Here is a 72,089-nt window from a genome sequence, read left to right as displayed (position 1 = left end):
GTGACAGTCCCCTTCCCATGCTTCTAAAATAGGACTAAGTAACATTAATGCCTTGGGTCTGTGATCAAAATGGAAGGAGCTGTGTCAACAGAGAAAGTGCTATTTGCTGACAGGTTGTTAGAGAGAAGCAAGACACCGGCAGAAGGAGGAATAAAAATAAAAGTTCTCAGGTAAAAATGAAAAACAAAGTAAAGAAAGAAAGAGATTGATTGTTTAAGTCACAAAAGATAGAACAAGTAAAAGGAGAGGTAAATGTTAAAAAGAGCATGTCCGTAGTCCTTTAGAATAGCAGCGATAAAGGCTTGGGCTCCACAGTGTAAAAGTCGAGACACATCTACCGGGCGGGGGGAGTAGCATCTTATGAAAAGATCATTTATGGTTTGGAGACTAAAATAGAAGGTTTCAATGATATGGGTGCCATTTCTAAGCTGTAAAGTATTAAGGGGCATGTGGGAATAGAGATGACCAAATATGTGAAGCAGGTGTATGAAGGCTATGAAAGGAAAATAATAGAAAACTGTTGATTGCTTTCCTTGCTTCCCTCTCTTTGTGCTTTGCTATGGGTAGAAGAACAAACAAAGGCCAACTATGCATTGCATGTTCCTTGTTTGAAATGGCAGTGCAGAGATAATACTGTTAATGAGGACTTGGGCTTTTTTAATAAAGGTGCAGGTTAGGCTATGTAGTGTAAAAGAAGAGAGAGATTTAGAGGTTCTTGCTTTCAAAATCAAGTCAGGTTAACCCAGGTTGAGAAAGTGAGAGTAATAAGAATTGAGAGAAAGTCACTGGCTAGTGCTTGATACTGATCCACAAGATTCACATGACACTGTGTGGCCAGGCTTTTATTTTTAAAAGGTGTTTGTTTTAACAGAGTTGTGCAATCTCTTAGAAGCTATGCCTGTTCTTCCTAGCAGCTGCAGAATCGAACACAGTCATTACAGAAAGTAACATACAGTGTTTCATCTATGCAGCACGTCATCTAGTATTCATTAAAAGCAGAAAAATAATAGATGGCTCGTTCCCTAATTCTCTCCTAATTTTCCACATTTCTTCTGTTTGGCCCCCACTGCCAATCAGTCCTGTGCATGCTTGATCTATAAACTGTCCTGAGCCTTTTATTTAATTGCATTTAATTGCAATTCTTAAAGCCCTATTCTATGAAATTGTCTCCTTTTCTTTCTCTCTACTCTTTATGGGGGGGAGGAATACAAACCCCGTTGTGTAATTTATAGAGAGGTACTGTAAAATCAAACTCTCGCTCACGGTGCTTATAATTACACACTGCCAAAAGCTGAATGGAATTTGCTTACTCCTGAGAGCATCGCATTGTAGAAAATTGAATTAGACCCATGCACTTGATAATGAGAAGGCCTTCTTTGCTTGATGCTGGAATGTGCACATTCATGATACTGGGATATTACACCCTCAAGCAGTGAAATCACTGCAGCAATCCCAAGGACTCCTGATGTCTAGGAGAGGGGGAGGAAGGTGCCTGATGCAATGGGCTCTTAAGTGATTTTCCACAGCATGGGATGGGGCAGAATGTGATTAGACAATGCAGTCGTACCCCATTTTGTCAGGAGGTGAACACCACAAGGAAGGAGTTGAGTCCCCTACCCCTCATATATTTTTAGCAGAATCAACAACAACAAAATACGATATGCATGAGAAGTAGTGTGAGTAGAGCTGAGCAAACGATTGGATTTTTTTTGTGTGTGTGTGTGTGTGGCCAAACTGAACATTTTTTTCTTTTAATTATTTCAGGTAAATCAAAATATTTGGTTTGACCTGAAATAATTTTTTTTCCTGATTTTTCTTTTTTTGTTTTGTTTTCAGGGTGGTTTTTCTTTTAAATAAATAAATCTAGCTAAAATGGAAAGCTGAAACATTTCATTTTGAAAATATTGAAACAAAAAGGTTTTGACTTAAAAAAAATTGCGGGGGGGAAGGGGAAGAGGAGGGCTGAAAATATTTGCCAAATTTTACCTGAATTAGTGAATAGTTTTTGTTGATCTGAAATGTCTTTTTTCGTCTGTGAATAAACTATTTGTCCAAAAAACTTCACCCAGCTGTAAGCGTGACCTAGAGGATTGTACTCAGATTCTATTCCCAGCTATGCTACTGACTTAATCTGTGAGATTGGCTATGTCTCTTATCTTCTCTGTGCCTCAGTCTCCACATGTGTAAAATGGGGATAGTGTTTTTTTTACTTACCCACCTTTGTAAAGTGCTGTGTGATTTATAGATGCTTAGTGTGACAATATATATCTGCTAAGTATCAGTAAGGGCAGCAGTAAGGGCAGCATAATAACCACTGTTGCTTTCTTTATGGTGATGTACAGTGGAAGGAAGAAACCATTTCTCAGGTGATTTCAGTGTCAGATCTAGGGTTTGGCCAGCTGAGAATTAAGGCTGTGGTACATTTTGCACCAGTTTTAAGTATCTCTGGGAGTGGAAATCACAGGAGTCTGTGTGTGTGAGAGAAAAACCTTCCTTCTTTCCATGGACTACCGTGGGGCTCTATGGCTTGGTTGCGGGATGTGAATGAAAACAAATATCACTTTCTAAGAAATACTTTTAGATTGGGGTACATGTGGGCCTCTGGGCTTTGCTCATAATGAAGAAAATCCTCCTGACTCTGTGCTTCTCTTTTTCATTTTTATTGCTGCTCAGATACTCTCTCGATTTTTCTACCCCAACTTCCAAAATGGAGCATGTAACAGCCAAGAATAATTAAGAGCAGCCTTGAAGCTGCTCTAAGTAACACCAGAGGCCAAACCAGCCCAGTATTCGGGTGGGTGGGCATAGGGACACCTTCCTCCCATATCCATTGTGCCCTGCACTGAGCAGAGCTTGGCCAGACCCAAAAAGCTAGGTCAGTTTCTCTCAAAATAGCATTATGTATGTTTGAGTGGACAAACCAATTTCTCCATTTTCATAAACATTTTGGATTGGTAAATTTCAGTGTGAATATTTCCTACAGTCCTACCAATAGACAAATTCAGTTTTTCGTAATGAATTTCATCTGCATTTTGTGAATGAATGAATAAATAAACCATCTACAGAAAACCCAAAGTTCATGATTTTGAGAACGTGTGTCATGCAAGAGCGAGACCAACCAACCACAATTTTTGAGGCATAGAAGCATTTCCTCTCTTTGGCCCTAGGAAATCCCATTAGCCCACCCTACCCTCTTGGACTCGCCTATGATAGTTTTTATTTCCCGTCATTGTGGCCCTAACCTACGGCAGTTCTCTCAGTTTCTGCCTTCCTTGCCGCATGTTTCATTAATCTGAAGTTTCCAGCATAAATTGGTTTTGTGACTCATGTGACAATGCAAAGCCTTTAGAGAAAAGAGGAACCTATTTTAGTCATGCTGCCAAAGTCAGCAGAATCTTAGTTTCAGAGAAGTGCAAAAAAAAAAAGAAAGAGAGAGAGGCCAGTCAAGTATCAGAAGCCAGATGTTCCAGTAACGAGGGATACAATTTTAGAAGAGAATAAAGTAGCACCTGATTACTCCTTAGAGCTTATTTCAGCATGGGAAGAGAGTACAGCTTCTTCCTCGATAATTAGAAAACATCTGTTCCAGTTTCAGTCCCTTCAGTCACATTATGTCCTCTGATTTTCTGAGCCAGGCAGGCACAGAGTTACTCCTTTTCTATGAGCTTGCTCTAAGGTCACCAATTACCTTTTCATCCTTTGTCTTTCTGCTGTTTCAACACTCTCGACCACACCATCCTCTTCAACATCTCTCCTCCCTGGGCTTTTATAACTGCATGTGTGAGGGACTCTCCACCTACCTCTTGGACAGCTCCTCCAGTGTCTCCTTTGGCAGTTCCTCCTCCTTTCCTTTCCACTGGTGTCCCACAGGAGTCTATCCTTTCCCTCCCTTACTCCTCCTCCCACCACATACTATCACTGCATCTGCTCATCCACTCCCATGGCTGTAACTCACTTCTCTATGCTGGTGACTTCTGAATCTTCGACTTCGCCTCTGTTCTCCCCTGGTTATCTCTACTGATTCTTGTATCTGCCACTGTTTTTCTGGCATCCCTTTTTCAGGCTATCCTGCCAGCAACTTAAACGCAATAAGGCAAAACAGAATTCCTCATTTCCCTGTCACAAGTCTTCCCCTCTCTTTTTCACAGCAGATCACCCCTCTTCCCCAGGTCCAACACCTTAGTGTGTCACCTTGACTCCTCTCTCTCCTTTTCTCTTACATTCTTTTAAATTCTGATTCTTCTTCCTTCGCACTTAGAATCTCTCCATTCCCATCCCCACTCCCAACATCCTTGTCCATTCCTTGAAAATCTCCCACAGAAATAACAGAGCATTTTGTCTGTGGAAATTTACACTTGAGCCAGGAATGATCCAGCTTGACTCTCCAGGTATGTCTACACTGCAGTTAAAAACCTGCAGCTGGCCCAGGCTAAGTGATGCCGACTTGTGGGGCTCGGCCTAAGAGGCTGTTTAATTGAGGTGTAGACATTTGGGGTCAGGCTAGAGCCTGGCTCTAGGACCCTGCAAGGTGGGAGAGTCCCAGAGCTCAGGCTGCAGCCCGAGCCTGAACGCCTACACCCCTATAAAACACAACCCCTTAGACCAAGTCCCAAGAGCATGAGTCAGCTGGACACTCAGGTGTCTAACCACAGTGTAGACAGACCCTCAGATCCCAGAGCAAATGTACAGAGCTGGCAGTTAGAACATCTCTTCACTTATACACAAAGCACATTTGATTTACACTTATTATCAGCCTAAATATGGAACCTCATGACATCATTTTCACAGAGTGTTTTTTGGAGTGCATCTGTAAGGCATTTTCCACCACATTTTCCACCATACACATTAGCTGGGTAGCAGGTGGGTGAGTCTCAAATGAGGCTGGGGAATGGTATGTGACAGGAAAATTGTCTTTTGGTGCGGAGCTGCAAATACCCAGCTATAGTGGGACAGGAGCTGTTCTGTGTGAGGACTCTGATTGCATTATAGGATGGCTGGTTTAAAACAATGTGGCCTCATCTCATCCATCTGGAGACACCTGGCACTACAATAGTTTAGCTTTGCAGATTTTTTTCATTAGTGCTTCCTCCTCATTGTCTTCTTTTTTTTCTCAAGAAAGAAAGAACTATTCCTATCTGACCAGCTAGGGTTGAACTGTGCCCTAATGGCCCCTGGCTCTGGCTCTGACAGATGTTATAGGTCACTACCAAATGGCTTTGGGCTTGATTCTTCATTACACTGTGCTATGGGTCAGAAGCTGTGTCTTTGCAAAAGGGAGTAAAGCTTCTGACACCCTCTCTGCTTCTGCAATGATTCTCTCTTTGTGCGAATTAGATTTAGGTGCAGTGTCACTGACTTGCTCAGCAAACTGACCCATAATCTCCAAAAGGGCTGTAGCTCAGCCAAAAGGGGAAGGTTTCAGAGTAGCAGCTGTATTAGTCTGTATCAGCAAAAAGAAAAGGAGTACTTGTGGCACCTTAGAGACTAACACATTTATTTGATCATAAGCTTTCATGAGCTACAGCTCACTCCATCGGATGCATTCAGTGGAAAATACATTGGGGAGATATTTTTATACACAGAGAACATGAAACAATGGGTGTTACCATACACACTGAAATGAGAGTAATCAGGTAAGGTGAGCTATTACCAGCAGGAGAGAAAAAAAACCTTTTGTAGTGATAATCAAGGTGGGCCATTTCCAGCAGTTGACAAGAACGTGTGAGGAACGGTGGGGGTGGGGGTGGGGGTGTGAGGGGAAATAAACATGGGGAAATAGTTTTACTTTGTGTAATGACACATCCACTCCTAGTCTTTATTGAAGCCTAATGTAATGGTGTCCAGTTTCCAAATTAATTCCTATTCAGCAGTCTCTTGTTGGAGTCTGTTTTTGAAGTTTTTTTGTTGAAGAATTGCCACTTTTAGGTCTGTAATCGAGTGACCAGAGAGATTGAAGTGTTCTCCGACTAGTTTTTGAATGTTATAATTCTTGACGTCTGATTTGTGTCCATTTATTCTTTTACATAGAGACTGTCCGGTTTGGCCAATGAACATGGCAGAGGGGCATTGCTGGTACATGATGGCATATATCACATTGGTAGATGTGCAGTTGAACGAGCCTCTGATAGTGTGGCTGATGTGATTAGGCCACACAATGATGGTGTCCCCTGAATAGATATGTGGATACAATTGGCAACGGGCTTTGTTGCAAAGATAGGTTCCTGGGTTAGCGTTTTTGTTGTGTGGAAACTACAATCCATCGGTGATCTTCCTGAAAACACCATCCTAACCACTATGGATGTAGAAGCCAACATTCCACAGAAAGATGGACTACAAGCCATCAGGAACACTATCCCCGATAATGTCACAGCAAACCTGGTGGCTGAACTTTGTGACTTTGTCCTCACCCATAACTATTTCACATTTGGAGACAATGTATACTTTCAAATCAGCGGCACTGCTATGGCTACCCGCACGGCCCCACAGTATGCCAACATTTTATGGCTGACTTAGAACAACGCTTCCTCAGCTCTTGTCCCCAAATGCCCCTGCTCTACTTGCACTACACTGATGACATCTTCATCATCTGGACCCATGGAAAAGAAGCCCTTGAGGAATTCCACCATGATTTCAATAATTTCCATCCCACCATCAACCTCAGCCTGGACCAGTCCACACAAGAGATCCACTTCCTGGACACTACAGTGCTAATAAGTGATGGTCACATAAACACCACCCTATACCGGAAACCTACTGACCACTATGCCTCCCTACATGCCTCCAGCTTTCATCCAGACCACACCACATGATCCATTGTCTACCGCCAAGCTCTACGATACATCCGCATTTGCTCCAACCCCTCAGACAGTGACAAACACCTACAAGATCTCTATCAAGCGTTCTTACAACTACAATACCCACCTGCTGAAGTGAAGAAACAGATTGGCAGAGCCTGAAGAGTACCCAGAAGTTACCTACTACAGGACAGGCCCAACAAAGAAAATAACAGAACACCACTAGCCATCACCTTCAGCCCCCATCTAAAACCTCTCCAGCACATCATCAAGGATCTACAACCTATCCTGAAGGATGACCCATCACTCTCAAGGATCTTGGGAGACTGGCCAGTCCTTGCTTACCGACAGCCCCCAACCTGAAGCAAATACTCACCAGCAACCACACACCACACAACAAAAACACTAACCCAGGAACAAAGCCTGTTGCCAACTGTGTCCACATATCTATTCAGGGGACACCATCATAGGGCCTAATTACATCAGCCACACTATCAGAGGCTCGTTCACCTACACATCTACCAAAGTGATATATGCCATCATGTGCCAGCAATGCCCCTCTGCCATGTACATTGGCCAAACTGACAGTCTCTATGCAAAAGAATAAATGGACACAAATCAGATGTCAAGAATTATAACATTCAAAACCTAGTTGGAGAACACTTCAATCTTTCCGGTCTCTCAATTACAGACCTAAAAGTGGCAATTCTTCAACAAAAAAACTTCAAAAACAGACTCCAACGAGAGACTGCTGAATAGGAATTAATTTGCAAACTGGACACCGTTATACTAGGCTTGAATAAAGACTGGGAGTGGATGTGTAATTACACAAAGTAAAACTATTTCCCCATGTTTATTCCCCCCCTACTGTTCCTCACACGTTGTTGTCAACTGCTGGAAATGGCCCACCTTCATTATCACTACAAAAGGTTTTTTTTCTCTCCTGCTGGTAATAGCTCACCTTACCTGATCACTCTCATTAGAGTGTGTATGGTAACACCCATTGTTTCATGTTCTCTGTGTATTTAAAATCTCCCCACTGTATTTTCCACTGCATGCATCCGATGAAGTGAGCTGTAGCTCATGAAAGCTTATGCTCAAATAAATTTGTTAGTCTCTAAGATGCCACAAGTACTCGTTTTCTTTTTCCAAAAGGGAAAGTGGTTAGCAACAACTGCATTTACTCTCCAGCTGGGTGCCTGGGTAAAGTTGATATAAGTGGCTGATAAAATCCATAGCAGCTCTGAGACTGCTCTAAAACCAAGTGCAAAACTAATGCACAGGAATTCCACTCAGGGATAACAGCTAAGAATGCTGTGCTCCATGTCTGCTGGAGCTGTGCTGCGGTCCTCTGGTGATATATGACCCTTTCCTTGTTGCCTTTTATTGCATAGGTTTTTTGTCTGGAAAGTAAAGTGTGGAAATTGCAACCTGTGTACCTTTGAATCATATGGAGAATCACCCTCACAGAACAAACAAACACATGCATTCCTGGAGCCAGGAGATATGGGAGAGAAGGAAAAGTGGCAAAGCAACTGAGCAGATTATGGTAAAATGCAGCCCCTCAATATCCCAGCAGTGCTTGTCAGGAGTGGGCAAAAGTCACTTTGGAGGCTGCCACACAAGAATTGCGCTATCACAGACTTTGGGAGATTTTACGGTGACTATTGGCAGTGGAGTGAGAGCTTTGCCAGAGAGGAGTTTTTTTTCCTCTGCAGCTTTAATTAGCATTTCCTTTAGGAGCTGCTTGTGTCTATTTTTGCACACTGTCAGCTGAGATTCTTATTTCCCTTGTGATGCTCTCCAAGTTCCCCAAACAGAAGTGACAAACCCAGCAGTTCAGGGATTGCAGTGCTCATGCAAGCCACTGTTGCAGAGACACGGGAATGAACAGAGAGGCCGTGAGGCCCACGTCTTGGTCCCCTTCCACTACCCAAAGGAGCACCTATCTGAACGTGTGCATTTCTGGTGTAAACTCCTATTGGAGAATTGGGATGGTGTAGCCTTGTAAATTACACCAGAATTACCAGCCAGAACTGCAGCCACAGTGCTCATTCACACTCACAATCCAGAATCCAGCCCTTTGCCTTGCCTTGAATCTCACTAATTTAGAATTAGTCTTCATCCATCAAGGCAGACTTACCAACTTCAACCATCTCCAGTTTGCAAAGCCTGATGGCAAACCCTCTTCTCCTCCCTTTCCCACACACAGTTACCTGCTTCTGGAGGCAAGAGGGGAAGGGAGGAGGGGAATTGAAGACTGCCAACTGCTTCCTGAGATTCTTCCTACTATTTTTACTTATCTTCCTGTGAGCACGTTTAGAGCAAATATTTACATTACTCTGCAGGTAATGTAGTTATCGATAACGGGCCCTTGCTTCTAAGTAACATGCAGTGACTTGTCTTCATCGAATTAAATTAGAACAGGTGTCGTCAACTGTCTCCTTAATAAGAAGGGGAGCAAGTGTGAATGGGTTGTGTCTGGCAGTGTGGGCAAACAGATCTAGACCAGAGAATTGCTGGATGAGGTCATTTCTATTTTGATGCACAATATAAGCAAACAAAACAAAGTCTTTCCCAGTGTTATGCAGTTTTCCCCTCTTGTGAATGTTCAATAAACAATGACGAGAAAATTGACAGAAAAATTACAGTCAAATGTGGGGAAAGTTGCAGGGATTTTAACTAATATTGCAGGGATTTACTTCAAATTTGTGGGAGGGGGATCTCTCCTAAATGTATGGATATTTGTGGGTGAATTTACTTATTCGTGCAGGGATCTGTTTTTTGGTTTGGCTTTGTTATTTTCAATGCACTGTGCTGATCATTCATGTGCTTACTTACAGTTACTTACTTTCAGTGGGCTCCATTAAATACTGGACATTTACCTCCCCCGGGAGTGAAATTTACCACCGTGTCCGAGTTATTTCTGATCTAAAGCCCTGATCCTGGTACTTATTTCATGTGGAGAGCCGCATTGACTTCAGGGTGTAAAACATGGATGTTGTGGAATGACCCCAGTGCCTACACTTTTCCCCTGGAATACACTCTCAGAAGATACGTTGGCAATGATCAGTGTCTTCAGACCCCATCACATTAGGTTATAATCAGAATGGTTTTCAAAAAACACAGATTAAGCCGTATCTGTGCTCCTTGCAAACCATTTTTCAGTAAGCCATTTTCAACTAAACTGTGCTCAGGCAGGGCAGTAAATCATGCAAACAATGGTAATCAGGTTTAGGCTCTGTGTATCAGCCGTAAACTGTCTTAGACATCGCTTCACCTAACTCGATCTTCGTGGGGCTCCAAGAGGGTACAGGAGTGAACCTTCATGGAACAAGTTTCAGGACTGAGGCTTAAGTCTATGGACCACTGCAAATACTTTGGTCAAGGGCCAGATCCTCAGCTGGTATAAATCAGTTCAGCTTCATGTCAGTGTAGCGCAGCTGATTTACACTGGCATCTGATCTGATCCAATGTATGTGATGCTTCCCAGAGATGTGAGGCATCTTACTATCATCTGCCTTTAGTGTGAGGAAGCCTTGTCTGAGCCTGGTGTGGATCATCTCCCCAACTCCACTGGCCATGGGCCACACAAGCACTTCCCTCCAGGCCTACGCCAGTCCTGCTCTCTCTCTCTACTGAGTAGCGATAGACACACTCCAACCCCTGAGCCCTCCAAAGTGGGCCACTGGACACTTGCAGTATTCACAGATTCGCTGCTTCCAAAGAAGCAATACACCCCAGCTTACCAATACCACCTCAGATCACAGCTTGCTTAACACACAGCACTTGGAAGTGTTTATAGTGAAATCAAGTGTATTTAACAAAGAGCAGAGATTCAAGTGATAACAAGTAGAATTAGTGGAAACAGTAATATATAAAATAAAATCATACCACACATTCTAGAATCTAGATTTACTTAATTAGGTATCTCCCTGTCATATAGAACATTGCTTACCCAAAGTCCTTCCAGTATTTTACGGTCAGGTTTGACTGTGATCTTTCATTCATGAGACAAGTTACACATCTGCTTGCCTTGCTGGTGAGAGATCCAGCGCACTTGTTTGCTCCCCCAGATATACTAGAACAATCCACTACCCTTATTCATAAACGGGATGCCCCCCTGCTAGTGGCTGGGGTTGTCTATTGCTCCTTTCCTGTAGATTTCACACTCTCTCAGCATCTGCCTCAGTATGCAAATAGGCATACCTGGTGAGTCACACAATTCACAATGAGCAGACAGGGAGATAAGCATCTGTTAACTCCAGTCTGAAAGGAACTTATCCAAGACATGTCACCGCCTGGTTACCTGCCTTAAGAACATACTTTCCAATGTAGTCACATAACTCCTGAAATATTATCCATACATACATTTCGCAATCACTATGATGACTGGCTCTCGATAGGGACCTCACATACCTTTGATGAATTTTATGCATATATCTGACCCAGGAGATCCCTGTAAAAACCTGTGCATCCTTTGTGCCCTCTGCCAGTTGGCACCAAGGGAGTCTCTGGGTCACAAGATGCCAGCGTGCAGTAACAGTAAATGCTGTGGGGGGTAAAATGTCAGTGTTTTTTTAATGGAGCCCACAGTAAAGCAATAGCTAGGTTGTTAGCTCATCTTTAAGATGGCATTAGACGACACACTGATGGAAAAAGCAGCCCCAGCACGGCATCAGCAAGTATAGGTAGCATCATAGGTGGCCCACACTTGCATACTTGGGGCTTGATTCTCTGCTTGTCTCGTCAAAAATCAAAGTCATATCCTCCACTGACTTTAGCAGAGCAGCACTGATTCATGCATGCTGAGGTTGTGGCCCTGCCAGATCAAAATGGTACTTTTTAACTCACAGCACATCAGTATAAATGTCTACCTAAAGTACAAGGGGGATGAATCAAGCCTTTTGCCTTTCACTCTTCAGGTCTGCAAAGAAAGCCCCTTGTCATTTTTAAGCCATTTTAAGAGAGATTTAATAACCTAAGACCCCGTCTACTCTTCCAGGGAAACCAATGTTGTACCAATAAAATAAAAACCAGCAGGATCTTATTAAAGGGAAAAAGGCAAAATACCACATTTATTGTGAATACAGAAAGAATCATAGTAAGCAGTTAGTTATAGCTATAACATTCCATTCAATCTCATATTTATTCACACATTCATTCATACAAACACACACACACACACATACACACCCACACACACAGGTTCTGCAAGGTTGTTATCATAGTTACCAGCCTTAGAGTTGCCCATGCCAAACCACTGGCCAGGTGGCCTGGACATGAGGAGGGAGCAGGGCCTTGTCAGATGCTCATCTGATGCTCCTGGAAGTTGGTTTGCAGAATCAGACCCCAAAGTTCTCACTTTTTAGAGTCTATTTTTATAGGAATTTCTTCCTATGCCAGTCTATGGGAATTGCTTCATCATGCTGTTGCTGAATCAATCAGCAGATAGCACATTCCTGACGGCTCCAAGATGTTATCTTGTTCTTTGGTTCTCCCATTCTTGAGGCTGTTGGGTGGATTCCAGTCTGCCCTCCGGGGGGGGGGGGGGGTCCTCTGGTTATTTCCACTTGACGCCTTCTTCAGCCGATGGACACTGGATTCTTAGGCTGGCACCTCCCTGATCATTCAGTTATTATCCACACCAAGCATCCATCCACATACATCCTCTAACTCTATTTTAATCACAATTGTTAATACAACAAAAGGGTGGGGAGTCTCTGGGTGCTGTTTCTGTTGTTAGAGTATTGCTTTGAGTCTCTCTCTCTGTGAATTGCTTTGAGAACAGACTCTGTCTTCGAATGTACTAACACAATTAGCAGCTTGCAAGTTTCACACACAGAGGGAGAGAAACAGTACCGAAAACCAAGAGACCTCTTCATTAGTGATACCCTGGAATTTAAACTCTGGGGAATCAAACTCATTTGTGATTTTAATACAGAACTTCTTTAATATGATCCAACATAATCCCCCTTTTGACACTAAGATTTATAATCGTCAGTGTCACTTTCTATGTAGCCTATTCAAGAGAAAGTACTGTGAGGCAATTTGAGTTTGTGATTCCAATTCTTGCCACATACATGATCCTAGTGATGTATCTTTACTACAAGGTTCTGGGGCAACAGGCAAGGTGAGGCACACCCACTTTTGAGGAGTCCATTCGGTACAACCTCTAGTGTCCAATAGCTTCCCTCCCTCCCCAGCCCACTGGCTCAAGGTCCAGGGTAGCCAAAAGGATCCCATGTGTAATATGGGGAGTGGGTTAACCTTCAATACCTTTGCCTCCAGGGACTGTTGGTGTGCAATTTTGACAACAATTTCTCCCATTAACAAGTCTGGTTTACAATAGTGGAAACATATTGCATCCATTCATATTGATAAGTGTCAAACAATGATCTCTTTCTTTTTTAACAAATGCATCAAACCCTTAATATTTCCCAATATCACCCAGAACATTTTGTGTTCCAAAGTAGCTAGTGCAAGTATCTGCATTTCAGTGCATCCCATAGCTATGGCTGTGTAGTTTCCTATTTCTAATATTTTTTTTTCTTATGGATAAGCCATGTGGTAGTATTAAGCCATTACTAAAGATTCCATTGGCCTTTTAGGTTACCCAGACCAATTTGGACCAAGTCTACTTTGGCATGTACTTGTTTTTGTATCAGGCTGTCCTGTAGCTGGGACAGAAAGCTTAATTTATTTTTAAGTTCCTGCAGGTCTTCAGTATTTTTTTTTTTAAACACACAACAGTGCTAGCAACAACACAAAACACAAGACAAAACATAGAACACAGAACACAATTTCTATTGTGACAGTAGATTCGTGGTATTGGGTTGCTTTTCAGCTGGCAGCTTTTCCTGATTTTCTGAAAGACAAAAAGAACATGTGTCTACCCCTTTTGGGGTGGCAGATTATTGCTTAAAATATTTCTTTTACAAATACCCTTGCTGATTGCAGGCAAAACAGAGAAATTGCCCCCATATTTTCCTGTTTTTGTTCTATAGGCAGGCCAGGTTTCAATGGCTTTTATCTTTTAAGGGTTATGGGGAAATTATCCCACTGTTTAGTCATTAAATCCCTGAGTTTTCCTTCTTATACAGCAGACCAAGTTTATAATGTTTTTCCTGCTGTGTTAAGCTTTAAGTTTTATTTACAGGTAATAACTGAGAAGCATCATTACCATACGACCTTAAAGGATTTTTCCAAAAATCATACACACTATACGTTGTTACAGGGATACTTATTATCATTAAATTTATTAAAATTATCTTGTTATCCCATGCCTTTTATTTAGACAATTTGTTTGCTGACCAGGTGTGTCCTTTATCTGCAGCTCCTTTGTGCTGCTAGTTCTTTCCTTCCTTTATCATTTAGGTAATTTGCATTTTCACAGAAACTTCCTGCTTTTGGATTTAAAGCCATCAGCAGCTCAGAGACTCTATCTTAAAAGGGACACAATCAACTTTCACCAGAGTTTTGATTACTTTTAACTTCTGCTTCCAAAACACACAGCAATCTGAAAAAGAAAACCCAACCTATTGTGGCTCCCTTTGGAGCCCTAATAGCATTTTAATTAAGTAGCATGGTATGTTTGCATTTCTTTTGCCCCTTCTACAATATACCCTGCACATGTTCTGGGGCAAATGCACATTCCTTCCATAGTTTAACTTCTATAACATTATCCAGATCCATTTTTACATAAGGTGTCACTATTTCTTTTTTTGCTTACAGAGTTTTCATGTACCTTTATCAAAGTGACAGTCTGATTACTCAGAGCCATTTTAAGACTCAGTGTTTCTAACATTGCTTCTTGTTTTGTGCACCTCACCCCTGCTGTTGCTTCAGAGAGGCACTGTCTTTTTTTAATTTTTTTTTACTACAACTCTCATCTGCTATTTTGTTACAAAAACAAACAAACAAAAAACAAACAAAAAGAATCCAAATTTTTTTTTTTATATTCTCCTGATTTTGACTGCCCTGCTGCAGCCACAACTTAAAAACATTTTAAATTTTGTAAAGCATTGAGTTACCTTTTAAGGGTTAAATGCCAAATCCCAAAGCCAAACAACACTAATTACCTGTGTCTAGCAAAAAGGTCTGTCAGTTTTGCAACTTTGAATTAAAGAGTCAAATGGATTTTTAGTGGCATTAACAAAAACAAAACTAACTGGTCCTTAGAACTTTACATATTTACACACACACAGACAGATACATACACATTTTCTTTTCCTTAACATCCCTTCCACACTGCTCTGTTTTTTACATCTTACATTCCCTTTATACATTTGAGGCAGTTAAGTTCCAATAGAACCCTCTTATGTTCTTTTAGCAAATTTGACTAAATTGTCCAGTCAAATGATTTTAATCAGATAGTTTATTTTTGCCTGGCTAATTTACAGACATTCCTTTGGAAAAGGGCCCATTTTTCTTTCAGAATGGCTGCAAAGAAACCAAGAATGCTCTAACACTTTTCCTTTTTAACATTTTCGGTTAAAAGTTGTTTGGGTGAAATACAAAGTTTAACTGCTTAATTCCCTCCAGTCTCTGCAGAGTTAACTTTTTTTTTTTTTTACTCTCTTTTCTCTTTGTAATTATGCCTGGGGGTGCCGTACATAGGACCTTCTCCCCCTTTACCTGCCTCCCTCCAGCCTCTGCAGAGTTAACTTTTTCACTCTTTTTGTATTCCTGGAGTGCCTCTTTCACTATTTTCAGCTGGCTTTGGATATGTGTAGCCAGCACCTTCCAATTGTCTGCTCCCTTTTCCATTTGTGCCTTTTCCTCTTTACATGAAGACAAGCGGAGGGAAGAATCCTTACATGCCTCCCACAACAACCAAATTGCTGCTGCATCTCTTTTGGCAGCACTAGAAGGTTTGTATATGAGGATATACTGAGCCAATCTATCCTCTAGGTCCGAAATAGTGCAGACATCAGCTAGGGCTTGTTTAGTCCAAGGACTGTGCCCACATTTTTGAAGGATTTGTTTAAAAGGTGTAATTTCTTTAACAAAAGGTGAGGTTGGAGTTCCTTCTGACTCCATTCCTCCCTCTGGTACTGGCTTACCCTGTTTTCTTTTAAACATCTTAACATGGATATTTCAATCTCTTTGTCACTGCTGGTATTACTTAGCAAGTGACACAGCCTAGATTCTGAAATCATAGCTTAATCTATGCGTTTTTCCCCTGCTACCTTCCCGGAGGCCAGCAGGTCCCCTGCTACCTTCCCAGAGGCCAGCAGGTCCAGTTAACCTATTTCTCCCTGCTACCTTCTCGGAGGCCAGCAGGTCTGGTTAACCTGTTTCTCCCTGCTACCTTCTCGGAGGCCAGCAGGTCCGGTTAACCTGTTCTTCCCTGCTACCTTCTCGGAGGCCAGCAGGTCTGGTTTAATCTGTTTTCCCTACTACCTTCTCGGAGGCCAGCAGGTCCCCTGCTACCTTCTCGGAGGCCAGCAGGTCTGGTTTAATCTGTTTTTCCTGCTACCTTCTCGGAGGCCAGCAGGTCTGGTTTAATCTGTTTTTCCTGCTACCTTCTCGGAGGCCAGCAGGTCCCCTGCTACCTTCTCGGAGGCCAGCAGGTCTGGTTTAATCTGTTTTTCCTGCTACCTTCTCGGAGGCCAGCAGGTCCCCTGCTACCTTCTCGGAGGCCAGCAGGTCTGGTTTAATCTGTTTTTCCTGCTACCTTCTCGGAGACCAGCAGGTCCCCTGCTACCTTCTTCGAGGCCAGCAGGTCTGGTTAACCTAATAGAAATGCCTAGCTCACTAGAGCTGGCGGTGTGCACACCAATATTTACAATAACTGAGGTTTTTTACCAATATTCCCCCTTTCGCAATTCTCCACCAAAATGTTTTTCCAATAAAATAAAAACCAGCAGGATCTTATTAAAGGGAAAAAGGCAAAATACCACATTTATTGTGAATACAGAAAGAATCATAGTAAGCAGTTAGTTATAGCTATAACATTCCATTCAATCTCATATTTATTCACACATTCATTCATACAAACACACACACACACACATACACACCCACACACACAGGTTCTGCAAGGTTGTTATCATAGTTACCAGCCTTAGAGTTGCCCATGCCAAGCCACTGGCCAGGTGGCCTGGACATGAGGAGGGAGCAGGGCCTTGTCAGATGCTCATCTGATGCTCCTGGAAGTTGGTTTGCAGAATCAGACCCCAAAGTTCTCACTTTTTAGAGTCTATTTTTATAGGAATTTCTTCCTATGCCAGTCTATGGGAATTGCTTCATCATGCTGTTGCTGAATCAATCAGCAGATAGCACATTCCTGACGGCTCCAAGATGTTATCTTGTTCTTTGGTTCTCCCATTCTTGAGGCTGTTGGGTGGATTCCAGTCTGCCCTCCGGGGGCGGGGGGGTCCTCTGGTTATTTCCACTTGACGCCTTCTTCAGCCGATGGACACTGGATTCTTAGGCTGGCACCTCCCTGATCATTCAGTTATTATCCACACCAAGCATCCATCCACATACATCCTCTATCTCTATTTTAATCACAATTGTTAATACAACAAAAGGGTGGGGAGTCTCTGGGTGCTGTTTCTGTTGTTAGAGTATTGCTTTGAGTCTCTCTCTCTGTGAATTGCTTTGAGAACAGACTCTGTCTTAGAATGTACTAACACAATTAGCAGCTTGCAAGTTTCACACATAGAGGGAGAGAAACGGTACCAAAAACCAAGAGACCTCTTAATTAGTGATACCCTGGAATTTAAACTCTGGGGAATCAAACTCATTTGTGATTTTAATACAGAACTTCTTTAATATGATCCAACACCAAGAGAGGCAAAACAATTACTAACAGGGTTTCAAGCCACTGTTTCCTTATATAGTCTTCAGCACAGTTAGGTTGGTTGGTGTGGAGGGGGAATAGCAGTGTGTTTTCCAATTCATTTTTAAATAAATACCAATTGAAACTTTTAATCATGTTAGTAACTGCTACACAGGGCCTGAAAGTGATTAACATTGTTTGTATGATTTACTGTCCTGCCTGAACATAGTTTGATTGAAAATGGCTTACTGAAAAATGGTTTATGTGTAGCATGGATGGGGCTTAATCCATGTTTTTGAAAACCATTCTGACTACAGCCTAATACGTACAGGGCCAAAGATAATTGCCAAGATATCTGCTGTGAATTTGTTTTGAGGGAAAATGTGTAGGTCTTGATGTCAGTTCATGTAGCAGCTACAGGAGAGTACAGACTGAGTCTTTTACTAAGGATATGTCTACACTACAAAATTAGGTCGAATTTATAGAAGTTGATTTTTTAGGAAGCAATTTTATACAGTCAATTGTGTGTGTCCCCACTAAGCACATTAAGTCGTTGGAGTGCGTCCACAGTACCGTGGCTTGCGTCGACTTTCGGAGCGTTGCACTGTGGGTAGCTATCCCACAGTTCCTGCAGTCTCCACCACCTGCTGGAATACTGGATTAAGCGCCCAATGCCTAGTGGGGCAAAAACATTGTCGCGGGTGGTTTTGGGTAAGTCACCCCTCCCTCCGTGAGAGCAACAGCAGACAATCGTTTCGGGCCTTTTTTCCATATGGACGCCATACTGCTTTCAGCAGATGTTGCAGTAGGACTGCTAACCATAGTCATCAAACCACCACTTCTGCTGCAACTCTGCTCTCCTGCTCTTGTCGCAATAGCTAATTTCTCCATGTTAGCTGTCATGGGCTCCTGCTTCTGCTGCAACTCTGCTCCCCTGCTGTCGTGCATCCACCTCGCAGGTCCTCTCATTGTTCTCTATAAATATCTATTCTCGTGGCATCTGTCATCAGCCACCGCTTCCGCTGCAATTCTGCTCTCCTACAGATACCATACCATGTCAAGCATGGAGCTTGCTCAGATCACCACGGCAGTTATAAGCATTGTAAACACCTCGTGCATTATCCTGCAGAACCTGAACCTGCAAAAGCAGGCGAGGAGGCAACAGCAGCGCGGTGATGAGAGTGATGAGGACATGGACACAGACTTCTCTCAAAGTACAGACCCCGGCAATTTGGACAGCCTGATGGCAATGGGGCAGGCTCATGCCATAGAACACCGATTCTGGGCCCAAGAAGCAAGCACAGACTGGTGGGACCACATAGTGCTGCAGGTCTGGGATGATTCCCAGTGGCTGTGAAACTTTTGCATGCGTAAGGGCACTTTCATGGAACTTTATGACTTGCTGTCCCCTGCCCGAAGTGCAGGAATACCAAGATGAGAGCAGCCCTCACAGTTCACAAGCGAGTGGCGATAGCCCTCTGGAAGCTTGCAATGCCAGACAGCTACCGGTCAGTCGGGAATCAATTTGGAGTGGGCAAATCTACTGTGAGGGCTGCCATGATCCAAGTATCCAACGCAATCACTGAGCTGTTGCTATCAAAGGTAGTGACTCTGGGAAATGTGCAGGTCATAGTGGATGGCTTTGCTGCAATGGGATTCCCTAACTGTGGTGGGGCGATAGATAGAACGCATATCCCTATCTTGGGACCGGACCACCTTTGTAACCAGTACATAAACTGTAAGGGGTACTTTTCAATGATGCTGCAAGCACTGGTGGATCACAAGGGACGTTTCACCAACATCAATGTGGGATGGCCGGGAAAGGTACATGATGCTCCCATCTTCAGGAACTCTGGTCTGTTTCAAAAGCTGCAGGAAGGGACTTACTTTCCAGACCAGAAAATAATCGTTGGGGATGTTGAAATGCCTATAGTTATTCTTGGGGACCCAGCCTACCTCTTAATGCCATGGCTCATGAAGCCATACACAGGCAACCTGGACAGTAGTCAGGAGCTGTTCAGCTATAGGCTGAGCAAGTGCAGAATGGTGATAGAATGTGCACTTGGACGTTTAAAAGCGCGCTGGTGCAGTTTAATGACTCAATTAGACCTCAGCAAAACCAATATTCCCATTGTTATTACTGCTTTCTGTGTGCTCCATAATCGCTGCGTGAGTAAGGGGGAGATGTTTATGGTGGGGTGGGAGGTTGAGAGAAATCACCTGGCTGCCACTTTTGAACAGCGAGACACCAGGGCAATGAGAAGAGCACAGATAGGTGCGCTGTGCATCAGAAAGACCTTGAAAACCAGTTTCATGGCTGGCCAGGCTACAGTGTGACAGTTCTGTTTGTTTCTGCTTGATGAAAACCCACCCCCTTGGTTCGCTCTACTTCCCTGTAAGCCAACTGCACTCCCCCCTTCGGTCACCACTTGCAGAGGCAATAAAGTCATTCTTGTTTCAAATTCATGCATTCTTTATTAATTCGTCACACAAATAGGGGAATAACTGCCAAGGTAGCCTGGGAGGGGTGGGGAAGGAGGGAAGCACTGGGTGGGGTGGGGGAAAGAGGGGAGGAGGGAAGGACAAGACCACACTGCACTTCAAATCTTATTAAATGGCAGCCTTCTGTTGCTTGGGCAGTCCTCTGGGGTGGAGTGGTTGGGTGCCTGGAGCCCCTTACCCTCTCCCCGCCCCGCATTCTTCAGTGTCTGGGCGAGGAGGCTATGGAACTTGGGGAGGAGGGCGGTTGGTTACACAGGGGCTGCAGGGGTGATCTGTGCTCCTGCTGCCTTTCCTGCAGCTCAACCATATGCCGGAGCATATCAGTTTGATCCTCCAGTAACCTCAGCATTGCATCCTGCCTCCTCTCATCATGCTGCCACCACCTATCATCTTGATCCCACCACCTCTCCTCTTGCTCCTGCCACCTCTCCTCTCCTGCGTCCCTCTTGTCCTCACATTCATTTTGTGCTTTCCTGGACTCTGACATTGCTTGCCTCCATGCATTCTGCTGAGCTCTTTCAGTGCGGGAGGACTGCATGAGCTCAGAGAACATTTCATTGCAAGTGAGTTTTTTTCACCTTCTTCTCTGCGCTAGCCTCTGGGACGGAGATGATAGGGGGAGCGTTGAAACATTTGCAGCTGCGGGAGGAAAAAAAAGGAGAGTAGTATTTAAAAAGACACATTTTAGAGAACAATGGGTAGACTCTTTCATGGTGAACTAAGCTGTTAACATTACATAGCACATGTGCTTTCGGTACAACATTGCCCACACCACACACCCAATTCTCTGGGATGATCGCTTCACCCCTCCCCCAACTGCGTGGCTAACAGCGGGGATGATTTCTTTTCAGCCACAGGCAAACAGCCCAGCAGGAACGGCCACCTCTGAATGTCCCCTTAATAAAATTCCCCTATTTCAACCAGGTGACCATGAATGATAGCACTCTTCTGAGGATAACACAGAGAGGTAAAGAACAGGTGTTACTTGAATGCTAGCTGACACCGGGACCATGTGCTGCCATGATTTGTTATGCAATGATTCCAGACTATGTGCCACTGGCCTGGTGTGCTAAAGTGTCCTACCATGGAGGAAGGAATCAGGCTGCCCTCCCCAGAAACCTTTTGAAAAGGCTTTGGGAGTACCTCCAGGAGAGCTTCATTGAGATGTCCCTGGAGGATTTCCGCTCCATCCTCAGACACATTAACAGACTTTTCCAGTAGCTGTACTGGCCGTGAATGTATCCCAGTTTTCAGGGCAAATTAATAATTAAACACGATTGCTTTTAAACCATGTATTGTATTTACAAACGTACACTACCAGAGATGCCTTCTCCGCCTTCAAGGACTGGGAGCCCGCCTTGGGAGAGTTGGGAGGGTACTGGCTCCAGGGTGATAAACAATTCCTGGCTGTCAGGGAGAATGGTTTCATCCTCCTGCTCATCATCATCTTCCTCGTCCCCAAAATCCGCATCCCTTTTGCATGAGACTCCCCCCCTTGCAGGAGTCCACGTACTGGGGTGGGGTAGTGGTAGGGGCACCACCTAGAATTGCATGCAGCTCATCATAGAAGCGGCATATCAGGGGGGGTCTCACCCGGAGCCGCCGGTTGCCTCTTTGGATTTTTGATAGGCTTGCCTGAGCTCCTTAAGTTTCACGCGGCACTGCTGCGGGTCCCTGTTATAGCCTCTGTCCTTCATGTCCTTGGAGATTTTTTCAAATATTTTGGCATTTCTTCTTTTGGAACGGAGTTCTGATAGCATGGATTCATCTCCCCATACAGCAATCAGATCCCATACCTCCCGTTCGGTCCATGCTGGAGCTCTTTTGCAATTCTGGGACTGCATGGTCACCTCTGCTGATGACCTCGCCACACTGGCCAAACAGGAAATGAAATTCAAAAGTTCCTGGTGCTTTTCCTGTGTACCTGGCTAGTGCATCTGAGTTGAAAGTGCTGTCCAGAGCCGTCACAATGGAGCACTCTGGGATAGCTCCTGAAGGCCAATACTGTCGAATTGCGTCCACACTACCCCAAATTTGACCTGGCAATGACAATTTCAGTGCTAATCCCCTCATCGGGGAGGAGTACAGAAATCAATTTTAAGAGCCCTTTAAGTCAACAAAAATGGCTTCGCCATGTGGACGGGTGCAGGGTTAAATCGATCTAACGCTGCTAAATTCGACCTAAACTCGTAGTGTAGACCAGGGCTAAGAGAAGTTTCTAGAATCCTGGGGTCTAGAGACACTGTCAAATGCCTTTCAGCCCAAATAGTAGGACAGGGAAGTCCTGCTTTGGAAAATATAAGCACACAGAGCCAAACCTGAGCATGGGAAGGGGAGCGGGGGACGCATGATGAAGAACACAGAGATAACAGGATCCCCAGAAAACTCACATCAAGAAGTTTGCTGCCCTTATTCTGATGCTCTCTAAAACTGACATGGATGTAGAGGTAAAAGTAAGCCGGTACGGCGTACCAGCAAGAGCCAGTACGCTGTGCCGGACTGGACTGGCTTCCCCAGGCTGGCGACTGAAAGGGCCTGGGGCTCCCTGCAGTGGCTAGAGCCCCGGGCCCTTTAAAGAGCTGCACAAGCCCCGCCGCCGGGGACCCGGGGTAGCAGTGGCAGGGCTCCAGGGGTGATTTTCAGGCTGTCACGGTTCCTCCCCCACTCTGAACTCTAGGGTACAGATGTGGGGACCTGCATGAAAAACCTCCTAAGCTTATCTTTACCAGCTTAGGTCAAAACTTCCCCAAGGTACAAAATATTACACCTTGGACTGGCCGCTACCACCACCAAACTAATACTGGTTACTGGGGAAGAGCTGTTTGGACGCGTCCTTCCCCCCAAAATACTTCCCAAAACCTTGCACCCCACTTCCTGGACAAGGTTTGGTAAAAAGCCTCACCAATTTGCCTAGGTGACTACAGACCCAGACCCTTGGATCTTAAGAATAATGAACAATCCTCCCAGCACTTGCACCCCCCCTTTCCTGGGAAATGTTGGATAAAAAGCCTCACCAATTTGCATAGGTGACCACAGACCCAAACCCTTGGATCTGAGAACAATGAAAAAGCATTCAGTGTTTTACAAGAAGACTTTTAATAAAAAATAGAAGTAAATAGAAATAAAGAAATCCCCCCTGTAAAATCAGGATGGTAGATATCTTACAGGGTAATTAGATTCAAAAACATAGAGAACCCCTCTAGGCAAAACCTTAAGTTACAAAAAAGATACACAGACAGAAGTAGTTATTCTATTCAGCACAATTCTTTTCTCAGCCATTTAAAGAAATCATAATCTAACACATACCTAGCTAGATTACTTACTAAAAGTCCTAAGACTCCATTCCTGTTCTGTCCCTGGCCAAGACGACTACAGACAGACACAGACCCTTTGTTTCTCTCCCTCCTCCCAGCTTTTGAAAGTATCTTGTCTCCTCATTGGTCATTTTGGTCAGGTGCCAGCGAGGTTACCTTTAGCTTCTTAACCCTTTACAGGTGAGAGGAGCTTTCCCCTGGCCAGGAGGGATTTCAAAGGGGTTTACCCTTCCCTTTATACTTATGACACGCCCCCCAAATCTCAGCTAGGGTGAAACACTGGCTGGGATTTCTTCCTGGAGCTCTAGGAAAACAGAGTTAATAAGACACATGCATCTCTAAATATACTACCAAGTACATAAAGACTAACAATATTTTCCACATCTCAAGGACGATTTTAACCAGTTGATTCTGGGAAACTTTCACGGGAGAGTGCATCAGCCACTTTGTTAGAAGCTCCTGAGATGTGTTGGATGTCAAAATCAAAATCTTGGAGAGCTAAACTCCACCGAAGAAGTTTTTTGTTAGTTTCTTTGACGGTGTGAAGCCACTTTAGTGCAGCATGGTCGGTTTGCAGGTGGAAACGCCGTCCCCAAACATATGGGCGTAGCTTTTCCAGAGCGTAGACAATGGCATAACATTCTTTTTCAGTGACTGACCAGTTGCTTTCCCTCTCAGACAGTTTTTTGCTGAGAAACACTACAGGGTGGAATTCTTGATCAGGTCCTTTCTGCATTAAAACTGCTCCCACACCACGCTCGGATGCATCTGTGGTTACTAGGAACGGTTTGTCAAAGTCTGGGGCCCTTAGTACAGGGTCAGACATGAGTGTCGCTTTAAGCTTGTTAAAGGCCTTCTGACACTTTCCGGTCCACTGAACAGCATTTGGCTGTTTCTTTTTGGTTAGGTCTGTCAGTGGGGCAGCGATTTGGCTGTAGTGCGGTACAAATCGTCTGTAATAACCGGCCAAGCCTAAGAAGGATTGAACCTGTTTCTTTGACTTTGGGACAGGCCACTTTTGGATAGCATCCACTTTGGCCTGTAGGGGGCTGATAGTTCCTTGACCCACCTGGTGTCCAAGGTAAGTCACTCTGTTTAGGCCTATTTGACACTTCTTAGCCTTAACAGTTAGTCCTGCCTCCCTTATGCGCTCAAGGACTTTTTGTAGATGTTCCAGGTGGTCTGCCCAGGAATCCGAAAATATGGCCACATCGTCAAGGTAGGCGACTGCATATTCTCCTAATCTCGCTAGGAGACCATCTACAAGTCTTTGGAAAGTGGCGGGTGCATTTCGCAGCCCGAAAGGGAGTACATTAAATTCATACAGCCCGAGATGTGTGATGAAGGCTGACCTTTCCTTGGCAGATTCATCTAGCGGTACCTGCCAGTACCCCTTGGTTAAGTCCAAGGTAGAGATGAACTGGGCCCGTCTCAGTTTCTCTAATAGTTCATCAGTGCGTGGCATTGGATAGTTGTCTGGGCGAGTTACAGCATTTAGCTTACGGTAGTCCACACAAAAACGTATTTCCCCATCTGGTTTGGGAACTAGAACCACTGGAGATGCCCATGCACTTTCAGAGGGGCGGATTACACCCATCTGTAACATATCCTGGATCTCCCGTTCTATAGCAGTTTTAGCTTGAGGAGACACCCGGTAAGGGTGGACCCTAATTTGGTGAGCATTACCTGTGTCAATGGAGTGGTATGCCCGTTCAGTCAGTCCTGGGGTGGCTGAGAAAGTTGGCGCGTAGCTAGTGCACAGCTCCTGGATCTGCTGTCGCTGCATACGCCCAAGGGTCATGGAGAGGTTCACCTCTTCCACACCACCAGCACATTTCCCTTCGTAATAGACACCTTCAGGCCACTCAGCGTCGTCTCCTCCCTGGGCTGTAAACTGACAAACCTTTAATTCTCTGGAATAAAAGGGCTTTAGAGAATTAATATGATACACCTTAGGCTTTCGGTTGGAGGTGGGGAATGCTATGAGATAATTAACAGCTCCCAGGCGCTCCTGGACCACGAATGGCCCTTCCCTCGATGCTTCCATTTTATGGGCCTGGAGCGCCTTTAAGACCATGACCTGGTCTTGGGGTTTTCCCACTCTTTGGCACACCTCACAAGACTGGACATAGGTAGAAACATCCTTGCCCATTCCCTCCCAGTGGAATGACCCCCCCAAACGGTCTTTGGTCCTGTTCACCCCAGCATGGCCACTAGGGTGATCATGGGCTAAGCTCAAGAGCTTGGCCCGGTATTTAGTTGGAACTACCAACTGTCTCTGAGGATGCCAGTCTTCCTGGTGTCCCCCAGAAAGAGTTTCCTTGTATAAAAGTCCTCTTTCTACAACAAACCTGGATCGATTAGAAGAGCTGAGAGGCGGTGGGTTGCACCGTGCCGCCGTCCACGCTCTCTGGAGGCTTTCATCTGCTTCCTGTTCAGTCTGGAACTGTTCCCTTGATGCTGGAGACATCAGTTCCTCATTGGATTGGGGACATAGGCTTGGTCCCTCTGGAAGCGATATAGGGGATGGAGCTGTTTCTGTTGACTGTGAACCGCTCTCCGCTGGTGCACTATGTTGGGATTCAGGCTCCGGCTGAGCCTCTTGTGTAGGGTTATCGGCTGCTGCCAGTTCAGGTTCGGTGGGGCCCTCTGGTGTTGAGGTTGCAAGTACTGGATTCAGTGCTGGCACGGGGTCTGGTGTTGGTTGTTTGGCTGGTTCCGGGACTGGTTCCGTCTGGGTCTCTGGGACTGGATCCACTACTGCTGTTGCAGACATTGGCCTGGGGTCCGGGTCCATCACCTCTGACCGGGTCCTGATAGAAGTTTCCGGAACAGAGCTAGGCCTCACGGCTTGTTTAGCCTGGCTGCGGGTGACCGTTCCCACCCTCTTGGCCTGCTTCACATGATTGGCCAAGTCTTCCCCCAACAGCATGGGGATGGGATAATCATCATAGACTGCAGAAGTCCACATTCCTGACCAGCCCTTGTACTGGACAGGCAACTTGGCTGTAGGCAAATTGAAAGAGTTGGACTTGAAGGGTTGAATCGTCACTTGGATCTCTGGGTTGATTAAATTGGGGTCCACTAAGGAAGCATGGATAGCTGACACTTGTGCTCCGGTGTCCCTCCACGCGGTGACCTTCTTCCCGCCCACACTCACAGTTTCCCTCCGCTCCAAGGGTATCTGGGAGGTATCTGGGCCTGTGGACCTCTGGTGTGATTCCGGTGCAATGGACTGTAATCTGTTGGGGTTCTTGGGGCAGTTGGCCTTTACATGCCCCAGCTCGTTACATTTAAAACATCGTCCAGCTGACGGGTCACCGGGGCGAGGTGGGTTGCTGGAGAACGGGGTGGTGGGACGATAAGGGGTCTGGAGGGTTCTTTGGGAGGTAGGTGGGGCTTTGGGCGGCCCCCGGTAATAGGGTGTGGTCTGGGGTGGTCCCTTCTGGTCTCCGCTCCAACTGCGACCAGTTTTCTTCTTCTCTGCCACCTCCACCCATCTGGCTCCAATCTCTCCTGCCTCGATTACAGTTTTGGGTTTCCCATCTAGGATGTATCTTTCTATTTCCTCAGGAACACCCTCTAAGAATTGTTCCATTTGCATTAGGAAGGGCAAATTTACTGGAGATTCAACACTTGCTCCTGATATCCAGGCATCCCAATGTTTCACAATGTGGTAAGCAGGTTGGGTAAATGACATGTCTGGTTTCCACCTTAGGGCTCTGAACCTCCGACGAGACTGCTCGGGTGTTATCCCCATTCTGACTCTCGCCTTGGATTTAAACAGTTCATACTTGTTCATGTGTTCTTTAGGCATTTCAGCTGCCACCTCAGCTAAGGGTCCACTGAGCTGCGGCCTCAGCTCTACCATGTATTGGTCAGTAGAGATGTTGTACCCAAGGCAGGCCCTTTCGAAGTTTTCTAAGAAGGTCTCAGTATCATCACCTGCCTTGTAGGTGGGGAACTTTCTGGGATGGGAAGTGGTACCTGGAGAAGGATTGCTAGGGTTTGTTGGTATATTCTGCTGGGCCTTTATCCTCTCCATCTCCTCCACATGCTTCCTTGCCTCCATTTCCCTCTTGTGGGCAGCCTCCTGTACCTCCTTCTCCAGCCGCATGAGTTCTATCTGTCTTTCATGTTCCCTTTGTTTTTCCTCAGCCTGAAATTTGGCTAATTCCAGCTGTAGTCGAGCCGAGGATTTGGCCATTCTAACCTCTCTGTTTTTAACTAACTTTACACCCGAGGTTTAGAAATAAACAAACAAAACTTGGCTGTAAAATTTTGCTGTGCTGGAATAGAATACCTATTCTCTGATAGTGATTGTCAGCCTACAGAAAAAGATAATTCCCTTGTCTCTGCTCTGGGCCCAAATTAAAGCAAAAAACCTCCAACTACTTGGAAACCTGCTTACCCAGCCCAAAGAAAAAAAAAATTCTTTTCAAACCTGTGCTCCTTGTAAAACAAAAAAAAAATCAAAATCCTAAAAAAAACCCCTGCCACTTTTGTCTCCAGGCAAATGGGTAGAGCACACACCCCCTATTTACTTTTAGGAAGCAAAGAAAAAAAAAACCTCTGGGTTGGAAGACTGTGAATTTCCCTGCAGGAGTTAAGTACCCTGCCTCCAGGCAAAGAAAACCTGCAATTCACAAGATAATCCCCTTTTGTCTCTGCTTGGCCACAAAGCAGAGAGAAACCAAGCTGCTTTCAGTTTCAAAGCTGCTTCTGGACTTCCTAAAAATTCCTTTTTAAAATCTGTATTTCTAGTTCAAAAAATCTCAACTGGATCTCAAAATGATTTCAGGTTAATCCCACCACTGTGCCACCATGTCACGGTTCCTCCCCCACTCTGAACTCTAGGGTACAGATGTGGGGACCTGCATGAAAAACCTCCTAAGCTTATCTTTACCAGCTTAGGTCAAAACTTCCCCAAGGTACAAAATATTACACCTTGGACTGGCCGCTACCACCACCAAACTAATACTGGTTACTGGGGAAGAGCTGTTTGGACGCGTCCTTCCCCCCAAAATACTTCCCAAAACCTTGCACCCCACTTCCTGGACAAGGTTTGGTAAAAAGCCTCACCAATTTGCCTAGGTGACTACAGACCCAGACCCTTGGATCTTAAGAATAATGAACAATCCTCCCAGCACTTGCACCCCCCCTTTCCTGGGAAATGTTGGATAAAAAGCCTCACCAATTTGCATAGGTGACCACAGACCCAAACCCTTGGATCTGAGAACAATGAAAAAGCATTCAGTGTTTTACAAGAAGACTTTTAATAAAAAATAGAAGTAAATAGAAATAAAGAAATCCCCCCTGTAAAATCAGGATGGTAGATATCTTACAGGGTAATTAGATTCAAAAACATAGAGAACCCCTCTAGGCAAAACCTTAAGTTACAAAAAAGATACACAGACAGAAGTAGTTATTCTATTCAGCACAATTCTTTTCTCAGCCATTTAAAGAAATCATAATCTAACACATACCTAGCTAGATTACTTACTAAAAGTCCTAAGACTCCATTCCTGTTCTGTCCCTGGCCAAGACGACTACAGACAGACACAGACCCTTTGTTTCTCTCCCTCCTCCCAGCTTTTGAAAGTATCTTGTCTCCTCATTGGTCATTTTGGTCAGGTGCCAGCGAGGTTACCTTTAGCTTCTTAACCCTTTACAGGTGAGAGGAGCTTTCCCTTGGCCAGGAGGGATTTCAAAGGGGTTTACCCTTCCCTTTATACTTATGACACAGGCATATATTTTAATATACCACATTCAGCTAAGAAGAATGGACAAGAGGGAACAAATGTTAAATTGGACACTGTCACCCAAGCTGGGTTATTGGAGAAGATGGCATTAATAAGCCATGGAGGGCCTATATTTATTAATGATATAAAAGGAAATTGTTTTACACCTCTGTATTCAGCATTAGGGCCCCATTCAGGAAGATGTATTACTGAGGATAGCATTTAAGCCGTTGCTTAACTTTAAGCACATGCTTCAGTGCTGTCCTCAGTCGGGATGGACTTAAGCAGCTACTTAAGTTCTTTCCTGAACTGGGGTTTCGGTGTCAGAAGAGGGTGATTGGATATTTTTCCTGGTGCAGCAGAACTTTAGTTCACTTTTCACCTTTTTAGATGGTCTGTTTATTTTCACTGAGCTCTGGCTTGAGTTCCTGTGTTTTGGCAACAACAGATTGACAGTTACTCGGTTTATTCCCCCCCCCCGCCTCTGAAACAAAGTTTGTTTTTCTGTACTTTCTGTGTTCAGATCTGAGGGAGTAAAATAAAAGAGGAGTCACTCACAGAGTTAGCCACCGGTGATCACTAAATATGTCTGCTCTGTTGAAAATAAGGCAGCCCACTAAAAATGTTAAAGTTATTACCAAAAAAATTATTTTTGTTATTCCTAAAGGGAGTCTGCCGTTTAACTGATGCCCCTGGAACCCAGCTGGAATGTTAGATGAAAGCCAAAGGCCCCCCACAAATGTATCAACAGAGAAAAACTTCTCACAGCAAGAACTTCTAAAAATTAGAACTCAAAAATAATATCCTTTAAAAAGAAAACCGCTCCTAAGAAAACAGAAAATGAAGAAATTAGAGACACAATAGGGAATGACCATGGTACTAAGGGTTTGATGAGACTGTCAAGTAAAATTAGAGAACACAAAGCACTGAAAGTTTTCTACATATAAATAAGCACGCACACATTTTGTTCTGATCAACCCAAAGCTTGCCTCAGAGTTACCAGCAGAGTTTTCAAATTAAACACAGAAGTCCTCAGACCACTGTGCTCCAACTTAATTGCCTTCTTGCAATCTGTTTTCTCGCACGCAGAAGGAAATGCTCCAATATTTTCTATGTCCCTTCCTCTCTGCAAAGTGCTAAGAAATAATTAAAGGAAACAACAGAGAGAAGAATGAGGGCAAGTTCAAATTGTGAAGAGGGGATCAAACATTTTTACTTAAAAAAAATCCAACAGGTTGTGCTGCTGAGGTTATCCATCTGGGGTCAACCCCTCCTTGGTCTCTTTTGGCTGGGTTCTCACCACTGTGCAGATTTAACAGCAGCTGAGCCTCTGTCCCATTGATTTCAGTAGGACTTCTCACCTTATTAAGGTGAGCAGAGATTGGCTTTGTAAGAATGGAAGGATCTGGACAACTAAATATTTTTTTTAATTAAGTGAATATAATGAGACTGCAAGGCTCTAGACTGACAGACCTGGAGAGTGAAGTGCTCTATACGTAGAACAGGAACAGCATCCATGGGAGTTATTCTAGGTTCTCCAAAAAGAAAAGGAGTACTTGTGGCACCTTAGAGACTAACCAATTTATTTGAGCATAAGCTTTTGTGAGCTACAGCTCATTTCATCGGATGCATACTGTGGAAAGTGTAGAAGATCTTTTTATATACACATAAAGCATGGGAGGAGGAGGTATTTTTTTATGCTTTGTGTGTATATAAAAAGATCTTCTACACTTTCCACAGTATGCATCTGATGAAGTGAACTGTAGCTCACGAAAGCTTATGCTCAAATAAATTGGTTAGTCTCTAAGGTGCCACAAGTACTCCTTTTCTTTTTGCGAATACAGACTAACACGGCTGTTACTCTGAAACCTGTCATTATGCAAGGCTCTAGGTTCTCCATACTGCTTAGCCAATATGCCCCAGCCCACATCTGGAGTGGTTATCTCTATGGGTGGGAATGTGTAATGCCACCTTTGTGTTCTTTCACTCATAGGCCTCTCTGATGAGACACCTGACAAAAGTGTTAGGTGGTACCAATGGTGCGAATTATGTTTCTATCCACAAAAAGGAAAACATGTAACATGAGTCTCAAAAAACCTTTATTTTAATTTAAAGCAAACAAAAGTAAAGTTTCTAAGAGAGGACTGGTTTCAGAGTAGCAGCCGTGTTAGTCTGTATTCGCAAAAAGAAAAGGAGGACTTGTGTGCAACTCTCCTGTACTGGCTGCAGTGATACTTTGAATAAAATGGATGCCATATCTGCAGAAAGCCAGAGTCTTTAGGAATGTAAAGTTTCAGGCTACATACACCACACTGTAATGGTGGCTTTTGTGATGTGGATAGTTGTCCACCGAGAAATGTAATGAGACCATTTCACACCAGTCGTGGAACAGTCTTCAAACTGTAGTGACATTTCTTTATTCAGCTAATTGGACTGGTGACCAAGTACTGAAAATATCCACAATCCACTAGTTATAGTACTTTGAGTTGTCCTTTCTCCAGTGTCTGGATCACTAGAATTTAACGTTCACCACCACACCCCTGTACAGCTCTGAAAAACTAAACATACTTCAGCATAAAATAAGTAAATATTCCTCTTAAGTTATATTTGTTTTTCAGTAGCCATATTTGTAATTCTTCACTATCTTAGCCTGAGTCCCCACACTTCAAATGTAGCCAAGAAATTAATGTGGAAACTACAAATAGGGGAACAGCTAACTCAGTATGATTGTTCTGTTTTTTTATGGTGATTTTAAATATCTAAGACATGATTGTGCTCTGTGAGAGAGACAGTACCCAAAGACCACAGTAAATCTCTCCATAATGCATAATATGAAGTGTGTACCAGCCCTCTTTTGCACATCTGTACATGTCTGTCCTATATCTTGACAGAGAAAATGCACTGAACTGTAAAATGTCTTTGCTACTAAAAAAAAAAAAAAAAATACAGTATTTGTTCAGCAACTCCCCCTAGGTCTTAGCACAAGCTTATACATTTTTTAGTGTTCTGGAAAAAAAGTTGTTTATGTGAGTTTCTGGTTGATGAATTAATCTCAGCATGTCTTCATTCCTCAGAGCTCTAGTAACGATCAGAGTTCTTTACAAAGGTGGGTAACTATGGATCGTAGATGTCCAAGGAAAACTCAGAGTACGGAAAGAAGTTTTGTTGGTGATTCAGTTAATGAATCAGTACTCTGCCAAATCTGTACTGAATCAACACCCCTGCATGAGGTTAAGAAGTATCTAGGTTCTACAGTCCCATGATGCGCTGTCTTTCAGATGAGACATAAAACTCAGATGCTGATTACTAGTAGTCATTAAAGATCCCATCACACTTTTCAAAAATACAACGGTCGTATCGCACGTGTCCTAGCCAAATTTTAATTTGGGGGCCAGATCTTCCATTACTGTAAATCAGCATAGTTTGATTTCAATGAAACTATACAGATTTACACCAGAAGAAGATCTGGCCATGCTTTCTCGAACTTTCCCTTTCTGTTTCAATTGGATATGATATGTTTCTTCACTTGCTGTGCAGTGTCACTGTGCAGTTACTGCCAATGGGAGTTGAGTGAGTGCAGTGCCGCTGAAGGCCTCGCCAATAAACAATTCCATCTCACTGCATGTGAAGTTATTCCTGAGTTTCCTAAGCATTGTGAGATCCACCATGGAAGACAGGTGCTGGGGGTGGAGCGGGGAGAGCAGTAGATGTGGTATATTTTGACCTTAGTAAGGATTTTGATACTGTCTCGCATGACCTTCTCATAAACAAACTAGGGAAATGCAACCTAGATGGAGCTACTGTAAGGTGGGTGCTTAACTGGAAGGAAAAACAATCCCAGCAGGGCTGGCTCTACAGTTTTTGCCACCCCTAGCAGTGAAAAAAACTGCCACCGTGGACAGCAAAAGGAAGAAGCTGCCGCCGATTTGCCACTGTGACTGGAGGAACTGCCGCCCCTTTCTAACTGCCTCCCCAAGCACCTGCTTGGAACGCTGGTGCCTGGAGCTGGCCCTGATTCCCAGAGAGTAGTTAGCAGTGGTTCCCAGTCAAGCTGGAAGAGCATATCGAATGGGGACCTGCAGGAATTGGTCCTGGGTACAGTTTTGTTCAAGATCTTCATCAATGATTTAGATCAGTGGTTCCCAAACTTCTTCCGCTGCTTGTGCAGGGAAAGCCCTGGTGGGCTGGGCCGGATTGTTTACCTGCCGCGTCCGCAGGTTCGGCCGATCGCAGCTCCCACTGGCTGCGGTTCCCTGCTCCCAGCCAATGGGAGCTGCCAGTACGTCCCTCAGCCCATGCTACTTCCAGCAGCTCCCATTGGCCTGGAGTAGCGAATCGTGGCCAGTGGGAGCAGTGATTGGCTGAACCTGCGGATGCGGCAGGTAAACAAAACGGCCCAGCCCACCAGGGGTTTTCCCTGCACAAGCGGTGGAACAAGTCTGGGAACCACTGATTTAGATAATGGAACAGAGAGAACACTTGCAAAGTTTGTGGACGATACCAAGTTGGAAGGGGTTGCAAGTGCTTTGGAGGATAGGATTGACATTCAGAATGATCTGGACAAACTGGAGAAATGGTCTGAAGTAAATTGGCTGAAATTCAATAAGGACAAATGCAACATAATCCACTTACTAAGGAACAATCAGTTGCACACATACAAAATGGGAAATAACTGCCTAGGAAGGAGTACTGCAGAAAGGGATCTGGGGTCATAGTGAATCACATGCTAAATGTGAGTCAACAGTGTAACATTGTTGAAAAAAGGCAAGCATCATTCTGGGGTGTACTAGCAAGGATGTTGTAAGCAAGACACAAGAAGTAACTGGAGAAAATCCAGAGTAGAACAACAAAAAAGATAAAAGGTCTAGAAAATATGACCTATGTGGGATTATTGAAAAAATGTGGTGTGTTTAGAGGAGATGGGGTGGGGGACATGATAACAGTTTTCAGGTACATAAAAGGTTGTTATAGGAATGGTCTAGTTTCATACAGTCCTGCCTTAAGTGCAGGGGACTGGACTAGATGACCTATTGAGGTCCCTTGATAAGTAGAGATGGACAATAACTGATTTTTTCAGTTCACTGGGAGACACAAAGTGAGTGAGGTAATATATTTATTGGATCAACTTCTGTTGGTGACAGAAACAAGATATCACCTCACCCACCTTGTCTCCCTCGTATCTGGGAACCACACAGCTACAGAAAAAATGCAGACATTTTTAATTCACTAGCTGTTCTGAAAAATAACCTGAAAAGTTTAAAAAAATTAATTTTAAGTCGAATTAAATTTTTGTTTTGTTTTGGATGGATTTTTAAGTTTTTTTTAAAAAACTAATAAAATTGAAGGACATTTCTAAACGAAATTTCAAAACATTTCATTCTGAGGGAAGGGATTTTTGTTGTTGCTCTTTTTTTACTGAAACAGTTCAGTGAATTTGACACAAATTCACAGAATGTTTTCATCAACTTGAACCTGCATTTTTCACTGACAAAAAGTTTCCGTTGAAAAATTTTGCCCAGTTCTAGCTAAAAATTCAAAAATACAATTATTAGAAAATTAGATTCATGATAATCCAGCTGTTTTTACTTTATGAGACCTTGTGGAGATGAAGGGCCTGATCCTCCCCTGCCCTGCTGCTTGTACACTCCTGTACAACTATGCAAAGGGGATGCAAAGCACTACTGAATTGGAAGGGCAGCATTTCACACCCACCTTACATGTGTGTAAGTTACTACACAAGGTGCAGGGCACTGGAGAATCAGGCCTGAAATCTCACTAGCTGCTATCTTAAAATAATAGCTACTAAAAGTATGCTATTAAAGCACAACCACCATAAAGTGGGTCTGAGCTATAGCAGTGAAGTATAAGGAAAAAATTGAAGTACCTTGGTTACTACTGCATGGTAACTGTGGGTATATATTAACTTTTTAATGGCATCAACTGTATAATCGTTCCTGTTGAGAGCTTTCTTCAAAACTGACTATGTGGTTCATTTATTTACAGAGAATGAAATTCACCCTTGTGCTGAAGATGAAGATGCCTGTAGGACAGTAAATCACGCTTAATACTAATGACCAACACACTGGGATGAATTGCACCCCAGGTCTAGATTCTAGTTCCCAGCTCCATCCCCTTTCTGTTGCTCTGATAGTGCAAAGAGGATGTGGGTGCTGCCTTAGCTGGGCACCTAAAGATTCCCCTGATGTAGGGTAATCTCAAGGTGGCATTAAGCCAAAATCGCTGGTGCTAAGCCATCTGGTCCCCACCCCTAAAGGGGCACTCAAGGGTATGGCCAAAGTGCACCATGCTCCAGCATTCATTGGCTATTGGAGTCATCCCTCAAGAATGGTCCTAGCAGGAAGAATTTAGAGCAGCCTTTATGCTGCTGAAGCTACATTGTAGGCCCGTTTTAGTCCAGGATCAGGGAAGAGGTAAAATAGCTTTGAGCCATCCCCCTTCAGCCTCACCCTGGCCTTTGCTGAGTTTAACTAAACTAGGCCCATAGGCCCCATGTATATAAGTAGCACTTTTTCATTATTCCTGTCAGTGATAATGTCCATTTTGTATTTGTTCTTGCTGCTCGTGGAGTAACCTCTAACCGCAATCTTAACAACGCCCAAGGACACCCTAGCAGAAAAGCCAAAATGTTCAACCGTCAGTCGATAATTCTAACAGGTGTATGGACATTATTTCTGACTATCAGAGGCACTATCAGTAGGGATGATAGTCCAAGTTAAAAAAACATGTTATGTCAAGTGCAGATCCAGTTGTCTGTTACCTGGAGACAGAATAGCAATACCTGTGTCACACTGAACGATTAATAGTGCCACCCTGTAAAGAAATTGAGTGTACCTAAAACACAAAATAGGTTTGGTGTATTAAAGTCAGGGTGTAGGGAGCCAGGGTGACTCCCCTCCGAACCAGAGGGTAAAGAGCCACCCTTTCAGCCTGAGTGGGCGGGGCCAGGCCAAGCTTCCGCCAATCCCCAGAAGGGGAAGGGTGGGACAGGAAGTACAAAGGGCGGGGCCCTCTGCCTAGTGAAGAGAGCACCAGGGACGGAGACAGACACAGGCTGCTGGCTGCTCCCTTACGATCCTGCTGCTGACCCAGGCGAAGCCCTGGGCAGGGAGGAGCCTGACCGGGAGGAAGGCCTGAGGCAACCAGGGCTGCCAGCCGCTGAATACCCAGAGGACCTGGAGGGGCCTGACTGCAGCCTGGGCCAGCGTGAGTCCGATACCGAGGGGGAGCGGGAGTGGCCCGCAGCGGAATACCCAGATGAGATGGAGGGACTGGAGCGACCCGCCTGAGAGACCGGGTAGGAAGTAGCCCAGGGGCCGAACTACACCGTGGGGTGGGTGTGTTTGGTCAGCGGGCGCGGACGGCCCCGCTGACCCAGCGGTGGGACTTTCGCCTCCCGCCACTGTCAGGACCCTGGGCTGGAACACAGTGGAGTTGGGTGGGCCTGCGTTTCCCTACCCCGGCGCTTCCCTGCCTGAGGGGCGTGCTACTGACTCCGGCCGGCACACCTTCCCCACTAATTCCCCAACACCCGGAAGGTGTGGCTGAGGCCTGCCACAGAGACCATAGCTCTCCATCGCCCCTAGGGGCTCAGAGGACCGACCGACACCTGTCACACAGGGGCTTTGGTAAATATAGGCCATGAGCAGACATTCTCCTCGCAGTAGAGCTAAACGTTCTTTAACACTCAGTTTTGTTTTGCCTCCTCTTCTTAGAATATGTTTTCACTTGGGAAGACCTTTGCCTGGGCAATGGAGGATTTATAAGAGTAATATTTAATTAACACTTACACAGCACTCTTCATTTGTAGATCTCAAAGCTTTTCTAAGAAATGGGTCTAATTTCCCCTATTTTGGGGACTCGAGGCACAGAGTAGATAAGTGATGTGCCTGAAGTCGCACAGGGAGTCATTGTCAGAGTGATGACTGGAATCCAAATTGCCTGAGTCCCAGACCAATGCCCTGTTTGTCAGGCAAGCCAGCTTCCCAGCTGTAACTGTTCACTGTCTGGCTTCCCTTACATAATGCCTGTTCTGCATTTGTATCCATCATTGCCCAAATTATGAAGGCAACTGTATACACAAATTAGGTCTCCAACTGACCTGCCAGTAAACCACTGACTTGTCAGAAAAGAAAGACAAAAGTTAAGCTTTAGTTTTGATTCCATGGTTTCCTTCAGTGCTCTGAAGGAAAATGAACATTGGCAATTAAGGGCCCCCAGAAGTGGAACACAGATTCCACACTCAAATAGAATAACCAATTGACTAGCTCTAGTAAAAGGAATGTTTGGGTAAGGAAGAAAACTGCTTAACTGGTCTCACTGCACAAAGTGTCAAAATGCAAAGAATTTTTATCACAATAGTTTTCAATTTTACACTCCTGTAAGGCCTTTCATAATGAGGGCAGTACCAATTACTGTAGAATTTGCTCATCTGATCCCCTTCTTTTTCATCTATGTACAGTAATGATTATTTATGTGCCAAGGGACCTTTTGAGATCAGTGAGAGTACTCCCATTGATTTAAGTGGGTGCTGGATCAGGCTCTGAATCCTTTAGCTTTTACTCAAGGCAAACATTCCATTCAAGTCAGCTGCAGTTTTGCATAAGTGTGAATGGCAGGATTTGACCCTGTATTTTTAACATGACTGCACACAAGATAAGACTTACCTATCTGTACTTCCAGGTCCGGACATTTCAGACAGTTATGCAAACAATTGTCCATGCAGCTCTATGTGCAATTTGCACATGGAGTGACCACAACTGTGTGCACAAATGTGGGAACTACATGTTTATTTGGCTAGTGAAGCATCTCTGAGTTGGCCTGCAGTTGAATGCAGGAATGTGTGGACATCACACCTGTAATGTTAAATAACTTGCAAGACTTGATGGTATTAATTACTATTTTTTATTATTTGTATTAATATTTTATTATTAGAGGTAGGGACTAAGAGCCCCAATCATGGGCCAGGATCCCATCATGCTAGGTTCTTTTCAAGCATAACAAAGAGATGATCTCTGCCCGAAAGATCTTACAAGTAATTGCCCCACTGTCTGTTTGGGACATGCACACTGTAGCTGCAGCAGATGAAAATGCTGGATTTTGGCTTTTGCCTGATCCAATTTAAATGTAATTGTTTCACTTTATATTTCCAATAAAAACACTAGCCCAAATTCAGCTGTCATGCACCCCGTACAATCCCTCTGGCTGCAGTGAGATTGCAAGGGGGTGGAAGCCTGCCATGAATTTGGCACATCATCATTAATAAAACAATACAGCTTTTCCTCAGCTGCTGTGAAAACAATAAGTGGAGTAGATGTTTAAAATGAAAGAATCAACTTTTCAAGCTGTGGGTGATATATTATCTAAAAGAGGGTATGAAAAATTGACCAACATATTTGTCATACCCTCTGGGAAGCCTCATAGAGGAAGTGATTAAATTTAACATAGCTGACCTTGTTGTCCTAAGTCTAATGAATCAAAGGGGACAGAGATGTCCTTGATCACCTGGTGCTTTCTCACGTCTTGGACTCAAAGTCCCCTATAATTCATCCATCTTAATTCCATGGATGGTGGAACTGATTAATATACCGGCCTATCACCTTTCAAATGGAGTTTTAGGTCTGCTTGGCCTAAAGTGAAATTAGCCTCAGCTGCTCTCTTCTTCCATAGAAGAATGTAACTGCGTGAAAAGACTCTGTGCTGAAGAACGTCAGATTAACTCAATGCGGTCCTGGTCTTCCATTGGGATCAATGTGTGGATAACAGTGAGTTTGTCCATGATCAGGCCCTTAGTGAAGTTTCTCAAAGAAGTTGAGGAGGGCAACTTGTGTACATCCATAATATTTGCCAGTAGTGACAGATGCTAAGTCCTTTATACTATAATAATCATGTTCTGTTTGTATTGTAGCTGTTCTTTTTTGTCATATAACCAATTACTACTTACTTTTGGACTGCTGTAACCTAATTGTTGTGCATCATGTCTCCAGTACATACTACCTGAAACAAAAAGAGCAAAAAGGATGTTCAGACAGGAGGTTATAAAATGCATTTTTGCCACACAAAATTACATTTCCAGTTCCAGTCCAGAGTTATTGTCCCCACTCCATTGCATTAGCTGCTGTAATTTCAAAACAGGCTTGCCAAATTCTGAAGGCAACATTTAAACTCCTTCTGGTTTGTCAGCATCTTTCATCATAAAACAGGATTCATCCTTTCAAATGCATTTTCTCTCCCACTTGGGCAGACGCACCTGCACTTTGAGAAACTGAGGATTACAGTAGAAACTTGCAACAAATCTAAGAGCTGCAACTGAGGGGTTGCATAAACAGGAGTAAATTGCAGCTATCCTCATATTCAGTGTTGAGCTTTCCATGGGAAGATTGCAGGTCTCAATATGCAATGCTGTATCTTGATCTAGATAGCTTCCTTCTGGATTTAAGATGGGTTATTGTACACAGGAACCTACTTTGGTCCTGATTCAGCAAGCCACTTATTATTATGTATTATTTGTATCATCATAGTGCCTAAGTAGCCCTAGTCATGGACCCGGATCCCATTGTGCTAGGTACTGTACAAACACAGAATCAAAAGATACTCCCTTCCCTTAAGCAAATGAACTCAAGGGGTGAGATTTAGGGCTGTGCCTCTGAGTTGTGGGGGGTATGAGTGGGGATGAGAAAGAAGCTTTAAGTCACCTTGGTGACATACATTAAAGCCCACCAGGGAACATTTAGTGTGCACCACCAGAGTATACATGGACCAGTTAATGCACAGCATGTTTGCTTTAGAAAGCACTCCCTCATAGTATGTGTTACCTCATTGTGTATATAGGCCCTTATACAGCCCTTGGAGGCCTGCCTAAGTTACCATGGCTTCTTGGGGTTGCCCTACGGGCTGCCCAGAATCACCACTGTGTACTGCAGTCCACCCCCCATATGCCCCTCTTGCTCTTGCTTCCAGGGAATCTTCCTCCAGTCAGATATTGGAGTTTTAGGGTCACAGCGTGAGCTCCCTCACCCTAGATTTCCCTTTGCAAGCAGTCCTCACACACTGCTACATAAGTCCACCACAATATACTTTATTTACAATGTCTTATGACGCTTCATAGCCCATCACCATAAGGCTTTTCGCAAGCTTCAGTATACCTTCTGGGCACAAGAAGTGGTGGGAGGGGGCGGGGGGCGGGGAAGAGGTCTTACCTCTCTGAGATCCTGAGCTGCTTTGCCCACCCTCCCTTCCAGCCTTCCCCTTTTCCAGTCCCCAGCTGGTTAGTTGAGTCCCCTTGTAAACTGGTTAATCATCCAGTCCTAAACAATTACCTCCCAATTTGGTCGCTGGTGGGGGGACACTCACAAAGCATTTTACAAAGTCTCCTTGCTTCTTCCACTATGTCACAGGCCCTTTTATGTCACTCTGGCCCTTTTACTTCTTGTAATGGGGACAGAGCAGGAGGGAGGCCAAACTGGACAGTCTCTACATAAAAGAATAAATGCACACAAATCAGACATCAGGAATGGTAACATACAAAAGCCAAAGGAGAACACTTCAATCTCCCTGGACATTCAATAACAGATTTAAAGGTAGCCATCCTGCAACAAAAAAAAAAAAACTTCAAAAACAGACTTCAAAAAGAAACTGCAGAGCTACAATTCATTTGCAAACTTAACACCATAAATTTGGGCTTGAATAGGGACTGGGAGTTGCTGACTCACTACAAAAGCAATTTTCCCTCTCTTGGTATTGACACCTCCTCATCAATTATTGGGAGTGGACCACATCCGCCCTGACTGAATTGGCCTTGTCAACACTGCTCCTCTACTTGTAAGGTAGCTCCCTTGTCTTCATGTGCCAGTATATTTATGCCTGTATCTGTAATTTTCACTCCATACATCTGAAGAAATGGGTTTTTTTTACCCACAAAAGCTTATGCCCAAAGAAATCTGTTCGTCTTTAAGGTGCCACCGGACTCCTCATTGTTTTGGTGGCTACAGACTAACGTGGCTACCCTTCTGGTACAAGAGGGAGGCTGTTGCCCAAAGTGTTTGAAGTTAAGCTTGTGCTTAGGTGCCTAGAGGAATTGGAGCTGTCCTCTTTTGAAACTGCACCTCTACATTTAAAGATGCAAGCAATTTCAAGCTACTCTATGGGAGATATTTGGTTCATAGGTTATTAACTGGGCAATACCTGCATTAGAGTAAGGAAAGATATTGTATATGGCTCATAACTTTGCAAACATTTCAGCAGGGAACATTGAGGCAGCAGAAACCCATCAGACTGCTAGAAATAAATACCATTTTTCCGTATACTTGAAGTTTAGGGCAGCTGTGAGACTCCCACACATGCCTCTCACTGTCTCTGACTTTCTGAGACAGTGCTGTCTTGGTATTAAAATTCTTTTTGGTCCCTCCACATTCTGGCATAGTCTATCACTAAGGATGGAGATTTATAAAGCAGAAAATCACTTCAGGTTTTAGAGCAATAGTTGAGCTTTTTTATAAAATGCCTGATTGATTTGAAATTGCTCACACTGAAATCTTTCTATGACTTCTTTTACCCAATTTTCCATTTACTGTCCCTGATTTTTGTCTTTTGTTCTTGACTTTTGGAGCACTCGTCCAGATTTGTGTCACAGGAATGTGCTTACTTCACAGGCCAGTGCCTGGATGCATTACCCTTAGAGCAGGAAGGGGTGCCTCATGAATAGGATTTTTTAAATATGCAATGGAAGCTAAAGGCTGCAGGTGGAGACTTATTATAAGCATTGACCCTCTCTGTCGCCTGAGCATTGATCTGGTCCAGTCCCCACACCCGTGCTAATGCACTTTAGGCACACAGATACTATATTTAGAGGTCTCTATATGAGATGACAGGCAAACAATTTAAATAAAAATGCCATATTTGGCCTTTGAGAGATTCCTCCTTGATCAAACACACATACATATGCACCTCCCAAGAATGGATGGAATAGGAAACCCCGAATGGGAAGAAAATATTTTAAAGCACCACCCTGGCCAAGAGACAGGCCAAATATTGAATAAAGCATAGAGGCTGAACTACTAGGGTGAAATCCTGGTCTCATTGAAGTCGATAGGAGTTTTCCTACTCTCTGAGCCCTGGAGATGAGCTTCCATGCCCCACTCAGTACTTGGTCTTTGCAGAATGGGATGTAGGCACTTGAGGGCAAATTTTTGTAGGTATTTAGGTGCCTACAGAGTAGCTGTAGTAGCTGCCTAATGCGATTTTGAAATGGAAGCTGGTAGCTTCCTTGCCTTGACTCCAGCTCCTGGTCCTGCACCACTAAAGTCAATGGGATCTTTGCCTTTGATTTCAACAAGTGTAGGATCAAGTCCTTTGTGGGGAGAAGCATAGAAGCTTTCAGTGCTGCTGCCCATACTGTAGCGGTTCTTCAGGTCAGTTTTTAGAGCTGGGTTGTCAAGGACAGTATTTTTTTAGAAGTCGAGCTGAAATGCCTCCAAATGCTCTTCTCTTTTAAGTAAAAAAGGACCTGACCTATAGCCCACTGAAATCTATGGAAAGACTCCCATTGACTTCAAGGAGCTTTGGTTCAGGCCCAAATATCTGTCTTCCTAGCAAGAACTTAAGATAAGATACGGTAGCTTTCAAACTGAAGGAGTGTAAAGGGAGGAGGTTTAAAAGCAAATACCTGAGGGATAAAATGTGGATAGAGGTAATTTAATTTTGGACCTTTGTTGGGGTTGCTTCATTTTGTTTGGAAACTCTATACAGATCAGTGCCCACACCTCTGTAAACCCATCTGAACATAATAAGAATAAATAATAAATAAAAAGGTTGTCCAAGTTGTCTTGATGTGACAACATAGAGGTATTAGCATTTCTTCTCCTCACTGGTCAATATACACAAAACACAAACAAGTCATATAGCAGGACTGAGTATTTGTAATATAGCCAAGATTTTATCAGTCAGCAAATGAGATAAAGAAAGGGGAATCAGACAGTTGAAAATAACATTGGGTAGCAGTGTAAAAGCATCTGCTCCTCTTTATTTGTGTGAACTGTTGTTTATTGTTTAGTGCAGAGCTTTTTTTTTTTTTTTTTTTTTTTAGTAAGTACGATGAACTGAAGGAGAAGCCCTCTGTACAGTTTCCCCATCGTCTCATTGTTGGAACTTCTCTTTAATTTCCCAAAGGTTGCTAGCATTCCAGCATCTTTTTTTTTTGTCTTAATTTGAATTCTGAAGAGGAGGAGGAGAGGGATACCGTTCCAAGCTCGTTTTTCCCCCTTGAAAAAGGAAATTCTTCACAATTAAGAATCTCTAATTAAAAAGTCTTTATGCCAAAAATAAAATGACTAAGGCGAGTCATATATCAGTGCCTCTTGGGTGGCCAAACGGGTAAAATTTACTGTCTAGTTGGATTATGACATATAAACAAAGGTAAAGGTCTGTATTAAATTATTATTTTATGACATTCAAATGTATTTGGCCACCAGATCTGGTCTAATGCAGCAGACAGTTAGGGGAGTACAATTTTACTTTTCTCTAAAGAAAACATTGGAACACTGTACAACCATCAACAAACAGCATGAATAACAAACAGAGTGGGGAAAAGCCGTGATATGGTTAAGAAGATACAATACATGTAGCTCAAACTTGTAGTTAGGGCTCACTTAAACAGAATTTAATATACCAGACACATTGCATTGCAAGTGAATTCTCATTTCGTCAAAACACTAACAGATGTTTAATCAATAAGATGTACCATAAAGGGCAGCACAATTAGTAGGTCTGAGAAATGTTCTTGTGTGATGTTAGAAAGCTGTAATTATGGACCAGCTCTCATAAGTGGTTTGCCCAGATGACACATAATATCAAAATTCCAGCTCGCAAAAAGGCTGCACGACACTTTTAATACAATTACATCCACAAAGAAACAACAGCCCTGATCTTAGAGAACACTTTTAAACAAATATCGAAGTTGTCACTGATTTAAAAACTCATTGGGCCCAATTCTTTTTTGTACTGGCGCTCCTTTACACCTCTCCAGCATCCTAAAGGAGTTGCAATATGGATGTGCTCGAGATACTCTCGTTTGTCAGAGGGTGCATGAGGAAAGGGTGCAGCTAAAGCATAAGTTGGACATACCCTGACGGTGCCCTAACTTAGGCAGGGGACCAGACAGGCTCCTGAATGCCCCCACTAGTGTGCACCTGTGCTATGCCTTCAAGTGGATGGGATCACTACTATTCAGCTGTGTGTCTCAGTCCTTATATCATATACAAATCTCCATTATTTCTGGTGGTAGGAGGTAGATGTAGTCTATGCGTTGGGAGCATGAAGATCTGAGGATTATCCCCACTGCTGTCATGATGGTTAGAGCAGCCAAGTGGTCATCTTAGAGACAACCATGATGTTCTTTGGGACTATGGATTTGTTACAGTATTTTACCCTTCCTCTCGTATGGGAACATGACTGTCTACTGCTCTATCCTGAAAATGTAGAGACTCTCTAGCCATGGATCACTTCCTAAAAAACATAGAAATGATGCATAGACTCTAGCCAGTTTTTTACAGTGCAGCGAAGCCATTGCAAATCTGAGTTGCTCCTTACCTTGCCCTGCTAAGTCTGGATTCATAATACTCCTAAATTACTAGGATTTCAGATGTGTTACCTTGGTACATGAATTTGAACTTCCATATCTAATGGGTTAAGGAGATCAATACAGCAATGTACTGCAATCACACATTGCTGTACTTAACCTGCAATTACAGTTCTTTACTGAAACCCTTCAAATTTTAGGTTAATCAAACTGAGCATTCTGCTCCTCCCCATAAATTCAAAGAGGCAGATTTATTTCAATATAGTGAATCATACATTGTGGCAGCAATCCTGAATGTGTTTTTTATCCACGATAAAGAGCAAAAATAACAATGGTCAAATGGATCATGATTTTGTTGTTATTAGTTTTATTAAAAGCCTAGCTCCTTTCAAAACAGGGGAGCTGCACCAATATATATCAGCTGAGAATCTGGCCCACAGTTCTTAATGTAAGATTTATAAATGGGCCAGTGGAAATACACTGTGATAAAACATGAAAAGTAGTCCTTTTAATGTAAGCAATTAATTTAGCTGTTCCCAAAGAGAAAGCTGCCCTAGGCTTCCAGTATCATAGATCATTTCATCCCATGATGGATAGCCCAGGTGCATCCTGTTATATGTATCTCATTATCTATAGTAACAAAGACTCACCCATGTATACACATAAACACATCAATGGTGGGCAGTGCTTAGGCAACAAACATTACAAAAATAATGGAATGAAATTTCTGAGTCACTCCTCCAGACAGCATATGCTGAATGCTCAGTAAATTGTTTCTATGCAGCTCTCAGTAATAATACAAATGAAATAATTTTTCTCAGATACAAATACAATGTACCAATATTGCTGCTGTGGGGACTATTCACATAACACTGCCTTTCCTTGCCATCTGGGACATCAGACAATGGAGCTATGGCAATTGTACCAGCTGAGGATCTGGTCTTGAGAGTGGAACCTAAATTTCTGATTTGGGAACCTATCTCTTGAGCTTTTGAATGTCAGAGAATATCTACCTACCTACCTATCTAGGCATGGGTGGGAGTTAAATATTAATTTGATTGTTTTGGGGGTTGACTTGTGGGGGGAAGAGATGCAGGATGAGCTCCTCAAACAGTGTAAATTTCTGTAGTGATCTTGGAGTTGCACCAATTTACACAAGCTGGCCCTATGAGGTTACCTCATAATACCCCATTTTAGGATTTGTTTTTGTTTTATTTAGACAGCAGATTTAATCTTGTTTTAAACTTAGAGTAAATAACGTTATTCCACTGCCTTCAACGCCCATCCCCACCTCAAAATGTCTCCTAAGAAACCTTTGAAAATGAAAAGGAGCACAGAGGTGCATAATCTTGGTCATATTCACCTTATGAAAAATTCACCCCTGTGCAGAAGGCCTGTATGATCCCTATGCTCCCACAGAATCATAGAAGATTAGGGTTGGAAGAGATTTCAGGAGGTCATCTAGTCCATGTTAGTCAAAGCAGGACCAACACCAACTAAATCATCCCAGCCAGGGCTTTGTCAAGACAGGCCTTAAAAACGTCTAAGGATGGAAATTCCACCACCTCCCTAGGTAACCCATTTCAGTGCTTCACCACCCTCCTGATGAAATAGTTTTTCCTAATATCCAACCTAGACCTCCCCCACTGCAACTTGAGACCATTGCTCCTTGTACTGTCATCTGCCACCACTGAGAACAGCCGAGCTCCATCCTCTTTGGAACTCCCCTTCAGGTAGTTGAAGGCTGCTATCAAATCTCTCCTCACTCTTCTCTTCTGCAGACTAAATAAGCCCAGTTCCCTCAGCCCCTCCTCATAAGTCATGTGCCCGAGCCCTCTAATAATTTTTGTTGCCCTCCACTGCTCTCTCTCTAATTTGTTCACATCCTTTCTGTAGTGGGGAGGGGGGAAAAACTGGACACAATACTCCAGATGTGATCTCACCAGTGCCGAACAGAGGGGAATAATCACTTCCCTCAATCTGCTAACAACGCTCCTACTAATGCAGCCCAATATGCCATTAGACTTCTTGGCAAAAAGGGCACACTGTTGAGTCATATCCAGCTTCTCATCCACTGTAACCCCTAGGTCCTTTTCTGCAGAACTGCTGCCTAGCCATTCAGTCCCTAGTCTGTAGCGGTGCATGGGATTCTTCCACCCTAAGTGCAGGACTCTGCACTTGTCCTTGTTGAACCTCATCAGATTTCTTTTGGCCGAATCCTCCAATTTGTCTAGGTCACTCTGGACCCTATCCCTACCCTCCAGCATATCTACCTCTCCCCCCCAGCTTAGTGTCATCTGCGAATTTGCTGAGGGTGCAATCCATCCCATCAGCCAGATCATTAATGAAGATGTTCAACAAAACTGCCCCCAGGACCGACCCCTGGGGCACTCCGCTTGATACCAGCTGCCAACTAGACATTGAGCCGGTGATCACTACCCATTGAGCCCGACAATCTAGCCAGCTTTCTGTCCACGTTATAGTCTATTCGTCCAATCCATACTTCTTTAACTTGTTGGAAGAATACTATGGGAGACCATTTCAAAAGCTTTGCTTAAGTCAAGGTATATCATGTCCACCGCTTTCCCCGTATCTACAGAGCCAGTTATTTCATCATAGAAGGCAATCAGGTTGGTCAGGCATGACTTGCCCTTGTTGAGTCCATGTTGACTGTTCCTGATCACCTTCCTCTCCTCCAAGTGCTTCAAAATGGATTCCTTGAGGACCTGCTCATTATAGGCTTTGCTAGCCCTCTGCACAGGAGTGAATTTCACCCTCTGTGAACATTGTAAAGGGGAGATAGCAAGAGAAATAGTCTTGGTTTATGGCTCTCCTTCTCATCATTCTTGCAGCCAATGTTTTGGACACAATCTGAGCTCCACCATCATTGTGATGTATACAGCTTGCATGTTGTTCTGGCAGGGTCTGATGCCGCTTTGAGTTGGTATGTCCTGGCCTGTGGGGAGCTTGCTTCTGAGGATGAGCTTGAAGAGGTTGGGGGGTTATTTGAAGGCCAGAACAGAAGGTTCAGGAAAGATTACATTGAGTACGGGTTGTAATTTTTTGATGCTCCCCTCTACATGTTCCAGCGTGGGGTGGTAGGTGACAGTGAGTCAGTGACAGTCAAAGGACTACTGAGCACAGCAACACTGAAATACCTTTAAAAATCTGGGCCCTTGCCTGGTCAGTATCATGTACACTATGTGGGTTAGATGAGGTACATTTTCTCTAGTTTTGTTTTTCCTTGTGTTTACAGCAATCTTTTGCAGATCTGGTGGACTTTATGTATCAGCATGAGATTCATAGAATCATAGAATCATAGAATATCAGGGTTGGAAGGGACCCCAGAAGGTCATCTAGTCCAACCCCCTGCTCAAAGCAGGACCAATTCCCAGTTAAATCATCCCAGCCAGGGCTTTGTCAAGCCTGACCTTAAAAACCTCTAAGGAAGGAGATTCTACCACCTCCCTAGGTAACGCATTCCAGTGTTTCACCACCCTCTTAGTGAAAAAGTTTTTCCTAATATCTAATCTAAACCTCCCCCACTGCAACTTGAGACCATTACTCCTCGTTCTGTCATCTGCTACCATTGAGAACAGTCTAGAGCCATCCTCTTTGGAACCCCCTTTCAGGTAGTTGAAAGCAGCTATCAAATCCCCCCTCATTCTTCTCTTCTGCAGGCTAAACAATCCCAGCTCCCTCAGCCTCTCCTCATAACTCATGTGTTTCAGTCCCCTAATCATTTTTGTTGCCCTTCGCTGGACTCTCTCCAATTTATCCACATCCTTCTTGAAGTGTGGGGCCCAAAACTGGACACAGTACTCCAGATGAGGCCTCACCAATGTCGAATAGAGGGGAACGATCACGTCTCTCGATCTGCTCGCTATGCCCCTACTTATACATCCCAAAATGCCATTGGCCTTCTTGGCAACAAGGGCACACTGCTGACTCATATCCAGCTTCTCGTCCACTGTCACCCCTAGGTCCTTTTCCGCAGAACTGCTGCCTAGCCATTTGGTCCCTAGTCTGTAGCTGTGCATTGGGTTCTTCCATCCTAAGTGCAGGACCCTGCACTTATCCTTATTGAACCTCATCAGATTTCTTTTGGCCCAATCCTCCAATTTGTCTAGGTCTTTCTGTATCCTATCCCTCCCCTCCAGCGTATCTACCGCTCCTCGCAGTTTAGTATCATCCGCAAATTTGCTGAGAGTGCAATCTACACCATCCTCCAGATCATTTATGAAGATATTGAACAAAACCGGCCCCAGGACCAACCCTTGGGGTACTCCACTTGATACCGGCTGCCAACTAGATATGGAGCCATTGATCACTACCCGTTGAGCCCGACAATCTTGCCAGCTTTCTACCCACCTTGTAGTGCATTCATCCAGCCCATACTTTCTTAACTTGCTGACAAGAATACTGTGGGAGACCGTGTCAAAAGCTTTGCTAAAGTCAAGAAACAAGTCAAAGTCAAGATTGTGTTGTGGATTTAGATATAACTGGCCCTGGTGAGAGCAATGTCATTTTTTTCCTTTCTTCTTCATTCTGTAATAATACATTTCATGCCCTATAAGCATTTATATGACTTTACTAAAAAAAAAAAAAAGAAGAATACATTCGTGGGCTTGAATTAAAAATAAAATCTCAGTGAATATAGAAAAAAAAACAAGGAAACACAGAGTGGCAATCACAGAAGGGTAGCTTAAAAACATCTGACCAGTTTCTGATCCCCCTACTCACGCTGAGTAGTAATTAACTACACATTTAGTCCTGTTGATTTCAATGGGATTAATAGCACAGGTAGTCCTTGCTATGGTTACAGGGCGAGCCTTGCTTTAAACCCCTTTGTAGTCTTTGTTGAGTGCTCCCCTCAGGTGACAGGCTTTGTTCCCTTCACCTCTCTTAAGAGGGGAACCCCACGGTTCAACCCCTCTTTGACTGGTACTCTGGGTTGCACTGCCACTGTTTGGCGAAGCGTATACACCTCAGCCTCCCCAACTGGATTTGGGTCAGTCTCTCTGGGAACTTGTGTAAGCATCAAAGAATGCTTACATTTGTGACCAGTATGACATGCATTGATTCAGCACAGCATCTTCAAAAGCGAGCATGATTTATTGGTTCATAGAAATTTAACAAGCAGAGAGAAACTGGGTTAACACAATGAAAGCGTAAATTCAGTCTGTCTTACCTAATTTTAGCCTGTCCTTGCTAGTTTAAGCAGGCTTTAGTTTATGCCACATACCCCTTCTGAGTCTGAGGATCAACTTGCATCTCTCCAGGCTCCCTTTCTGTCTGTTCCAAAGTCTCTTCTCTGTCTTTGTCTGGCTACTTTTATCAGAACAAAAGCTCTTTATTTTAGTGTATTGTCTTGCTGACAAGGGGACTTTTCTGAAATCACTGACTGCTTTCCAGGCCTAACTGCGCCCAGTCCTTGCAAGAATTAACTCTTGGCTATTCACATAGCCGGTAATGCAGTAACAAATAATTAGGCTTGGCAGAATTCGATTTTTGTATATATAATTTTGATGGATATTGATGTTTATTTTAAAGCATTTTTTCCTGATTTTTATCTATGTAAATGTTCACAGCTGTGCAGAATTATGGGGTTTAAGCCATTTTTTTTTATTTATTTAAATGTTCACAGTTGTGGGAAATGGTGAGCGGGGGGAGTCAGCAACAGGGAGAACAGAAAATTATTTAATAACAATAGATTTAAGATTAAAAAAATTAAAGCTTTTTAACTGTTAAAACATAAATTGTCAACATAACATGTCCAACTACACAAAACAAATAACCTTAAATCAAGCAGCATTTTTCTTACTTTGGCTATCTGTAAATTTTAATTATTATCAATGGAAATATTTGTTCATTTGTTTGTGTGTGTATGGTGAAATCAGTGTTTACCGACATTTACCGATAAAAATCTAAGTCTTTCAAGACTACAAATAATATTCATAAAGATAAGAAAGCTATCTACCCTCTGTGTTACAAGCCCCAATTTTACAACTGCTTGTACACATGCTTAACTTTAAACACATAAATAATCCCAGTGAAATCAATGGGACTGCATATATCCTTAAAGTTAAGCACACACATAAGCATTCTATATGATCGGACTCATCTCTTCTCACTGTAAGGATGGCAAAAACCTGTCCCTCAAGCCAGTATTGTCATCAAGGATAACCCATCATGACATCATAGAGTCAAGGTGCTGGAAGGTAAAGATATGAGACACATCATGTCTGTGTATTAACCTTTTCAGAAGACCTGGGGATTCAATTCTGGTACTAAATTAAGTTTTTGGAAATGATATTATAACATGACTTTATCCCCATTCTCCAGATCCTTAAATATTTTAGAATTCCATCAAAGAATATGTCTCTCACTGCCATGCTTTACTCTTCTGTCTTATGTTAAACTTGAATTGTAACTTGTATGTCCATTGCTGACCAGCATAAAGTTATGCAGGGAGTGGGGAAGCAGGAAAGTGTTTTATTTTTTTTTAAATATAAAGCAGAAAAAAAATACATCTCAAGACTTGGCTAAAGCAACTCAATAACTATGGAAAGATTTTCTTCACATATTGGGTCAGGATTTACTTACTCGGGTATCAAGGCTTCAGTATTGTTTCCTGCCAATTTATGTGTTATTGTTGAGCATTAAGGAGTATTTTTCTTTGAATTTGATTATAGTAAAATTCTTTCAAATGAATATTTTGCAAAGAGATAGGATGATGTGGTTGATGATCACCTAGATAGTCTGGCTGATGAGGCTATAACCAATTTGATGCTTCCTGTATATGAATATATTTTTTAAATCACATCATTTTGTACTGTGTGGATTTTTATTAAATTGAAGTAAAAAGAGAGAAGTTTTAAAAAGTGATAAAGGAGAATTTAATGTAGTTCTATTAGTGATTCATTTTCATAAAAGCATTTTTGGAAGGCATCAGATTAAATGTAAAAATATTATCTTGTATAATTTGCTTCATGATTCCCCTCCCCCGCCCCCCAAGTGGGTTTTTACAAATGTAACCTAGATTAAGATTTAAGAACAGAATTTTTTTTTCATTTTGTGACTGGATAGCTTTTTAAAATATGTGAGATACTATATACGAATGAAATAAAAGGTTTTTTTAACCTCCATTGTACTATTTTGATAGTCTCTATTTGGGGTGTTTAGAGGACTCCCACTGACAAAATTAATATTCAGTTCTGATCTTTTAATGTTTTTATTTTTGCTGAGCCCTTTTCTTCCTACAGTTAGCGTCAGTCATCCATGCTTTACTAACCTCTCAGACTATTACCTGGGACTATCAGTGAAAGCCCCCTAGAAACTCTAACTCGTCTCAAATGCAGCTTGCCTGCCTCCAGGGTATGGTGGGCTGACATTAGTACCTGCAATGGTAGCCAATCAACTGCTGACTGAAATAAGAGAGACTGGTTACCATATATACAGCTCTGAATGGTCTAGTCTTAACGCTTGTTTAAATACATATAAAGGTCCCACCATATAATTCCCTCATATCCAGAACTCTGAAGCTTTATGTACTAAGGGTCAAGTATCAGAGGGGTAGCCATGTTAGTCTGGGTCTGTAAAAGTGGCAAAGAGTCCTGTGGCACCTAAAAGACTAACAGACGTATTGGAGCATAAGCTTTCGTGGGTGAATACCCACTTCGTTGGATGCATCTGGCCATGTTAGTCTGGGTCTGTAAAAGTGGCAAAGAGTCCTGTGGCACCTTATAGACTAACAGACATATTGGAGCATAATCTTTCATGGGTGAATACCCACTTCATCAGATGCATCTATCCGACGAAGTGGGTATTCACGCACGAAAGCTTATGCTCCAATACATCTGTTAGTCTATAAGGTGCCACAGGACTCTTTGCTGCATGTACTAAAGGTAGCTTGTGGATCCAAGAAACAAGGCATTTTCAGAGATGGGCTTGGCCTCTGGAATTTGATCCCTTTGGAAATATGCTTCACCATAAACCTGCCCAGTTAGGAATAATAGCAAATGTAGCCCCTTGCCCAGGCCTTCCAAACTGATTATGTGTTTATCTAGATGGTTAGATTAAAAGCTGTGGACAGCAGGGGATTGCAGTGTTTTGTCTCTTACTAATGTAGCCCATCCCCTGAGGTGTTACTCTAACCTCCTTCCTGGTATTTGCTATTTGGATTGGCTTCTCTCCTCTCCTCGCTGGGTCCTGGGTTCTTTCTGTGATGCCTGGTACCTCCACCTGAGGTGACTCCTCACTGTGCCCAGGACACAAGGGGGTCGGTCCCTTGGGGAAATGAACAATGCTACTAATGGGCGAGTAGTACAAAACCCAGTACACAAGAAATAATAACATAAATCAACACAAACCCCAGCAAAGGAATGACAAACCCAGAAATTACAGTATAACAAAGGGGGACGTTTTTGAGGGCAGGAAAATAGGATTTGGGGAAGGAGAGGGTTAGGGATAACTAATAAATACCAAACATTAACAAATCAACCAATTTCCCACCTCCCAGTGCTCACAACTCATCCCAACCCCCAGCTCCCTCCCTGGCACCTTCCCAGATGTGTCCAGAGATGAGTGCTGCAGCATTGTGAACATTGAACAGTCCCCCTGACAGTGTCTTTGCCGCTAGACGGGACAGGGTCCTCTCCTGGGTCCCCGGTCTGGAGTTTTGTGGAGGTCTCAGCTGGCTTTCGGTAGCAAGTGCTGGGTCAGATCTTTGCTACTCTTGATGCTGGCCTCCGCAGAGTATGAACTGCTTGATCTGTGCACTAGACTAGATCCCACAGCAGTTCAAAGTCTTCCTTTGTGGGGAAGGGATATAATCAGACTCTCAGCTCCCAGTTTTGTAAAGCTGTAGAGCACCCTGAAAGCATTATTACTACTGTCAGTATTACTAATAATTAATATTATTCACCTGTAGGTTACTGGATCACATCTGAAGTAGGCCATCAGTAATTGAATGCCATTACTACTGGAACATTGTTGGGTTGCCAGTGTGAAAATTAACCGATGAACTCACTTCAGTTCCTATTGGCAAGTGTCCACATCCTAAACCCCCCCTCTCTCCCCCAAACAGGCGAAATCCTGGTTTGTGGAGTTTTCCCATTGACTTTAGTGGTGCCGGATTTAACCCACCATCACACATGGAAACGCTGAATACCTTTGTTATCAGTGTCAAGTAAGAACTTAAGGATTGGATGGACCATGGCATCTGAATTACCCTATTGCTGCTAGCGTAAATCCCCTTAGATTGGGGTTGTAGCATATTGATTTACATGTTACTTGCCAGCTGAATGAATCCACTTTAAACAGTGCACTTCTCTGCTCCATCAATCCTGCTTCACAATTTCTGCATCTGTCCATCGAATGATCAGTTACAAATAAAGCATGCATCATTAGAAACTAGTTGCAATAGGAACCATCCTCTTAGTTACAGTATAAATAAGACTAATATTCAGTTATTTTATGCATTTACACACATGCTAATTTGTTCACCTATGCTGTCTCCAAAAAAAAAAACGCTTTATGGTCCGTCAGTTTTGCTACAGTCCCCTTAATTGTAGTTTACCAAGCATTGCCAGCAATAACTCAAGCAAGTCCAATATATTACATAGCTACGGCAATTATGCAACAGTTAAATTGCTCTAGTTGATTTACTTAATCTGACTCTAGATCCTGCCTTTGTCATCCAGGCAGTGATGGCCCCCTCATGTACCATACCCGTGTGCTGACCCTTTGGATGTGGTTTCCACTCATTTTCTCCTCTGGTAAATAAGAAACTGGCAGGGAACATTGTGATCATTAAAGAACCAAACAAGGATAATGCAATCTATTAATAAGAGCCATAAACATACACAATATTAATCATGCATTCCCACACAAATCTGTCAATGCTTTACCAACATTTTAACCTCTATTTCTATTCATTGCACAAGAGCACATGAAGAACAGAGATAGGCAAAAAAAAGTTACACCCTAATGTGGAACTGAAAAATTTTAGCAGTTAACTTGTTTTGCATAAAGACAAATAATTGTTCTTTTAGTGCACTCCTACATGCTTTTGCCAAGAGGGGAAATTAACCTTGTCTGTTTCTGCAGAGATGAAGGTGAGAGAGTGAGCTCTGATAGCTGCAACATGTTTTGATTGGCTGGATGAGTATATCGATTTCACTGGAAGTTAGCAGCCTAAATAGAAATTAGGAGCTTAACTCCTTTTTGAGCATTCAGCTATCAGTCACTAATGCTAAGGCTACTAAATTCGGTCACCCTCCTGTCTAAAATATGACGATTCACATGCTCCATGGAACCAGATTTTAGCTGCATACCATATTGGTATAAAAAATGTTCGGAACTGATTCTTTGTGAATTGTCTTCCGTCACATCTTTTCTTCCTCACCAGCCTTAACATCCTGGTAGGGCTTACGTGGGAGATAGACACCTGGGCATGTAGAGTAAGGTGGCGGTGTGCACGTTTACTGACAGACACTTAAGCCTCTGGGGGTTCTGAATGGCGTAAATGTAGTTGTCTAGGGACTTTATGTGCCTACAGAGTTAGAGAGCACAGAGCTGAATTTTTGAGGATCTCAACATTAAGGCACCTAAAGTGGCAGTTAGGTTCCTAAGTTCTTATGTGGAGCTATTCTTGAGCTACTTTTTCATCCCTAAAGTTACAGCCTCCAGGTGAGGCATGAGGCATGTTGGCAGGGTGGTGTGTAGAAGTTTGCAATGCTACTGTATGCTTCCGCCCTTCTGTTTCTAAGGCTGCCAAAGCAATAAGGTCAGACCAGAAAATTAAAAGGAAAACTGGGCCTCCTGGCACATTTCCCCTCCATACAAAATGTGAGCTGCCGCTGGAGTCAACACTTGAATTCACGGGTTTCTTTTTGTTGTTGTTGTTGTTTTGTTTTTTTTTCTGATGGGTAGGGGGGCGTTTTTTGTTTCTTTAAATTCTCTGCTCTGGCAACACAGCTGGCACTTCTGTTTAGCGTGCATCAGTGAGCGAGCTCAGGCGGCCCATTGCAATCATTTTGTAGCTATTGTTACTTTGTTTTCTGTTGCACTGGCTATAAATGAATCAATTTATGCAATGAGTGTTGGTGCTGCATGATGCCTAACAAAAAGAAAACAGCAATTGACTCACTGAAGAAACTGGAAAGCGATGGCTGGTGGTGCAAAAATAATACTTCCGACTGACCAGACAACCCAGGAGACTTTATTGCCAAAGAATTCAAGAACGCACACGGTCATATTCTCACTGAATTTTCAGGGCATTCCATGGATAGGAATAAAAATGTGTCAAGATATCCGTCAAAGGATCATTTAAGCTGGGGAGTTCTCCCACTGACTTTAGGTTTGACACTGACTTTAGTGAGACTACTCTTATACTTCAGGTTAAGCATTTATTTCAAGTGTTTTGCAGGATCTGGGATTAATGTAGCTGTTGGCTAACAAAGGGAACTTTCTGCATTCCCAACAAGTTTTACAAAGACCATGCCCCCACCTCCCCAATGAATGGAGTCTGTTCAACAGATTTTAAAAGGAAATCATGGGAAAATGAAAACCTGGGTATTTTGTCTTGCAATTGACGCAATCAGAGGAGACTTTAATTCCCGATTTGTTAGAATCTTACAATCTTAGAATCTTAGAATTAAAGGCTGGATTTTTAAGTGGGGCCTCAACTCAGCCTCAAATTTTGCATGTAGAACTACTTGTGCGTGCAATTCTGTGGATGCAAATGGTTGTGTCTGCAAAAGTGTGTCCAGAAAATCAGGGCCGCAATATCGAATTTGTGATCTAAAATATAGTCTATTTTCTGGTTTTACAAAACCTCTCTCTCCGCTGGTATTGTTTTATTTAATTCTAAGTTTGTAAGTAAATGTAGTGCTGTTCAGAGATTCTGGATTGACAGCCCTGGAGACTCTGGTTAAAATTCTGGCCTGTCCTCTGTATAAGGAAACAACTTTACAGTTTTCAGAGTAGCAGCCGTGTTAGTCTGTATCTGCAAAAAGAAAAGGAGTACTTGTGGCACCTTAGAGACTAACCAATTTATCTGAGCATAAGCTTTCGTGAGCTACAGCTCACTTCATCGGATGCAACCCTGTGAGACACAGCAGACCATGGCCACCGGCACCACCATGGAGGCCACCATGAGGGGAGCTGGGACTGAGACCCCTCCTCTGCCCCCTGGGGGGGGCAGGGCCCAGCCAGCCCCAGTTGCCTCCCACAGACCCAGTCCCACACATCTGCTCCAATGCCCCCACTGCAAGACACACGAGATGGGCACAACCCACACGGCCACCACTGTGACCTCCAGCATAGGCTCCAACCATGACTAGCCGCCGGGTGACAACGGAAGGGGCAGCCCGAGGGGGCGGAAGGCAAGGCCCCCAATAAATTTGTTAGTCTCGAAGGTGCCACAAGTACTCCTTTTCTTTCAACTTTACAGTGACATTTTCAGTCTTGGGTATCTGGATTTAGGCTCTGAACTCCATATTTAGGTAGCTAAACCAAACAGATTTTTGGAGATGCTGAACCACCTACTGAGTTCACTGGGACTACCAATGTGTGTAAAGTTACTCATTTATGTAAGTGGTCACAGCATCAGGAACTTGGAAACACTGGACAAGTTAATTAAAATGAGGTAAAAAGGTTGTCACTTGCCAGTTTGCCATTATAACATTTGTATTGGGTTTTAAATATTCAGGGTACTCTCACTCTCAGCCTGCATGCTGTAAAGTTACAGACAATATCTAATATTTATGATACATCTTGTTCATTTCTCCTTCCTGACACCACCATGCATTAATGGAGTGGAGGTTGCTATATTTTTTCCATTGTTTATAATGTTGCATCTTATTGTGTGCTTAGTGTAGTTGCAGGATACAAGAGATTTGGGACATAGGCATTTCCATGCCTGGGGTGATCTGACCAGTCCCTTTTAATGTTGAAGATCTGTGGAATAAACAGTTCCTTTCCCTGGTAAATATCAGTACTGGATCAACTGTCAACAATATCTTTATTTGTAATTGACACCATAGCCTATATCATTGGAATTATTTTGTTTCTCTTCGTTCCTACGCTCTCTTCCACCCACCACAGACATTATTAAATCATACATAGTAAGGAATGTATATAAAGAAAATTGCTAGATTGGTCTGTGTTCTATATGTCAAGCATGAACGCTTTTTTATCTTTTAAGAAAAATAGCAACCTGATTTATTTAGCCTGGCAATAATATACAGCTGTCACTGACTGCATTTACACTCTTCCCTTCTCACTCTCCATCACCAGCAGATTAAAATACATTCCTATATTTATGAACACATAAAGCCACATGTCTCGTATTCATCTGCGGAAATGGGACTCCATTATCACATCAGCTCACTTTCTTAGCATAGAATCTTTCACTGGGAAAAATGGGGTAAGCAGGCAAATACCCTTTAATCAGTTGCCCTTTGACATCTCTCACTCAGAGGGTAGTCCTCACAAAGTGAATTCGTTCAATAACCCCAATATGTACAGCAGATGGCATGAACATAATAATAAAAGTGGATGAAATAAAGCCTTGAATCATTTGTAATGATTTATAACTATTGATCCCACTAAAACAGTTGTTTTCCTTCAGGACAGCAGAAAGAAGCAGAATTACAAGTTACATGTTTTATGATACACTTGATACTTATGTTTTTCTCTTATTTCTACTTGTGGAGGGGGAAAAGGTCCTATACAGATAAAATATGTAAGCATTCAGGCAGAAAGGTTTTGAAAGAAAAGTTCAACCACATTTATAATATATTCTGAGGGGGTTAAATAGGATTTTAAAGTGATATTAAAAACAAATGCTGCTCTGAAATTTTTGGAAAACCACATCTCTTTAAATCTCTCAGCTTTATGGGGCACATCCACCTGCATCAGTCACACTGTGTTATGTTGTTTCACAAAATGTCACAACATCTTAAAGGCCACATTTTTCTGAAAACCGTGTTGACTGAAGTGGTAGCATGCTGCTCAGAAGAAAATAAAGATTGGCTGGCAACATATGAATATGTATGGCCTATCCCTAGGTTGGAAAGAAAGAACTTGGCTCAGACAAGGGTTATTTTAAAATAGCTTGACCCTATCTATAGTAGCAAGACAAAATATGCCTAAGCTTTGTTTCAGCTGAATTCAAACTTGGGCCCCAATCCAGCAAACATTTCTTCAAGTGAGACTGCACATGTGCCTAAGAGTTTGAAGAATTGGGGTCTTTAATTTTCAAACATCATTCCAAGCACGGAGGACAGAGCAACACAAGAAACACATCTAGAAAATATTTTACCCTGACTGGGTTATCATTGGCTGACCTGAGCCCCCATTCAGAGAAATACTTATGAACATCGTGTTTCGGGTTGGCACCTAAGCACTTGCTTAACTTTCAGCATCTGCTTAAGTCCAGTGGACTTCAACAGGACCTAATCACATGATTAAAGCTAAGCACAAACTGATGTACTTCCCTCCACTAGGGCCCTCATGAATTATTTGATAGTAGTTATATCAGTATTATTATATCCATTAAGCTAGTGCCTAAAGTACCCAAGCAGGAATTGGCACCTGTTGTGGTAGGTGTCCCTTCTCCAAAGAGATTACAGCTGGGTTTACACCTACAGATGGTCAAAAAAAGGGGAAACAGTTTTATGAAGACATTTTGAAACCATTTCCAGTTCACAGAACTCAAAAAGGATTCACGTTTTGCAAAAGTTTGAGACATTTTCACAAAAATCATGATTGAAAGCATGATAAAATCTTTGTATTTACTGCAAATGGAGGTAGAATGTTTTGAAGATGTTGAGATTTTTTGCAAAAAGTCCCATTTCCCCCCAAAAAAGAACATTTTTCATCAGAAAAAAACCAAACCTTTGGGCAAAAAAATGTTCACCAGCACGTAACGGGCAGATGAACAATGTAGCGACCCAACAAGCACAATGAGTCGTGCTTGTTGTGACTCACCTCCTCCCTAGCCCTTGTGTAGGCAGCATGGCAGAAATGGGTTTTACAGAGGGAGTTTGGTAGCTAGACAGTTCGTCAAGGTGGCATGGGAGAAAGTGCAAAAATGCTTGCGGGAAAAGCTGATTGGTGGGCAGCAAAGGCTGAGAATGCAGGCAGAGTGAAGGCAGAGGGTTAATGCTGCACTGAGTTAATATAGTAGCTAGGTCGGATGGGGCTACCTCATGAAGACACTTCTAAGTGACCACAAGAAGCTTCTGCATGATTCAATTGAATCACTTCCAAGTGAAAAGGTGTCTGTGCTGTACAAAAATGCCAACCCAGCTGGCATTGATTAGCACCCTGAATGGCAGTCACAGCAAAGAAACCAAGGGTATCCAGACTGATAATATCCCACACCCAAAGAGGTGATTCCCAAAGGTCTACATTGTTGTTCACTGTCAGGGCACTGTGAAGACATTTGCAGAGCAGTTGTCCCAAGAGTTTGTGTTCTGCTGCTCAGTGAGACTGTCAGTGTTCTGGGCAGCCTCTCCCCAGCGTTCCATTTCAGGTACACAGCGGCCCCACAGCTTTAAAGGCTATGTGCTGAATGCCTCCAAATATCAAAGTAAAAGATCACTGTAGTACATTTATAGTATGTGCGCACCCTAAAAGAAGAATGGTTTGTGAGCATTAGACGGGTCCCCTCTGAGATCCTGGCTGGATCTTGGGGAGTTTCGGGTACCAATGTGCCCTCCTCTTCTACTTGAATCCTTCTACACAAGCACTTTTAAATGCAAAATAACACACTTGTTGATCACTCTGATATAATGCCCTCCTTTCCAAAAGGAAAAATCCACAGCATGGGTAAATGAGAATAATTTATCACGTCTGTACTTTGGGATTCTTGAAAGGTGAGTTGGGCAGAAATCACTTATGTTTGAAAGGAACTGAAGAGACGCCACTAAAAGGGACTGGGATCATGCCTGGATCTTGGGGAATTTTCAGGTACCAATCCACTCTGTGGCTGCTTCTAACATCTTATTTTTCAGAAACCCCCTCGTGCAGTGCTAATGAGGTGAAAAGTGACCTGTCTACTTATTTTTTGGCTCCATACTTAGTAATGGTGTGACATGCTAAATAGCTGGCTGTGTGCACTGTATTGCAGATGAGATCCATGCAATATAAAACAGATGCTCTTAAATTATCTGAAACAGCATCTAGAAAGTTACAGATCTTTGCTTTTTTTTTTTTTTTTTTGAAAAGCCTCGGCACAATGGGAGCCCCCATGCTGAAGTGATAACATATTCTTCCCACTACTTTCTCTGAAATTAAAGCAGGATGCCTCCATTATAGCATGTCACTCAATAGAATGTCCCTACAAATTGCACATGTTTTGCCCTAATCAATACATGCAAATAGGTGCTCAGTTTGCTGAGCTGCTCTGCATTCTTAACATGGCACACCTTGCCTCACTCTTTTGCGGCCAGTGGCTCCCATCTTGCATGAGTTTTCAGTGTTGCAAGGGCAGCCTTAGGGTTAGGCTAAATAGAAGATTGCAATCAGGGATACCACTGGGACCATCATGAGCATTTATCAACACCCCAGTCAGACCCAAACTGCACTTCTCTCACTGGAGTGTTTCTGCCCACTGGATCATAGGCTTCTCAACAGGGAAGGCCTTGCTTCTGTTCTTCATGAGTAGGGCTCATATTCTGGGGTACCAGATGGCACCCCAAATCCGTTTTACCAGTATCTCCTTTGAAGCATTTCTGCAGCCACTGAAAATGATTGGGTACCTGGAGGTAAGAAGAACATACATTGTGGGAAAGGAGGGGTAATGACACATACACAGGATCAGATGGGTTCTCGAACTGAGTGGGCTGGTAGGAGAAATTGATATGGAGTGATGATTGGGGATACAAAATATGGTCTTTGTCATGGGCCTCATTGGACATAAGCCAGCTCTGAACAGTGCCTCCTGGCTTCACAGCATACTTTTCCCTTTCCATAGACCCCAGAAAATTCTTCATGTGAACTCCATAGACTGGTAGAGGGTGAAGGTTGGGCTGGGAACCAGCCATTCAGCGAGGTATGTTCCTTTCTCAATCCCTGGGGCAAAATAAAGCAAGTTACTGCACTCCTGTTCTATACAATGGCAGAGGAAACTTGTCCACCCTTCCCGCACCCAGTGGAAGCATGTAAATGAACTTCAATGCGAGAATACCCAGGAGATCCTTTTGGAGGATTTCTTCATGCTTAGAAAGGAAATACAGCATCTCTGAAAACATATGATGGTGGCTCTCAGCCAGCCACAATCAAAGTGTGTGTGTGTCATTAATGTGTGTGACTCTACAGTCTTTCGAAGCCACACAAAACACATCAGAGCAAGGCTCTGGAGATGATGCAAGAGTCCTTTGTTTAGTCCACAGCCGTTTACATTTCACATAGGCTGCCTTAGACTGTAATTTCAGTATTTCTTGAGTGAATAACACACAGCACCTAGCAGAACAACGGAGGTAAGAGCAGGTTGATGGACTGAGATCAGGTCTAGCATGACTAAGCGAGTTGATGCACAGATGAAAGGCAGGCCTATTCAATACCAATGCCCCTTGGATTAAATGTGGCATGAGGCTTGGTTATGGTGCAAGTATAAGAGTCTAGCCTTTTAGTGTGAAGCAGGGTGGAAAAAACAAACCTAAATTGAAACCCCAAATCTGTTCAGTTTAAATAACATTTTTAGGTTTCCAAAACCCACAAATAAATACATACATAAATATATTGTTTTTCAGATTTTCATTGAAAAACTGGAATATATTGTGTGCAAAATTTTGGAAGAGGTTTTTTTTTTATTCCTTTCAACATTTGTCACTGGACATACTTCCTGCTATTCGTAACCATCCATAATGCCCTGGACAAGCAGCATGGTCCAATGGCTATGGCAGGAAGTCAGCATGGTCCAATAGCTATGGCAGGAAGTCAGGGTCTATTCCTAGCTCTGCCACTGACCTGCTCTGTGGCATTGGACAAATCACTTCTCTGTATCTCTGTTTCTTCTGCCAGCCTTTGTCTTATTTTTTTTAAGATTGTAGAGTCCACAGGACTGGGACTTCTGTGCAGTGTCTAGCACAGTGGGGTCCCTGATCTCTTGACCCTAATACAAATAATAACAGCCATATCTTGTAAATAAAACATAATTGATTGGTAGGTTGTATTCTAGTGTTTGACATGTAACTGATAACATATATAATTGTGTGCATACATGCATTTTGTTTCAGCTTTTTAAACTGCTGCTGCTAAAGTACAGCAATGCTGACAGCTACATTGTATATTTGTTAAAGGCTAACAGATAAGATCCAAGTGGAAAGTCAACTTTGCATAAAACACAAAGCGTCCATTGTGTTAACTTAACTTGTTTTAACTTGCAGGCTGCACATTGACAAGATACTAGTTGTTTTTTCCTAATTAGAAAGTGTCTTATGTAGTACAATCCCACCAATCAGGAAGCCAGGTGAAATATCCTGGGATTTGTCATTGACAGTTAAGGTTGCAAACTATCTTCATTAGCATGCAGTTGAGTAAAGGCCATGTAAGGAAGGCTATGCATTAAGAAATGAAAGTAACGGCACTTTGGAATACAGATTGCAGTTGGCAAGACAATTAAAATGGAAGGCATTTGGTGGGGGAATGCTTCTGGGATCAGAATGAGAAGGAGTGTAGCTGACCTCAGTCAAATCCTTAGTTTTAAGGGAATCCAAATCAATTTGTAGTTATTCCTTGGACCTTTCTTGATATCACCAGTAAATAGCATGGGCACATTTTCTGTTCGGGATTCAGTGGAACAGTTTTAAAAAGCAGAGATGATCCTAAGCTACAAAACTCAGATCCAGATCTGAGCTTTTCCAAAGTTCAGGGCTGTTTGGATTCAGGTGTTGTATCTGGCCTCTTTTAAAGCTCGGACACAGAGATAGCCACAAAGAAGGGAAATCCTGATCCAGATCTAACCTCCAGAAATCGTGATGTGTTTGGATATGAGCTTTTGGTTTGGCTCCATCTCCATTTCAAAGGGAGTGGACCTGGATCAGGAAGAGAGAATGGAAGCACACTTAAATCAGAGTCACTCTCAGCTGCTCCACAGTTTTTATATAGAGAAAGATAGAAATAAAAAATAATCATTTCATCAAAACCAACTTCTGTAATAAATAAGTCTTCTTGTGTTCTTCCAACACAATAATAGGTTTTTCCAGTGTTGGGCATATCATGTGGCCCAATCTGTAGCCGTGGCAAGATCTTCCAGGATGCATGGCTCTTCCCGGAGCTGGCAGACCAACAGATGTTCCATGGTTTGAGTTTCACCACAGTCCCATGTGTCTGGATCACTGGAATAGTCCCACTTCTGCATATTGACTTTTGACCGGCCTACTCTTGTTCAGAGGTTATTTAAACATGTCCAGGTCGACCAATCCTTCTCCAATCCTTTTCTCAAAATAAATATGCATAAAAACATCAGAATAGATTTCCTCTGATCAGGTAACTCATTAGGTCATTGGCGCAAACAGCTCCAATGGAAACAAAAATGAGCTGGGCGGTTGTGAAGGTGAGCACATTCTGCACCCCTTTCCAAGGTGACAGAGCTCCCAGGTCTCTTCACATCCTCCTATAATGTGCACTCTGGCTTTAAGTCATGATATAGCCCATCATGTAATTCAATGCCCGTGAGGCTGCTCAGGTAGCCAGATCAAAATAGAAACAGGATTTTTAAAAGTATTGGGATTTTCAGTGTTAATCAATTAACTTTCTACAAAATGTTCAAATAGGAAACGGTCATGTAAGGTAAGGTAAGGTTTCTAAGGTAACTACGGCAACTTAGATCTAAATGTGAATATAACCACATAGCTACTGCATCAATTAGAGTTTTCTACAAATAAGCTGCATTCAGACCCTTGCTCTAAATGTGGCCTGTTCGATGTTATTTTAAAGAATCAACATTTCCCTCGCATATATAATTATACTAATAGGAATAACATTCCTCTAATTGAGTACTTGTGGCACCTTATTTATCTGATGAAGTGAGCTGTAGCTCACGAAAGCTTATGCTCAAATAAATTGGTTAGTCTCTAAGGTGCCACAAGTACTCCTTTTCTTTTTGCGAATACAGACTAACATGGCTGCTACTCTGATTCCTCTAAGTGTTGCCCATAAGCTTGGGTATTTCAACTGCTCTTCCACTGGCATCAATTCCTTTTTCCAGCGGATTTTCTACACTAGATGTTTTAACCAACAAGTCTTGTGCCTACCCAGCAGATCAAGCTTTACAGTACTGTCATGTGTACGTGCTGCGCAGAGGAGGCTGGAGGTAGATGTGACAGACAAATGTAATGAAATGGCAAATATCTGTCACTGGACCCAAGTCAGAGATGAGTGTGAGGGAGTGTAAAATGATGGAACTCAGGCCTTCTTCCAGCCCCTACAACATATAAGGTGAGGACTTCCTGTAGATTTCCTTTGATGCCTTCAGATTCACTTCATGTCACATCCACATTGACAGTGCCTTTGCCTCTAGTCCACTATGTCTAAGGGAATCTAAATTAGCATAACAACCAAGAGGTTGGATGAGCAGAGTGTGGCAAAAAACCCAACACTACGTTTCTGGCTCTTGGCCCTTAGTTAATTCAGGTGGGTATGAGTAATAACATTATTGGGAGTAATTTATTGCTATTATTATTTATCAAATATATGCTCTTTATTACTCTTTCCACTCATTCATTGCTACAATATCCACTTCTGAAGTAAATCAAGGGTTCAAAGATGTGAAAGGACAGATGATACTCTGTTCCAGGAGATATCAGAGCAGGGAAAGAGGACTGTCCTGAGCATTATTTTTATTCATACTTTGCATTAGAAGCATGTGACTAAGCACTGTAAAATGTAAGCTTGAATGTTCATGGGAGTGAGTGAAAATTTTGTGAAATCTGGAAGGGTACTTTCTAGTTTAGTGAATATTAGAACTGTCCTACATACGTGATTATCATGTTCCTTAATTGCTGCCTGAGGACAAGCGTATATTATTTTTCTCTCCATGTTGTTCCATGAACAAAAGTACAACTATATATCATCCTCCTGAGTGACATTTGTTTGCTATTAAGAGGACCAAAAAGCAAGAAAGAACAAAAGTAAGGTCTCCGAGAGAGGGTATAGTATGTATGTATCTCAGTGTGGCTGGCTGCATATGAACACAAAATAGCAGCAGGGATTTCTACTATTTAAAGATGTTGTACACATAAAATGAGTCAGAACTTAAAGAAGCCAGACCCCAGTCCAATGTTTTATGATCTTGGAATGCGTATTGCCCTCCACTCCCCAATCCTCCCAGAGTAATTATCAAACATATCACAGATTTGGAAAGAGAAGAATTCTGTTCTCATATAACTTACTTGACAACAACAAAACTCACTTCTGTTGCCTGAAGAACAGGAAAATCCAGGTTACATGCTGAGCAAGTGACAGGAGAACAGGGCCTTAAGTGTATTCCATATTTGCTAGATGAATCTTCATTAAAGCTAAATTAACGTCAGCAATGCTCACTTCAAACAATCCAAAACTGTCTTTTATGGTGCAACTTAAAATATTTATCTGAAACACTTGATATGAAGCTTGCCAGTAAAAATATAGGTATGTACAAATTTCCCTTTAAAAATAAATAGCAGTTTCAGAACAGGGGAAATGGGTCTAATAATATAGACGTTGATAAAAGAAGGTATCCTTATTCAGGCAGGACACTTATACATGCATCTAAATTATATGTGTGCCTATCCGTAAGCAATGGCTTGAAGCCCTTTGAAATCAGTGGACACCTTTGAAACAACGAAAAGTCACTCCATTTTGAACACTGATGCAACGGAAATGCTTTTACAATGTTCACCTTTAGAAAAAATTCCAACTGCTCTGCTATTGTAAAATATTGACTTTAAAAAAAGAAGAATTGGTTGAAAACAGGTCAAAATTTTCATGAACATTTTGGGAAAATGTCAACCTGTTGTTTTTTTTTCATTAACTTTGAATTATCTTTTAACCAGCTCCATTTATTAATGTTAGTTACCATACTAGACAAAAAAGACTTGTTTGGTCTTCTGGCCTGCCCTAAAGCAGGGAATACTAGAAATCCCTTCAGAAAATCTGTTCTCATGAGTGTGGCTCAGTTTTGTTGACCCAAGGGGTATGCAGATTCCAGGCAAGATTTGGATAAACAGTCTCATTTTGGTTGCTTATCTGAATTAAACCAATGCTCTGAACATTTTGCGGTTCACTCTTCACTTTAGCGTAACAGTGATTCATATTATGCTGTTTTCATGTGCATGCCATTTGATCACAGTACTTTCTAGCTTCAGTATCTCAAACCTCACTTTTGAACCAAGACATTGTGAGTACTCAATTGGTATTCACTTAACTTCTTGGAAACAGATAAAAAGCTCCTAGAGTAAAAGCAAATGAAAAATGCAATAGCAGAGGTAATGTTAGGAAACCCTATAATATCTCCTGCTGTAACCAAAGAGACACACTGTGTTTTATCCAGTTTTGTAAAAAATGACAGAAAGAAAAAAGCTTTCTGATGTTATAACAATTAGTGGCTGAGTATACACAGTAGAAGCACCACAGTTGTCCACTCACTGCACCAAGGACAAACTCAGTACACAAAGGGTGAAAACTTTTCACTAAAATTTCACACATATATTTAAAATGGTTCCTTTCAGATAGTTCTATGCTGCTTAAATTGAGCTTATCCACAAAACTTGATGAGTAAGGGCCAGATTCTCAAAGTTATTTAGGTACCTACTTCACATTTAAATCAATGGGAGGTAGGTGCCTAAATACATGGCTTTAGATGCCTATAAATGCAGTTAGGCACCTAACTGCTTAGGCATTTGCTAAATCCCATCTGGTGCCTATATGTTATCTTCTGGCACCTAAATACCATGATAAATCTGATCCCAACGACCCAAACCTGAAAATACTTATGCATAATAACTGGCAAGGTGACAGTACTGCTGAAAAGGATCTGGGCGTTAAAATGGATCACAAATTGAATAAGAGTCAACAATGTGATGCAGTTGTGGAAAAAGGCTAATATCATTCTGGGGTGTATTAACAGAAGTGTTGTATGTAAGACATGGAAGGTAATTGCCCTGCTCTGCTGAGCACTGGTGAGGCCTCAGCTGGAGTATGGTGTCCAATTCTGGGTGCCAAACTTTAGGAAAGACATGGATAAATTGGAAACAGTACAGAGGGGAGCAACAAGAACGATAAAAGGTTTAGAAAACCTGACCTCTGAGGAAAGGTTAAAAAAACTGGGCATATTCGGTCTTGATAGAAGACTGGAGAGGGAGACGGGGACAGACCTGATAACAGTCTTCAAACATGTTAAGGGCTGTTATCAAGAGGATGGTGATCAATAGTTCTCCATGTCCACTGAAGGTAGGATATGAAGTAATGGGCATAATCTGCAGCAAGGAAGATTTAGGTTTGATAGTAGGAAAAACTTTCTACTATAAGGGTACCTAAGCTCTGGAATAGGCTTCCAAGGGAGGTTGTGGAAACCCCACCATTGGATGTTTTTTAAAAGAGGTTGGACAAACACCTGTTAGGGCTAGAATAAGTTTATTTAGTCCTTTCTCAGTGCGTGGGGAATGGACTGGATTACTTCTAAAGGTCCTTTCCAGCCCTCCATGTCTGTGATGCCTTGTTTAACTTTATGCACATGAGCAGTCCCACTGTCTGTGAATCTTAAGCACATGAGACCCAAAAGCTTGTGAAATTTTGAAATACTAATTTTAACTTACTTTCTATCACAAATGGCCCATTTACTTTCAAAAATAAACTAATTTCCTCTGGCAGACCAGCACAATTTTTTAGAGAGGCTTAATGGCTTTTCCAGGTACTCGACTGGGTCAAATGCAGATGGAGGAGCAGAACCCAGAAGTTTTCAACTCATTGAAGTAAAACTTAGATATGCACTCTGTTCTTTTAATAAAGCTAGTCATGTTTGTGCCTTCTTGTATGCTTTCTAAGTACTTAAAAGTTATTTTCTTTGTTTAGGCTTTGCTTCTAATGAGCAGATCACGAAGATAGTATGTAGGCCAAACTTTTCAAAAGTTACTGCTAATATTGACTGCCTCCATTGTTGGCTGTCTAAATAGCAACACCTTAAAGCGGACTGATTTTCAGAGGGCATGTTGGTGTGCTTAGCAGTTTGCATAAATCAGAACTCATTTCAGATATTTCTAGCTGGACACCCAAAATCACCCATTCCGCTTGGTCTGGATGGTAAGTAGAAGTGGATGGCAGAAGATAAGAGTGAAATTCCAGGACAAAGTGTTTCTCCAGAATCATGAACTGAATGATAGTTCCTAGATATTTGTCTTCCCTGATTTATTCTGATAGTGGGCATTTCATTTGAACTGTCCATTCATAGATTCATAGATATTTAGGTCAGAAGGGACCACTATGATCATCCAGTCCGACCTCCTGCACAATGCAGGCCACAGAATTTCACCCACCACTCCTAAAAAAGACCTCACACCTATATCTGTGCTATTGAAGTCCTCAAATTGTAGTTTGAAGACCTCAAGGAGCAGAGAATCCTCCAGCAAGTGACCCGTGCCCCATGCTACAGAGGAAGGCGAAAAACCTCCAGGGCCTTCCAATCTGCCCTGGAGGAAAATTCCTTCCCGACCCCAAATATGGCTATCAGCTAAACCCTGAGCATATGGGCAAGATTCATCAGCCAGATACTACAGAAAATTCTTTCCCGGGTAACTTGGATCTTACCCCATCTAAAAACCCATCACAGGCCATTGGGCCTATTTACCATGAATATTTAATTACCAAAACCATGTTATCCCATCATACCATCTCCTCCATAAACTTATCGAGTTTAATCTTAAAGCAAGATAGATCTTTTGCCCCCACTACTTCCCTCGGAAGGCTATTCCAAAACTTCACTCCTCTGATGGTTAGAAACCTTCGTCTAATTTCTAATCTAAATTTCCTAGTGGCCAGTTTATATCCATTTGTTCTTGTGTCCACATTGGTACTGAGTTTAAATAATTCCTCTCCCTCTCTGGTATTTATCCCTCTGATATATTTATAGAGAGCAATCATATCTCCCCTCAACCTTCTTTTAGTTAGGCTAAACAAGCCAAGCTCCCTGAGTCTCCTTTCATAAGACAAGTTTTCCATTCCTCGGATCATCCTAGTAGCCCTTCTCTGTACCTGTTCCAGTTTGAATTCATCCTTCTTAAACATGGGAGACCAGAACTGCACACAGTATTCCAGGTGAGGTCTCACCAGTGCCTTATATAACGGTACTAAAACCTCCTTATCCCTACTGGAAATACCTCTCCTGATGCATCCCAAAATGACATTAGCTTTTTTCACAGCCATATCACATTGGCAGCTCATAGTCATCCTATGATCAACCAATACTCCAAGGTCCTTTTCCTCCTCCGTTACTTCTAGTTGATGCATCCCTAGCTTATAACTAAAATTCTTGTTATTAATCCCTAAATGCATGACCTTACACTTCTCACTATTAAATTTCATCCTATTCCTATTACTCCAGTTTACAAGGTCATCCAGATCCTCCTGTAGGGTATCCCTGTCCTTCTCTAAATTAGCAATACCTCCCAGCTTTGTATCATCTGCAAACTTTATTAGCACACTCCCACTTTTTGTGCCCAGGTCAGTAATAAAAAGATTAAATAAGATTGGTCCCAAAACTGATCCTTGAGGAACTCCACTGGTAACCTCCCTCCAACTTGACAGTTCACCTTTCAGTAGGACCCGTTGTAGTCTCCCCTTTAACCAATTCCCTATCCACCTTTCAATTTTCCTATTGATGCCCATCTTATCCTATTTAACTAATAATTCCCCATGTGGCACAGTATCAAACGCGTTACTAAAATCTAAGTAAATTAGATCCACTGCGTTTCCTTTATCTAAAAAATCTGTTACTCTCTCAAAGAAGGAGATCAGGTTGGTTTGGCACGATCTACCTTTTGTAAAACCATGTTGTATTTTGTCCCATTTACCATTGACTTCAATGTCCTTAACTACCTTCTCCTTCAAAATTTTTTCCAAGACCTTGCATACTACAGATGTCAAACTAACAGGCCTATAATTACTTGGATCACTTTTTTTCCCTTTCTTAAAAATAGGAACTATGTTAGCAATTCTCCAATCATACGGTACAACCCCAGAGTTTACAGATTCATTAAAAATTCTTGCTAATGGGCTTGCAATTTCTTGTGCCAATTCTTTTAATATTCTTAGATGAAGATTATCTGGGCCCCCCGATTTAGTCCCATTAAGCTGTTTGAGTTTCGCTTCTACCTCAGATATGGTGATGTCTACCTCCATATCCTCATTCCCATTTATCATGCTACCATTATCCCTAAGATCCTCTTTAGTCTTATTAAAGACTGAGGCAAAGTATTTGTTTAGATATTGGGCCATGCCTAGATTATCCTTGACCTCCACTCCATCCTCAGTTTTTAGCGGTCCCACTTCTTCTTTCTTTGTTTTCTTCCTATTTATATGACTATAGAACCTTTTACTATTGGTTTTAATTCCCTTTGCAAGGTCCAACTCTACTTGACTTTTAGCCTGTCTCACTTTATCCCTACATATTCTGACCTCAATAAGGTAGCTTTCCTTACTGATCCCTCCCTTCTTCCACTCCCTATATGCTTTCTGCTTTTTCTTAATTACCTCTCTAAGATGCTTGCTCATCCAGCTTGGTCTACAACTCCTGCCTATGAATTTTTTCCCCTTTCTTGGGATGCAGGCTTCCGATAGCTTCTGCAGCTTTAATTTAAAATAATCCCAGGCCTCCTCTACTTTTAAACCCATAAATTCTTCAGTCCAATCCACTTCCCTAACTAATTTCCTTAATTTTTGAAAGTCAGCCCTTTTGAAATCAAAAACCCTAGTTGCAGATTTATTTTTGTTAATCCTTCCATTCAGTTTGAACTGAATTAGCTCATGATCACTTGAGCCAAGATTATCCCCTACAACCATTTCCTCTATGAGGTCCTCATTACTCACCAAGACCAAATCTAAAATGGCATCCCTTCTAGTCGGTTCAGCAACTACTTGCTGAAGGAATCCATCAGCTATCGCATCTAGGAAAATCTGAGCCCTATTATTATTACTAGCACTCGTCCTCCAGTCTATATCTGGGAAGTTAAAGTCTCCCATGATCACACAGTTTCCATTAGTATTTACTTTATTAAAAACATTAAAAAGGGCTCTATCCATATCCAAATTAGATCCCGGCGGTCTATAGCACACCCCAAGCACTATCCCAGGGGAGGCTCTAATAGTTTT

General features: G+C 42.7%; 1 long non-coding RNA gene across 1 annotated transcript; it reads right to left on the bottom strand.

Annotated features, from left to right (window-relative positions):
* Positions 1–20,218: 20,218 nt before the first annotated feature.
* On the bottom strand, positions 20,219–50,019 carry LOC311515125. Its single transcript, XR_014710056.1, has 3 exons — positions 49,924–50,019; positions 39,102–39,154; positions 20,219–20,724 (listed from the first exon to the last, which is right to left on the bottom strand). It is a non-coding gene; the product is annotated as an uncharacterized lncRNA (long non-coding RNA).
* Positions 50,020–72,089: the final 22,070 nt, after the last annotated feature.

The sequence above is a fragment of the Lepidochelys olivacea genome (assembly GCF_965140295.1).
Source record: "Lepidochelys olivacea isolate rLepOli2 genome assembly, chromosome: 1".
Taxonomy (NCBI): Eukaryota; Metazoa; Chordata; order Testudines; family Cheloniidae; genus Lepidochelys; species Lepidochelys olivacea.
Note: the sequence above shows the minus strand (reverse complement) of the source record. Positions and strands in the feature narration are given on the sequence as shown.